General features: G+C 39.8%; 1 pseudogene; it reads left to right on the top strand.

Annotated features, from left to right (window-relative positions):
• Positions 1–37590: 37590 nt before the first annotated feature.
• On the top strand, positions 37591–54126 carry LOC121903793 (annotated as a pseudogene).
• Positions 54127–72089: the final 17963 nt, after the last annotated feature.

Here is a 72089-nt window from a genome sequence, read left to right as displayed (position 1 = left end):
AACAGAGGGCAAGGAAACAGAACCACAGCCCTCCATGTTTCCATTCCTCTCAGTAGAGGCAAGAGGTGATGTTACTTGTGCCCCTTACATTCAATCAAGTTGCAGAAAGGGTCAGGAGGAAAAAAAGACTTTCTTTCAATGTTCACTTTTATGCAGCAATGCAACAATTAACAGGGTTAAAATCACAGCAAACATGAGGGATAGTGTACATGTTACCAAAAGTTACCATGTTACTAGTTTGAAATTGGGATTTCGTAAGCCCTGTTCCAACTTGTGATGCTAAAACTAAGATGTGATGTGATGAGGAAGAGAAATACTTGCTATTGGGAAGCATTCTGGCCCAAACAACTAAAACGGATAAGTTTAACGCCTCTGTACACACAGCGTTCACATACACAGGTGTCCTCACCTATGTTGCTTAATTAGACCTCTTTTTACTGTGTGGGCATCTTCAAACTAAGCTTAACTGACAGCTCCCACACACTCCTTTGAGTTCTGTTGCAATTATTAGGTGTGGGCAACTTATCAATCTTTTCATCCATATTAGTACATAGAGTTTGATGACTTTGGGGTCTTAGTCATTGTAATGGGAGGGAAGGATGAAAATAGATGATATTTTTAAAGAGCGACAAAGTCCCCATTGGGTTTCTTTTGTGATTCTTAGGGAAACTTTGGACTTAATACGATAAATTGCTGTTTATTTCCCGTTTCCAACCCCAAGTCACTGTTCCTCTCTGTGATTAAATAAAATATTAATTTTCTACACTGCACTGTAACTTTTATTCTTGTATTTTATACCTGTCTTGTTCTGTTATAGCTTATTTTTGTTTTCTATTATCTAAGCTCTTTAGTGACTGTTTTTGATTGTATTTAAATGTCCTTGTATGGCATGTTTCTTTGTCTCAATGCTTTTTCTGTTTTATGTAAAGCACTTTGAATTGTCATGTTGCTGAAATGTGCTATATAAATAAATTAAAACCATGATCATCCCCAAACCTTAACCATGTGGTTAATATTATAACCATGACGACGAAGGTCTGTATGTGTCGTTCTGGAGCACATGGACCAACAATGTATTTTACCATTTAATTTGGAAGACTTGTTGCACTTTAACTTATTCTAGTCCCAAGAACAGCTCACTCTTTGTACTGGACCTCAAGGGAGGCCTACCCCCTGTTTTCCCTTTGGGAGCATCTCAAATTTAGGGCTTGGGCTTCAACAGCTGGAAAGTGCCACCACCAAAACTTAACACACACATAGAATCACACACCACCTGTCACCTTATGACACTGACACTGACACTCCTGCTCCAAACCTCCCTGGCACTGAGGTTTTCTCAGTGGTGAGGAGCACGCTTTGTGAAATTGCCCCTTCTTCGGGGAGCTATTCAATCACTCCAGGCTCCAGCTCACAACAAAACAGGCTGTCCAGCTAGGGAGAAAACTAATGTGCGATTCCGGCTATTTGCCATGGAGGCCAGGGAAAGACAAATCTCCCTTTTGGAGACAATGAATGGGCTGTTTCCTGGGTTATGGGTGCTCCAATGAGTTGATTAACTTCACAAGGACAAAATGAAACTTTTTGCTGACCAATTTATATGATTGGTGGTAAGCCAAATGATGTGTTAGAGAGATGGGTTTCTGGGCACCACTCATCTCTTCAAATGAGACTTGTGAATTAAATCAAATTGAGGACATGCATAGGAATAACGGACTACCACTTTGGTAGGCCATGTACACAGACAACTCGACTTAGTGTCTTCATTAGATAGGCTGTCTGAAAAACATTGCTGATTGGCTTTGTGTGCTCTTGCATAGTGGCCCTGTCATTAATTATGGATACACTTGCTGGTGATGCCACACCATGTCCGACTGACCAGAGCTGAGATAATGACAACTGAGGTCAAAATATCGAGCTTTACCTGCTCACATTTGTATTCTGGTCACTAACTTGAGGCCAGGCTCACAGGCATAAGGCTAGGATAACAAAAGTATAGAGCAGTGTAATATTTGTCCAGCAACTAGTGTGTGTGTGTGTGTGTGTGTGTGTGTGTGTGTGTGTGTGTGTGTGTGTGTGCATTGTGTATCTTTGCATATCGCCATTTATGCAAGGATTAGCAATTGCAATATTTAAGCATGGTTTATTATGTTATTTACTTTTGTCTTTGATTTTCTATTTGTTGTCATTACTATTGGTGGGAAATAGGAGTTAATTGACAACAGACTGAGAGCAGAATCTGTGACAGAAAAGCAATCTTTATCCTGTCAGACAAATTTATGAAAGGAAGCATTCAGAAGACCTCAATTCAACCTAACCTTCCAGCAATTTCAGCAAAGTGCTGAACAGAGCCAGACCTCTACCTATGTTATCTGGAAACTTTGCAATTCAACATGAGCTTTCATTTGGCCTTTGATTAAAAGTTTGAAAAGTCTCACAAGTGAAGGTATTCTGCTCAAGCTTCTTACCTGTGTTCCCTTTATATGATGCTCAAAACAGCTGAGGAAATCCATGAAACTAAAACACAGTCAACAGATACTTCATAGAAATTATTGACATGGATTCAAAACTCATCTGTTCCAAGTTCTGCCTGGATGTTGAACATTGATTAATCTGTCTTGACCAAAGAGCAGCTAAGCTAAGTGGTAGCTGTGATCTAAAATACAAAATGGATGATGACTCACAGTCTGGCTCTGTCTTGCTTTGCCAGTTAATGGAAAAAACATTATTAGTGTGACCCTACATCCAAACTGTGTAGAAGCATTTAGATCATTGTAGCAGATTGGGTTGTTTTCTACCCAGTTCCTAAAATAGGCACACAGTCAATCCAGTGGCGATATTATTAATTTTTGAGCCAGAAACAAAATTGTTTTGTGATATATCTACTTAGTCTTTTGTCCTGACCATTAGCTTTAATTTTTGCATTGACATTTACACACTTAGCCAATCAACCAGACTTACCTCTCATCCACATTGTTTCAGCAATGATGACTAAGACAGTTTTGGAAGTCTTCAACTCTGTCTCCTTGGCCTGATAGTCACTGCTGTAGCCGTTGCTATTAATACCTGCTCAACCCCATAAGAATGATGACATGGAAGACATGCTGCTCGGTGGTGATTAGGAGACTGTGTCATCTCCTCTGCCTCTGCAGTCCATCCCCGCTTGTCATTGAGTCATGATCCAAAGCTAGTAAAGAGCGTTAGGTCTGCAGCTGGCTGTCTGCTCATATCTCCTGAGACAGCAGGGAGGTGATGGTTGCCCTGCTTCTATGGGACTAAAGAGCAAATTCCTCCAAAGGCTAGCCCTCTGCCCTCGTCCTCTGAGACAATGGGATGATGGTGGCAGCCTGTCACAAAAGAGCAAAATTTCTACCTAAAATGGCAAAATCATTCTCTACCCCACCCTTTGACACTGTCTTCTTTGACAATGCAGGAGCAGCAGGGCTAACCTGCTAAAAATTAGGGGCCCCTTTTTTTCTTTTAAGCCAGACTAGTCACTCCCCTCTGGCTTCACAACAGACAGACCCATGATAGAAACTGAAACTCTTGTTGCACCTTTAAGTCTTTTGTTGTCACCTGCTGCAAGAGGGGTGTTGCTGCTACTACCTGACTGTTTGGTAGCATGATTCGGTCTCTCTGTTGGTTTGTGTTTTGCACCAGCATGAAACGAGAGGAGGCAAGAGACAGGCAGTGTCTTAAGTGATCAGTGAAACCAGCCCTGTGTGACTTAAATTACCTCCCACATTTGCCCAGCATCAAGAGTGGCTAGGGTATTTCACATCTTGGCAGTCAAGACAGTTCATGTGTTCAGGTCATTCTCCTGGTCCATGTATAGCACTGGGTAAACAGCTGTGGGTAAATTAGACCCACTGGTGTTTTCACACTTTGTCATCATTATACAGTTATAATATCGTGCTCTGAGACCAGCCTTGTGTTAACCGTCTGCTCATGACTATCTTCTACATGTCAATTAGATGGATAAGATGTGTCATTCAGGTTTATATGTCTGAAGTGGGGTATTGCTGAACTATTGGCCAGATGATGAAGCCACTCATACTGCAACAATAATTCTATGGACACTTCAGTCCTCTTACATGCTCTCCTGCTATTCTAACAGTTTCTGAGGAATTATGAATGAGGAATAGTGAGTGAAATGGCCCAATCTTATTGGCTGTTAGCAGTTTTCATTACAAGAATTACAGGAACATATTAAGAGGAGGGTACCTTTTTAGATGAAGACAAATTGCAATATCATTTTGTGATGATTTCATTCCTTTTGGTCCTTTCTGCAAAATAACAGTCATTACTTGTAACTACTGCCAAAATAATAAGATGTAGACAATTATATATCAATTAAAATATCAGCAGTTCAAAATAACTGAATTCTTTGCATCTTGAGAGTGCTGTTCAGATGGAATGACACCTATGATATTGTCAGATTAGTGTTTAAATAAGATACATTAACATTCAAACAATCATGTCTTTTTAGTATGTTAATAGAATAAATAAAAAATTAAAACCTATACAAATATTTAAAATTTCTTATGCATCATGGAAGACAGTCATCTCAACAAATGCATAAACTTTTGGCAACCCTATAAGCTTGTTGTTGTTCAACATCCCCTCCAAAATGTTAAAGAGAGAGAAAGACAGAGAGAGAGAGAGAGAGAGAGAGAGAGAGAGAGAGAGAGAGAGAGAGAGAGAGAGGATGGACTAATCCGCCTCAGCGACTTTGGGACAGGCTTGCTTCTCCTTCAGGGGTAGTGAACATGGCTGAGAGCTGCCAGCCTGCTTGCACAAAGACAGACTGATCCCACATGAGCAGAAGAGACAAAAAATGAGAGGAAAAGCAGAGATAGTGACAGTGTAGTACAGCACCATGTCAGAACTGAAAGGTCATATGAGCAGTGTAGGTCTAGTTGTGTAGTCGTTATGCAAAACAGATGTGGCTTCGAAATAGGTCACCTCAAAAAGAACGGTACAGCTAAATGCAAATTATCTGCATTTTTTCTTTTCTCTACAAAGTGCATCAAACACTAACATTTATACACCCTTTTTTGTGTAATATGAAGTCTAAGTAAAAGCTTAAATAGATCATAAATGTATTAATGGTACACTTTACTTTTTTAGCAGCATGATCCTTCCAATATCTTGTACAGAGTTGCAAACATTGTTAGCAAATTTCCAAAAGACTCCTTGCATCTCATCCATATAAAAGACTTTGAGCACAGGGACAAAACTTTTAGAAATCTTCAATCACTGTTGTTGCTTTAGCTTTAACTTTTGCTTATTAGTTGTAGTGGATTCTCTTTTGGCTGAGCCCCAAAAGTTTTTTTTTTTTTTTTTTTTTTTAAAGACACTTTTCTTGGCATCCCATGAGTTGTTACTTACCCACAGGCTGTTAATGAGAATACAAACTTCACCGAAGCACACTGGCTATTTCTCAGTAAGACATTGTTCCTGATTGTTTGATGCAGAGACCTCATAAGCAGCTGAAAACAAAATTTAGAGAACACGAGCTGTTAACTTGTAAGCGGATTTTTTTAGGGAGGTTAAAGGACACTGCAGCTAATTAATTAATTAAAATAGTCAATTAAATGTTTTGCAACTCTTCAAATTTTTTATTTTGTAAATACCAATGACACCTTCAGTAATGGTTTTATATGGCAAAACCTCTTTGCTCAATTTGCATTAAAAGCTTTCTAAAACAGCCCATTAAATTGATTGAGTCTTTTTTGAGTTGTCTAATAGCAGGTACTGTCTCTCAAAGATGTTATTTTCAGTTATTATTATACAGTTTAAAAGGCTATGAGTGATTGGCTTTGGCATCCTTGTGATCTAGATGGAACTGGATCCTTCTCTTCGGTCAAAGTACTGCATAAATCCAGGAATCAGGGAAAAGAGTGAGAGGACAGGTTGATTGCATTTGAGTTCAGCTGTGAAATAAGATCAAAAAACAGGTGCAATCAGATTAGCAACTGTCATATATCCGCTCACTGCGTTGCACCGCTGCACCGTTGCACCGTGTTGGAAATAATTAAATAATTAGCCCCACCAGAATCTCCAGTTAGACAAATTTGCCAGCTGAGTACTCGCTTTATGACCGTCATTATTTTTCACTGGTTGGTTTCTGTTTATTAATCTCAATGTAATATTGTGTGACATCCTGTTAGGCTAATTCAGTTTAAACATCAAATTGTTTTCTGATTTTCGGTGCGTTCCATTTGGAAATTTCAACTGGAATGCCCCCTGAAGTCAGATTTCCAACTCGGAAAGTCGGAAGAACCTCACCAACCCTGACCTCAAAATCCAAAATGGCTGCTCCGCGCATCAACAGTAGTGAAAGCTGTAGTTATATACAGTTTATTAGCATTTCTGTCTTATTTGTGTCTCATTAAATCAGGCGTACACAGAGCACATGTTGCTACAGTGTTTGTATGTGCAAAATACCACATAATGTGTTATTATTAACTAGTATTTCAAACAATGGCTAACAATGGCTAACCTGGCTAGAACTGGTTTTCCAGCTTGTTGTACTGGAACGTGATCAACTTGAGTGTGACGTCATTCCCAGCTACGACTTCCGAGGTAAATGGAACGCAGCATTTTTGTTTTTCCTCCTAACTTTTTGTTCACGTTTGGCTGCATATGGTCTTAGATTGGTTTTGGATATTACACCGTGTTCATCTCCTCATTCTGTCTGTACTTGTGTCTATGTGGATGTGTGAGTGGGTAGTTGTATGTGCTTGTGTGTGTTCATTCATGCAGGCGCACACATGCCATCTGTTTGGGCTAGATATGCCACCTTTTCCCTATCCTGTGTGTGTACAACCCTCAACACTCAATCCAGCTCCCGGTAAGTGCTGACTGATGTGGACGACTGGGGCTATCTTACCAAACAAAATCCTAATTGCCAGTCTTATCTCATTTCAAAAAGTCAAGCAGAGAATAAATCCTAATTTACCGTTATGGAATTATAAATCATGAATCATGAATATTCAAGTTGTCACCAGGGAAAAACAAATAACAGTAACTCTTGTTATTGCTCTGATTGGATAAATATGAAGTGAAAGGGAAACGTTTTGCTTTTTCAGTCTCACAAAGGCCATGAAAAGCACTCTCAATATTACTGTAGCTCCTTTTTAACAGGAAATGTAGCCGCAGTGGCTTATGCTGCGTGATATACATGTGCTCTGTAAGCTTTTATTGACTGTGGTTAAGATATCTTTATAATTTAGCCTCGACACACTGCTGCTCGATATTTGAATTGATTCAAACTCACAAAAGATGACTCTATGCTTCAGTCTGGGACATTTTTTTCACCTGTGTGGTTAGATTTAAGTTACTGTAGTTACTGCGTACTACTGAGATAACAGATCAGCTTGTTGCCATTATGAGGAGGGAGGTGTCATTTGTCTGTCTGGCAGTGTCTATCCATGGATGTACTTCTACAGCTTTGGATAAGATTTAAAAAAGACACTTGATATTATTACAGCCTACTATACATGTCTTTTTGTGTGTGTGATTGTGTGTGTGTGTGTACTACTGTGAATAAGATTAAAGTAATACAAACAGACTTCTCTCTTCAGACACAGAATTGAGGACTCCTCTTCTCCCTTACTCCCCTTCCTTTCCTCTTCTTCAGCTGCCAGTGTCAACGTTCTGGATCAGTGAACGGGCCAGATGGCTGCAGAACACAGTCCCCTCTCTCTCTCCCTTCATTCATCCCTCCTTCCCTCCACTACTCGCGCCACCCTTCTTTCTAAGCCCCTCTACCAACACTTCTCCATTGCTCTTTTTCCTCTCTTCTCTCTCCTCTATCTGTACTCTCACTCTTCTGTGTCTCTCATGGCGCTGTGGCAGAAGATACACTCCTCTCAGTTGCCCAGGGCTCTGCTGTCAAGCCTTTCCCAAGCTCAACTTCCCAAGCCTGACGGCTGAGTGTCTCCTGCGTCATCTCCCTGAAAAATGAAAGCAGCCTATACCGACACATTCCTCACTCTCCTCACCCCTCATCCGCCTCCTCATCCTCACGCTCATCTTGAGCTTCCATACAGTCATACACAGATGCATTAGCATTTTTTAAGAAATAAAGAGGAGAACCATGCAGAGGGACTACTGGGAGCCAAAACCAACAAACCTCTCCTTTTATTCTCTGTGTAGAATTCTTACAGTGTGTGCATAAGAAGCATGTTGGAGGAGTAAAACTTAAGACTTTTTACTCATTTAGTTTGAGTCATTTAAGCAAGTTAAAGCAAATGCAGTTTCACTTGGATATATGCATCAAATAACCATGATAACACCACCTGAACTGGCAGGTCTCTGTCCTCTCTCAAGCGTCTGCAGTACTTTGTGGTCCATAAGAAGAACCAACCAGAGGAAGCAAAGATTTTATGACTAAACATTCATATGTGGACAGCAGTTCATCTTTACTTGGAGAGTGTAGCCTCAAAAATACACAAGGGAAAGCTTCAAGCTTCAGGTGAAATTCTTGCTTGCTTAAAAAAAGGAAGTTGATTATGTTACAGCAGGAATCAAAGTTGCTTTGAATCTTAACTGTCGAACTTTGTGGGATGAACGAGAGAAAACCCTCTGGCTCAGGAATCACTGAATGAGATAGACATTGGACTTGGGTAACAATATGTGGAGTCATAGCAGTAGAACGGATGGATTAAAAAAAAAGTTCTGTATTTCGTTTTTTTAAAACTCACAGAAACACACAAAAAAGAGTCAGACCTTTGAATTACATGGATTATATGGACCTCTTGGAATTAACAAATTTTGTTACTAGCAAAAATCCTCACCTTTTTTTCTGGTGAGATATTGTCATTAGAGTTACTATTGGCTGACAAGAAAGTTGATATTGGGTGATGAAAACACTGGATAATGTTCAAGAACAACTTTTTAAAGACCAATGCCAACATCTTTAAAATTCTTGCTTTCTTTAATATCCGCACATAGCAGCTACATATGGTTAAAGTTAGGGAATGATTGTGGTTACTTTTCATAAAAATAGGTCTGCATTGGGAAATGAACTCTGGTCTTCTTCATGAAATCCATCCAGCACGCCGACCTTCACACCCTTACTTTCTGCCTTTAGGGCACACTACCTCTTGCAATGGCACTGGACATAAATCATGAGGTGCAGAATCATCAAATATCACCAATCCCTATCCCTAGAAAATGGGCTTAGAGCTGGATATCAATGTATCCACCTTAAGAACAACCACGTGTTAAAAAAACATGACATGTGTACTGTATATTTACAATAGAGTGGAAGGGAGCTAGCACTCACAAGTGTGGCTGAGCTGCAAAAATGATAGTATTGAAATATAATTGCTGTGCAAAAATAACTTCACAGAGGAAATACATCTACTGTTATAAAAATTAGAATTATACTGTGATTAGAGTTGCAGAAACAGAAAACGTAGCAGCTAAGATTAACAAATGGGAGGCCAGTACATGCATAAGAGAAAGTCAGGAGGAAATAAAGGTCAGAGACAGGTCAGAAGGGTGACATCTTGATTTAGGGACCTACAGCTGATTAACCAATTAGAGAACTGAGACGTTATTTGTGGAGCACGTCCGTAAACATTAGAAGAAGTATGAGACGCCCATTTGTAAGGCATATAAACCAACTGTGAATATTATGGGAGGAGCCTTTTTCTCTGTAACCATGTTTGTGTGTTGCACTGTGAAACACTCCTTCTTGTACGAGAAAATAAATTCGACTTAAACTTTGATACTTCGGATCCAGTCTCCATTATTTAAAGGTCATTGAGAAGAAATTCTTTTAACATCTACAGTACCATGACAAAGCATTTACTGCATAAGAGTACAGTATAATGTAGCATTTATGATGCCCCAATTGGTAGTTACACCAGTGTATGACAGAACAGAGAATATATTTATTTTCAGTTTAACCAAAATAAATTAAAAAATATATGTTTGGTAAAAATTAACTTTGGTTGGTTTTGCTTTTAACATATTTGTTATTTTTACCTATTTGAATAGTAGAAGAAGAACCAGAACAAAGACTCAGTATGAACTTCAGTCAGCAGTCAACAAAATCAGAACAATAGTTTTTGCTCTCAGTTTGAGTTCTAACAAATTCCTTTTCAGTTCTTTATCTCACAGCACTTTCCCTGCCCTTTCACTTGGACTGTCAGGATGTTTTATTAGCCCTGGTCTATGTAAAGCAATAAAAAGCAATTGCATTACGCATTACAAGGAGGGCAATCAATAAATCATAACGGAACATGTGGTGCACACTACATCACAATGAATTCTCACAATCACTCCACATCTAAGCAGCATGATGCATGTGTTGTTGTTTTTTTTGGTCTGCATTCAGCTGTAATTATCTCAATTATTACCCCCGCTCATTCAAAACTGACCTCTACACGAGGTCACGGGTGAATATGAGAGTGATATTGTGCTGATGGCCCTAAGGGAATTTATTATCATGGACACTGTGCAGGTAGTGCTACATAAAGTGTCGAATCAATACTCATCATTTAGTGAAACACATACGTATGTGAAAGGGGAAAATGTCATTTTTGCCTTCATTTGGCCGTTGCTGTCTAACAGCCTTGAATCTTATCAACATTGGTCCACAGCACAAAATGTATTAGTTACACAATAACGGCTCTAAATTTGTGACGTGCCTATGTTTTTATTCTTTTTTTTGGCTACGAACGTGTCCTTGCTAACTCAACAATACGATAGGTTAATGTTAAGGCCATCAGTTTTAATTATTTCTCCTTCGATTCTGAGAAATAACCTTTTTTTTGTCCATTTTTGATTGCAGAGGGGCTACAGAATAGCATTGTGTTGTGGGTGGACTTGGCTTGTTTGACTACTCTTTTTGGTTTTCTGCCATCAATGGGCTTCATTCCATTTCAAATTGCCACCGGTCAGCGGCAACTCGATTCCAAGCGCCACTATCTCTGTTAAGAAAAGGCATTTAATAGCCAGTGATTGTAAAATATGAAGTTGCTCAATTAATTTTACATTTCCAAGAATATGTGGCCGAGGATATTTAATATGAAATCATCTTTCTTAAAAAATAGTGTCTTTCTTAATTAATAGCGAGCCTAAAGCACATTGTGTGAGTATGTGTGTGTGCATCAAATCTTGTATATTGTGCATTACATTCAACCTCCATTGTTACATAATTTAATTATTTATGCATGTTGTTGCTCTTGTCACCTTCATATATTTCATACAGTCCTTTTATTTGTCCATAGCACAGTCCATATTTCTACAGTCAATATTTAATTTTAAGTCTTATATCCCATTTCAAAACTATTGCTATTCCATTCTGTAAATAGATTAGATACCATTAGCTTATTTATTTCATTATTATTATTACCCTACTTTTGTCTATTTTTATTCTTCTGTGTTGTGTTTTTTGGGGGCAAACACCTAGACATATTCTTTGTATGCTTGCACTGGCTAATAAAACACATTCTGATTGAATGGACTATGTCATGCTGACATAAAATCCCAAAACCAAGAATCATAAAGAGTTGTGTAAATAGTAGCCTATGCATGTGTCAGTATTTGATGACCTTGGTCTTTTCAGCCCTAACCCCTAACCCCTAACCCCAACCCAAACCCAAGCACTTCTGGCCGTCCTCCAAGCCTGTAGTAATGCCCTAGATTATCAGCAGTATTGTATTCTCTGAAGGTGACTCATTATGGTCACTATTTCCAGTAAAAAATAAACAAACAAAAAAAAGCAAATAAACAAAAAGCTTCATTTTATATATTGGGCCTTCATCGTGCTCTCTGAAACTAGGCCTGGGATGATTTGTGTCCATGAAATGAGAAAATTAAAACTTTTCCATAGAGCTAAAACAAATACATGATTGGAAAGGTCACGACTTGGAGAGTAACATGTGTCTGTATAAAGATTCTACATGGCCCCTGCTTTGAAATACTGACCGTTGAACCTCGACCTTGGTGCATATTTGAAGTCTTATAATTCAGCAACAAAAGGGGCTACAGACATGGGACCAACTGTTATAGAGAGGTCTTGATCTCAGCTATCAAATATGGATAAAATATGGTTAGAATTATTTTTCACTTCACTTTTCATTTAATAATTAGATATTTAAAATCTGATTGCACAAATGTGTTTACCATCCCCTTGAACTCCTCAGTCTACTCTCAATTCAGTATTTACAACTTCCAGTTCTAGGAAAAATACTAATATTAAAAAAAAAAAAAACTACAATTCCCTTGAGCCGCACCATGCAGCTTGATATAAATCAGCGCTGGTTCTTCCGGTTTGCAAAGTAGGGTTGCAAATAGGGTCATAAAATGATATATCTACTGAATATATCTGCATCTAGATGATATGTGTTAAGAAAAAGTAAATATGTCTGTTTATTTTAGATATTTTAGCCAAAACAGGAGTCAAATGCTCCAAGTCACCAATGCCCTTGTCTTGTGGGCAGAAAAGAAAAGGTTAGGGTAAGGCTTAGGCAAGTAGTGGTTATGGTTTGGATTAGGATAAGACTCCAGGAATATCCTCTGAAGTGATGGAAACACAACTATGTGAGTGTGTGAATGGGAGAGACTCAATGAACCAGCTGCAAACAAAAATCTTGATCAGTTTAGAATGAATTCAGTAATTAAAAGTAAATAGTAGATATAATAGCAAATAAAAGTTTTGTAGCATAAAGCGGACTGTCTTTGTCTCCATGGTAACAGGCGATGAGGCTCATGGGTAATGTCGATAAAAAAAAAATCTTAAACTGAAAAAAACCCTTTATTTCTCAGAATCGAAGGAGAAATAATTAAAACTGATGGCATTAACATTAACCTATCATATTATTGAGTTATCAAGGACACTTTTGTATTGAGAAATGTTGAAGATGTCATTAAAACAAAACCTTGACAGTGACAGTGAGGACAGTAACAGTGTTGGGTGGCAACAATGATTTTCCACTGAGAATAAAGGGAATGCCAGCCTTTTTTTTTGTTTTCCGCAGATAGAAACTTGACAGTCAAATGATGCGGACGCATGCCAATAGAAAAGAACAAAACAAAAACAACAACAACAACAACAACAACAACAACAACACAACAACATAAAAGTAGGCATCTCACAATTTTAGCACCATTATTGTGAAACTAATACGTTTTGTGCTGTGGACCAATGCTGCTACTACACATTTTGATGTGAGACTGGGTTTCTCTGTCCTCATAAAGAGTCACAGCCCTTTGAGAATGGTGTAAATACGAAGCTTGGCTTGCTTTCTTTTGATCTCTGTCTCCTTTCTCCAGTATGAAAATGACTGAAGGCTGCTTTGTGTGTGTGTGTGTGTATGTGTGTGTGTGTATGTGTGCAATGTATACAGACATTCTCATGTCTTAAAAGGATGTGGGTGTATATGAGAGAGCCAATTACAGTGTTACAGCTCTAAAACTATGACAGCTTTTCCACCATGACACTGCAAGAAAGCCACTGTTTGTTCAAAACTTTTTATCCAGATCAATACCTTTCGAGGTGTAATAGCATAAACCCTGAATAAATGATGGAATATGTGTGTATGTGTGCGTGTAACAATCCAAAGTAGTGTATCCCTAAGGCCTATCTCTCAGGAGCTAATTACAACATAACCATTAGGCACAAGGCATGCTGGTCTCAGCTGGAATTGGGTTTTAATTGGACCAACTTAATTGGTTTATTGCACTTGGAGGTAGAATTGAATGTGGCGGCAAAATCTTGCTGTGAGGTGGCAGAGCGGGATCTGAAATACAACAGCTAGTGAGTGGAAATTTTCAGTCCACCTCATCCTGACAGATATTCTGTATTATTAATGACTTCAGTTTGGTTGCATATGTCTTGTGGTAGTTGGTGGCTTGCTGTCTTTTTAGAAACACTTGCGTTTCAAACAAATCTGTGCCCCAGCACTGAGACTCAAATTAATATATTGGTGCAAAGAGCCAAAGCTGTAATTTGTTAAATGGAGGCTAATGGTAGGGGTGTGTTCCCTCCTGACTGGGTTCACACACAAGTTAAGTGGGTAATTTGAACAATTTTCGCAGATAGCAATGGTTAACACGGCATTATAAACCCAGCAGCTCTTCCTACAGTGACTTTTGACCTTTTCATTATCTATTACAATTAGGTTCCTGACAAAATAACCTCCACTGCCTCCTGTCTCTGATATCCTGTTTTACCTACTTCTGTCCTTTTCCTTTTTAGTGATATCAGTCAAAGGAGAGATTAAAATGACACAAACTTTTTCACAGAAACACAAAAAGATTTACTCTTTTTAACATTGTATACGCTTGAATGGGGCATAGTCACTCCAAACTCCAGTTCTACTTTTTCACCTTTGGATCAGGTGAACAACAAGTAACATTGAACAACTTAAAGGAAACAGGAACCTTGAGAACTTGAAAACACTCTCCCACGGGCATGAAATTTGTGTTAGCTATAAAGTAAAATTTGGATTGGTCTTCTTTGTGTGAATAGAAGTTTGTAGCAGATGCTATAGATAAAGGTATGAATCGTAAGACTACACACGGTCTTAAAGAAAACATCTTAAAGAAAGGAACATCTAAAGAATGTTGTCATACAGATATGCAAACAGCCTAATCTAAACCACGGTTCTATTATATTTCAAGGTATCACATAAAAACCTTAAAATGGCTGTTAAATCATCAATCCCTAAGTCTTAACGTTATTTAGCTATTCTGTTCCTAACTGAGTAATACCAGGCATTCACAAAATGAGAACTCTAATCTTTTTCGGTGTAGTGTTAATGGACATTGTTGTGGACAATGGACAATGACATGCACATTGAAAATGGAGGATGCACTTCCAGCGGGAACCTCTGTGGGACGGCACGATTCTGGTGACAGAAAACAAAAAATAAAGTCAGTCCAATTGATTGACTTTATTTTTTTTGTTAATATTCATTGAGGTTTCAGATTTAAAATTGGCAGTATTTTCTTTTTGCAGTCCATTAATTTCATTAATTTCTACTATACTCACTATGAAAACAGTGTCAGACTAATACATAGAGTACACTGTATAATATTAGTCTATATGTAAATGGGATTTTATCCCATTGTACTTCATTAGCCCTATCAGTATTGGTTGTTTAAATGTACTGTATGGGTGGCTAAATTCACACATTCTTAAACACCATGAATGTATGTTGGATGTTATGTTTTTCTTTTGGTTGATATATTTAATTTAACACTACAGTAACATGGCAGTGCAGTTCTCAGTATGATAGACTTAAACATAATGAGGTTGTATACAATTTGCTGGAAGAGCAGCTGAAAATAACATAAAAGTTGACTTTGTTCTGTCAGTAAATGTGTTTTAATTTGGGGGGCTAAAATATTTATACGACACTGTAATTATTACGGTGCGATAGCTCATTTTCAACTGCCAAAAAATGTTTAATCTTATATGATGAGTAAATTTCTTCAGTGATACACATTCATTTCACTTAAATAATTACCAAAACCTCTAATACTTTAACGATAAAGAGTCTCTTATCTCTACTACATTTTTGTTGTTCTGTAAGTCAAATGAAATTCGAGCTTAAGAGTCTTAAACAGCTCTCAGACATATTTTGGCATTACACTTTTTAATGCAGTGTAGTATTCTTCTTACTGTGGATTTCCAGCCTAATTGAAATGACATGATGTCATGTTGGTGTAACATTGTGCAGCTACAATGCAACTTGATAGCAACCTTTTTCAAGAGCCATGGGCTTCTTCGTTGAAACTCACCACATTGGACCAGTGTTCAACAATCAGAGGAAATCCCTTGTTGCAAATGCAGAGATACAAATAATTCCAGTGGAACAGAATTCAATGCAGCCACTGGACAACAGTTTGTTTCTCAAGAACAAATCTTTTTTTCTTTCACTGTCCTCCTCACGTACTGTATTTTTGCAACCCACAGCTAAATGCAACAAGTTCAAGTTGACTCTCTGGAGGCTGTCAAAAGTCACTGTGGGAATTGTAGGAAATAAGGAAGAAAGAAGTGGTTGAAGAAGAGGACAAAGCAGTGAGTGTACCACAAAAGTAAATTACAACAATTAATCACAATACATCTCCTGAAATTCACTCCACAACAGAGATTGATGAAGTGTAACCCTGCAGAACCTGATAGCTTTTTCCTGAAATTCAGAAGTTATTCCAAGGAAATAAGAAAAGTTCGAATGTCCAGATACTTTTTTGAGGTTACAGTGTTTCTCTATCGTTTCATCCAATTCACATCACACACAGACGTGTACATACACCTCAGTCTGTTTTTGGTTTTAAACACATCACATACTGTACCAGCAGTGTACCTGGGCCTGCTGCTGCCTCTTATAGAACATCTGCATCTCTTTCCCCAGGTATTTTTGTGCCTTTTAATGAGTCGCAGTATGCCTTGGCATTTCTGCATGCAGGCATATTACTGCAGCAAATACGTACATGAAAAGCCCTAAAACAGACAGCTAGTGTGTGTGTGTGTGTATGGATGCAGAGATAGATAGTGATAAGCTAGTGAGTAAATTTTATAATACCATGGTGAATGAGTGGAGGAAACAGTTTTTGATTCTAGGGAGCGTTACACAATTATATGTAACTGTTAAGCTGCTGGTGCGGCATGAGATGAAGGGAGGTGGCTTGGCATGTGACATCTTTTCTTTATTTTCCCACCTTAATGCCACATGTGACATTAGGATTTGTGCGTGGGCAGAAATGACATTGTAAAAGAGCAGTTACTCACAATGTGCACACATAAGATAAACATTAGCAAATTAAATGCTGGAGATATCAATGGGACAGTTACTTTGCAGAGTCTATTGGTAGATGGGAAAGACTGCAGGATTACAAAATGTCAAGACAACAGAAATCTATATCACAAATCAGAGAAAAGATGAGTCTTAAACAAAACCCTGAATCAATATGCAAGTCAGGATTGAGATCAAAAGACACTTACAGTATGGAATTGCATAGTGACTCATACAGATATGTAAGAAGTGCTCACAAAAAGATTTCTAAAATCAACTTGTAACAGTCATGGACAACTCAAGAAATACGCTGTGCCATTGCAGGGGTTGTAACAAAGGAGAGACAAAACCATAAATCCAGTGTCACTCCACTTTCAATGGAATTGCAATCCCTTTGGCTTTTAGGAGTGATTCCAGCTATATTTGGAATTTCTAAGGACATAGAAGACAAGGTCACGCATCAGCTTGTGAATAGACCATTAAGTTGTTTTTTGCTCAGGGATGCTGTCCACAGCAAACCTACAGCTCCGCTCTCTGCTAGTGTTTCAAATGCATGTCAAGGCTACCTGGCCTCAATGAATACATTGAGAAATTGAAAGACATTGTTTCCCTGCAGACGTTTTCCATCAGAAATAGACTTTTCAGGATTAATACAATAATAATATGTGCTGTGGCAGTGCTCAGGTCTCAAAGATCTCACTCTCATTAGCTTCTTCACTTCTGCTTTAAATATGGCTACTAGTGGCAACATTTGTAGTTTTATCTACCTGGATAAGAAGTTAAAAAATGGCAACAGATAACATCCAGGTCTGGCAAAAAGTGAGTAGTCTAATCATAGTTTGCTATGATTGGACCATAACATATAAAACAATCTAACACAGATTATATGCTGATCCACAGGGGTGTAATGTAAATAAAATGGAATGCAGCAGAAATGACAAGACACTATCATCAACAATGATGACAATATATCTATGTCAACCACCTACTATATTAAACCAGTGGTTTCCAAACCTTTTTTTTGCTGGGCCCCCATTTTGCGGATACAGATATTTTAATGATTTCAAAAGCTCACTTAGTCACAATCAACAGGTGATATGTGGGGAAACACTGTCCTGCAGGTCAGACACCATGCTGACGGTTTGTAATCACCAGCTGGAGACTTTTTATCCAACAGTCTGCATTGCATATTTTCATTTTTTGCACCTGTTTGGAGCAGTCGGATTAGGATCATCATATGCTTAGCATTTACTTTCCCAAACTTTACCATGCTACATGCAGTGTAGTACAGCATTTACTGCAGCCCCTACGCTCCCCCCCTTGTTGTAGATCCCCCCCAGTTGGGAACCACTGCTTTAAACTTAAGACTAGTTATTACTTGGAAACACATATAGCATAATACATGTGATAACAAGCCTTTATGACTTTATGATTATGACTCTGACACATGGAACATAGAAATAAACAAATAAATAGATTATAGAATTTTAGCCAAGTCCAGAATATGATGCGGTCACAGAACATGTGGACATTAAGGCAAGGCAAGGCAAATTTATTTGTATAGCACATTTCAACATCAAGGCAGTTCAAAGTACGTTATGTAAAACATAAAAGGCATCAAGACAAAATGTAAAAGCAACATAAGCTAAATATAGAAAGACATTTAAATACATTTAAAAACAGTTAAATAGAAAATAAAAATAAGATAAAATAGAATAAGACAGATAAAAGGGGAGAGTAGAATTTATAGTGCAGTGTAAGATATTAATCAAAAGCCACCAGTTTGATTTAATAAAAGGCAGCAACAAACATAAAAGTCTTCAGCCTTGATTTAAAAGAGCTGAGAGTTACAGCAGACCTGCAGTTTTCTGGGAGTTTGTTCCAGATGTGGTGAATAAAAATTGAAAGCTGCCACTACCACACAGGTCTAGATGGTTCATAACGTAGCAGAAGATCAGAAATGCATTTTAAAATCAATTCTTTGACAGACAAGAAGCCAGTGTAAAGACCTCAGAGCTGCAGTGATGTGATGCACTTTCTTGGTCTTAGTGAGGACTCGAGCAGCAGCCTTCTGAATCAGCTGCAGCTGCCTGATCGAATTTTCAGAGACCTGTAAAGACACTGTTATGGTATTCAAGTTGACTGAAGATAAATGCATGGACAAGTTTTTCAAAATCCTGCTGAGACATAAGTCCTTTAATTCTTGATATATTCTTCAGGTGACAGTAGGCTGACTTTGTAATTATCTTAATGTGGCTATTGAAATTCAGGTCTCAGTCTGTGACTACACCAAGATTTCTGGCTTGGTTTATGGTTTTTAACACTACCTATTGAAGCTGAGTGCTGAATTTTAATTGTTCTTCCCTGGCTCCAAAAGCAATTACTTCAGTTTTAACCGAAGAAAATTCTGGCACATCCAATCGTTGATTTGTTCAATGCACTTACTCAGTGCTTGTATGGGATTATAGTCCTCTGATGATATAGTTATGTAAATTTGTGTGTTGTCTTCATAATTACAGTAACATAGTTTGTTGTTTTCCATAAACTGAGCCAGTGGGAGAATCTAGATGTTGAACAGAAGAGGCCCCAGAATGGAGCCTTGGAGAACTCTACTGGTCATTTTTGTCCGCTCAGATGTGTAATCACCTATACCTAGACACAAAGTAGTCCCTGTCCTTAAAGTAGGATTCAAACCAGTTTAGTACAGTGCCAGAAAGTTCCACCCAGTTTTCTAGTCAGTCTAGTAATATGTTGTGGTCGACTGTGTCGAATGCAGCACTATGATCCAATAGTACCATGACTGAAATTCTGCCACTGTCTGTATTTAAGTGGATGTCATTGAAGACTTTAACAGGAGCAGTCTCAGTGCTGTGGTGTGGTCGAAATTCTGACTGGAAGACATCACAGCAATTGATTAGTGCAAAGAAGTTGTTCAGCTGTTGAAAAACAGCTTTTTCAATGATTTTACCTAAAAAAGGAGGTTTGATATCAGCCTGTAATTGTTCATTAGTGAAGTGTCTAGATTGTTCTTTTTTAAGAATGGCTTGATGACTGCAGTTTTCAGGGCCAGTGGGAAGAAACCTGAGAGAAGAGACGTGTTGACAATTTGTAGAAAATCTGAGGGCATGCAATTAGAAACATTTTTGGGTGGACCAGCAACAGACCAGCCCTATGACTGTGGTAGTCAGTGAGTGACTGAGTGATTTTACTGTAACTGCGGTAACTGGGTGGAGATGAGCCTCCTGAATTTGCACCCAAAATGCCGTCAAAACTTTAATTTACAATTTCCACCACAGCCTCCATGATCCTCAACCAGGAAAGGGGCAGAGAAAAGGTGCATAATGTAGAGGCATGAGGGAGAGCACACAGTAAAAGCTCCCCAAGTAACAATCACTCTGACAAAACACTCAATACAGAGTGAAAAATGACAGACATCCTAAGAGTGAAACAGATGAAAAAGCAGGGAGAGTTAACAGATAGGTAAATACAATAGTTATAATTAGAATTAACATCCCAAGATATGAGTGGAAAGTATTGTTCTTGCAACTGTATTTATAACCTTTTTTTTGTTTTTTACTTAAATGTAGCTTAACCATGTCATGTCATGTGATATGCTACTTCAGTACACTTTACCAGCAGATATTACTGGGATCAGTGCAGAAAATTGCAGATGAACATTTAATATCCAGGAATTCACATTAGAGACACTACCACTGACTATCCCTGTAACAAACTGGCCACAATTTCACACATTGACCATACATGGTCCACCCATGGTCCAGATGTAAAAGTCTGTTGGCAGAATATCAAGCCAAGAGGAGGATTTCAGATGTTGTGTTATGCCCTCCAAGTTTTTATGGTTGATAGGATCAAATTGTGTCATGCTATTTGAATTGATTTTAAGTGGACACAGGGACAACACATACCCTGTGCCTGGTATGGAGGCACTAACTGCCTGTCTAATTTTTTGAATTTTGCCAGTGAAGGAGGTGAATTCATTGCAGGCCTTGCATAAGTTCGGGGGCTACTGACACAGGAGGGTTTATTAGTCTGTTGACAATAGCAAACAAGGCACGTGCATTATTATTGTTTTTGGCAATGATGTCAAAGAAGAAGGACCACTTTGCATTTCTCAGTTCCAAATTATAAATGTAACATCTCTTTTTTCTTTTTTTTTCTGAGTGTGGCATTTCTCCATGGAGATCTTTTCTTACCAGAGACCACCCTCACCTTAGTGGGTGCAATGGCATCAATAACATTTGTAATTTTAGAATCGAAATTATCTACAAGCTCATTGACTGAGACCCAAGAGAGGGTGGGTGTGGAAGAGAATTAAGAGAATTACTTCCTCCTGCTGGGTGGCAAGATGCCATATTCTGCCTTATTATAAGTCTACGACCAGCTTTACTATCTTGTTGCAGATGAAGGGTCTTCAGCATACTTTTGTACTGTTTCTCATTGGCCTCTTACTGTTACTGTTGAAAATACAACAATGAAAAACACACTGTATGCGCTGTACCTGTAATTTTAACAAAAACGTTGAATCCTGGAGTACATAACCTTGGGGTTTGTGTTTACTCTTGCTATATTAAGCTCCTACAGATGAGAATTCCAAGAAAGGTGTTCACTATTGTATGTCTTTAAAGTGTGGAAGTGAAGTACTAGTGAGTAGGCCCTGCCATTTTATAATGAGAAGCGTGACTGCTGGCTCCACTGAGAGATCATTAGAGACTTGGTGCTTGGTGAAGGACACGCTCCCTGCTGAATAAGAGAAAACCCCTGTTCAAACCAAAAGGGTAACATCAGCTTTACATAAGAACAGCTGTCTCACCACCAATCATTTCAGTGTCAGTTGAACAAGAGTGACAATTAACTGCTTAAGAAACATCTTGATAATCACTGCTGTTGTGTGACAACCCTGCATGTCCAAAGTGCACATTTATTTTAAAAACACACCTGTTTTTATCTTGACCATCTCACTTTTCTCTTTGAGTTCATCCATCATTTTGAAAGGTTTTCATATCACAACAGCAATATGTTGTTGTGGTGGCAACTCCCTAAAACGTCCTACCTTTTGTCCTCTTAAGCATTCCTGTTTTTTTTAATAATGCTATCAGTTACAATAATATGCAATATATTACAAATATAATTTGCACTTGCATTTACACTTTGCATGCAGCTCTGTTATTTTATGAGGTCCTTTACAGAGGCATATTAGTCAAAAGCTCAGCTAATAGATTTAAGCATTCAGCTTGAAACCTCCTTTTCCATCATAATGTGATTAATATGAAGTTTCATTGGAGTGACACAAGCCTTTAGCTCTTATCAAACCAACCCAGTTTGTCCACTTAACAATCACAGTCACAGTATGCAGAGGATTTAATGTTTCTCTTGATGGCGCCAAGTGGATTTAAGGGTTAATTGTGAGGATGAACATCAGAATTACTAATTGTGACGCTCATTAAGAAAATTAACTGGCACCAAAACAAGTTTTCAGTAAATTGCACAAAACTGCAAGGCAACAGTATTGATCCCAGCTGTTTCCTATTTATGGCAAACATTGCAGTATTCAAGGACGGTGTCAGCAAAGAAATTAAAAACACTGGGAACAAGTAGGCTTTTATGACAAGTTACCCATCTTCCTTTGTTGAGTAAGAGGTTAGATTTGTTTGATATGTTCTGCAACACTTTGTCACATGGACAGGGATATTAATTTACAAGTACAAGCTGTGTGTAGCACTCCAGTGACAAAGCATGTTTTCTTTTTCCCTGACACCTTACAATTAAAATATCCTTTTCTCTCTCTTTTTTTGTCTCTATTTCTGGAATGCTCTCAAACGAGTGAACCTTGATAATAAGGCATATTTTTAAACCCACAAAACTCAATCATCAAACATTCCCAAAACAAAATGACTTTGCTGTTGAAACTGGACAGTGGATACGTTTTTCAAATGCAAGATGTCAAATGTTACCTAAAATAGATGCCACTTCAAAGGGAATACAACCCCCTTTTATGTGGCTTTTGAACCCTATAAGTTTCCAGGATCAAAGTGCAGACGTGCTGTCTAATAAAAACCGCTCTACTTTTTGGTTTGAGAAAACTTTGCCGGGTGAATTTAGGACTCAACGGCAAGGGGATTGCAATGTCAAGCTGTGTTGGCCAAGCAATGCATTATACTGTCGCTTTCTCTCAAAGCTGTGAGTTTGAAATATACAGTATAAATGTCACACACTTTTCTCTGAAAGGATTACTGTGGAAGAAATGGATGTTTTCAGACACCAATGACACTTAATCGTTTCTCTGGACACTAAAAAAATAGACGCTATTATAGGTGCCTTGTATAACATGGACAACAATATTACTTCTTCTTTATGGTATTGTCAAAGTTTCATTACTCTTTATGTACATTATATCTAGGCTGTAAAAAATGGCTGAAGAAAGCTTATAGCTGCCTATTTTGGCAGGCATCTGATATAAGTAAGACATAATGACAGAGAGTTCAAGGAAAGTGTAACTGGCTTTTTCCTCTGGATTCCTTGCAAAGTCAAATTGCAGACAGTTTAAACCACTTACTAAACATTTTATAACCATTTACCCAAGGCTCTTTCAGTATGTCCTGCCATTAGCGCAAAATGCTTTAGAATAAGGGAATCAGCTGTGGTGGATAAGTGCTTTACCCTGTCATGATTATCTTTTGTGAGAGCAAGAAAAAAAACGAAAAAAGGCTCCTCTGAGCAATTTAAGACCTGTGTCCTAGAAGTGTGAGATTGGATATATGATGTCGATTACACAAACTGAGACCCTTTTATGTGACCCTCGTACAGCCAGTGAGATGCCACTTTATCACCGTGCAGCATGAACGAGGACGGTGGGCACTGCTGGCAAATTTACAGCCAGTGCCAGTGTATGCCTTGCTATTTCATTAAGCTAATATATTCCACCACGGCTGTGAGGAAAGATGCTGCAAGGGGCTGGCCCTGATGTGCCTCTACACAGAGACCCTGACCTGAATCTTAGCTCCCCCTCTGTCTGACACATCCATTACCCTTCTCTCACTGGTTCAGTCATCAATTCCTCCAGCATATGGCGGAGTATGCATCATAGCGTTGTTTACGAGAAGGCGGTTGGATGACGCCGGTGGTGTTACACTGTGGGGAGAGGTTTGCAATCTGGAATCTGCCAGGATTAGCTGTTAATTTATGTGCAGCGTTTTGCTTCCAGTTTCACATGTTAGAATCTGTTGTCATCAACAAACAATTACTCCACATGGGAGTGACTGGCTGGTATCGGCTAGCTCAAAATAGTTATTGAATATGTTTTGAATTAGTTACATACTTGGGGAAAAAAAAATAGATTTCACCACAATATTTAGTCTCAGGGTGAGGATTTTTTCCCCTTGGTCTTCTGGCTCAATCTTTTTCTATCCTCTTGTGGATTGCCTCACAGTGTTTTCTCACCAATTATTTATGAATCCCGATTCATAATGCATTCTAAAATGACCGTTATCAGTTGGATTCCCACAGAGAGATGGATGCATTGGTTTAAAGGCTGTTCATATTCACCAGGAAAGTCCCAGTGTTGGCTTGGACAACTGGAGAACTACAGTATTGGGAGAGCAAATTGGAGTTGAGGCCGTGGAGAAGCCTGTGCATGAATCTTGATCTGACTGATGCTCGGTATTACTGCAGATTATGATATTTCTTGCATAACATTCTCTGAGGTATTGAGTAATATGCAGTAAAAATCCATACAAGCTGATTTAAGATGATAAGAAGTTTACAGGATTTATGTCAAAGACACTGGGCTCACAACATGGTTGCTCTTTGGAGCCATTAACAAGCCAGTGGCCAGGTCCCACAAGTCATCAACATCATCTTTTCATATAGAAGGGATTTTCTAGCAGCCTATTGGTTCTGTATGTGTTTGTGTGAGGAATGGGGCTTAGTGTAACTGATATTATTACTGTATGCCTGTTGCAATGCATCAGAGGCCTATTATGCAAGACGTGTTGTATGTCTTCTGGATTTCTCTTTGGTTATTGCAAGTTTATATGTATCAGACATTATGCTGCTGCGAGAAAAAAAAAAAAGCATTTTTGATAACATTGAAATTCAAATTTCCATCTCAGAAAAGACCTCCATTACTTCAACAGCCTTGGCCTTGACAATACAGCTTCGACAGCTTAGTGATGTGGGTGGAATTTACAAGATTAATTCCATACACTTACTAATGCAAAAATGGTGTAACGACAGTGTGACTCTCACATTAATGCACTATTTAAAGACATGCATTATGTACAGCAGATTTCTGAGTGTTCTAATCATTGATTGGACTTGCATAAACACAGGCCATGACTACTTTACCCCTTGCAGAGTTAAAGAACCATATTGGTATTTTACCCTTTTGTTTTTTTATACTGATGAATATAGACAATATAGAGTATAGACCAGACAGCCCTCGATTTAAATTCATATCAGTATCTGTTGACACATTGTTTCAGACAGGTAATCTATGGTAATCCATGTAAACATGTAGCTGCTTTTGTTTCGTTTCGTTTAGTTTTATTTGATATGTCAAGCTTGCCTCTGCCAGTAGATTTTCATACTGTTCTGAAATGAATGTAACATAGTATCTTCTCAGAAGTTAGAAAAATCATATTAATCAATCAGAATAATATGGTCTGCCTCAGAAAATGGTTTTGTAGTGATTTTAAGTATATACAATTGATGGTAACTGGGCTAAAACTTGCAAAACCCTTGTCCATGAATTACCACACAGATTTCACTCCGGCAAAAGCTATTTCATGTCTGGAAACAACAAACAACAAGAGTGCTAATGTATTCACTAGCAAAGCATATAACATTAGGATAATATATGAAAGTGATAAATACATGTATGAAAAGGTGAAGCCTCAAAACAGAAACATGAAAGCTTCATGGATGCATTAAAGAATACAATACACATTAAAAATCCCATTTTTTTTTCTTTTTAGACTACATTTAGAAAGCAGAATTAAATTGGTGCAATATGGGTCATACGCAGATTAAAGTGATCCACTGACGCCTTGAAGGATACAATCTTTCTTGCATTTAAAGACACCTCTTCTCTGAAGATGTCTGTCTTAAACATTATAGGTAATACATAGTGAATGTTTGATCGTTAAAGTGAATGTTATACAAGAGGTATTTTCACACAGTGACAACTTTGTGACAGTTGCTAATGAGTAATTGATTGGAAGATTTGTACGTCAATACCCAGAAATCATGTAAAATACACGCAGCATGCTTACAAACCTGGCCCGGAAAAGTCGAGAGATCTGCCATTGTTAGACACTCACCTAAATGTATTATATTTCACTCTTTGTGGGCAGAAAATTATACAGGGCCAAAAATAGAATTTAACTTGTGTGAATTTGGAAACTCTCGATCTGAGAGAATGTGTTTCCTGTTGCTGTGTTGCCCTCATGCAATTTATCTTGCATAAATGTTCAGTTTTAGTTTTGCCTTTGGTTCACTTTGGTTTAGTTTCATGTCATGCTTCATCATTTCTCACTTTTCTTATTATATTTTAGTAAACATAGGCCACACAGGGGTACTAACTGAACATAAATCCAGCAAAAAGGCATGAAAAGAAATGTGCCAATATGTTGATGCTCATACACTTTGGGGAATCTTTGGCACCGGCTGACCCATTTATACACAGCACAAGTGGCCTTGTTAAATAGAATTCTAAATGAATCTGATGAAATGGTACAGTAGTCAGCGCAAAGGAGTAGATAATATTCATGCCTATTTATATACAGTGTTGCTTGTCCACATCCATATCCTTGCTTTTGGCAACAAGCTTCACTTCTCTACTTGCTCTTCAGAGCAGACTCATCACTTGTGCTCCTATAATTGAAATGCAAAGCCAGACCTTCAGCATAATCAGATACTCCCTGATTTGTTTTTAGATTAAGTTCAGGAGTCATATGGTGTTTGTGCAGTGGCTCTGTTGTTATGATTTGAATGCAGTCAAGCTGGTGATTAAGTTTCCTCCAATATTGTGTTGCACAGTATGTTTATTTCATATAACATTATGCTTATTATTTTGACACATTATGTAAAACATGTCTGCTTGCAACACAGTAGCAAATATGACAGGAGAAAAGTGAAAAACGGAAAATAAAACCTGCTTGTTTCAGCATGAAGTTGTATTTCTGTTTTTGGCTTGTGACACTTTGAAACAAAGCTAGCAACCTCTCATCGCATGGTTGCATGAGCTGTGGGCAGTTCAACCACAGACTGAGCGTCTCTTTAGTTTCATTTTATCAGTTTCATTTAGTTTCATTTTATTACTCTTTTTTAAAGGATAGACATAAACATAATTGTGTGGAGCAGAAATCTTCAGAGTATCACTAGTATCATTAAATTTTTTAGATTTCACTGTGTCACATTGACAAGTTTTAAATTCCAATGACAATGTTTTAAATTCCTCACTTTTTATAATACCTGTGCATGGCAACTACTACATGGTTAAGGTTAAGTAAAGATAGAACAAATAACAGTTATAACAAATAAACTATGGTTAAGGTATGGCTAGGGCTAGACAGTTAAAACACTTTGTTTTAGGCAGGGTTCATGGTTAACATACAATGGGCGCTTAATAAAAAGGGGAACATTTTTGTAAGTCTGTGACAGGATGAAAACTCTGGTCTCCTGCATGAAAGATGCACTATAAGCCCAACCACCACCCCATCCATCACACTTTTACTTTCCACCTTGCATCATAAAGACACACCATTTCTTGTCCTTGCACTCAACATTGTCATTGGAAGTAAATCGCAAGGTGCAGAATTGTCCAATATGGACTTAATTCCTAAGGATATTGCTTTTTTCATGGTTACAGTAAATACGCTGCATCCGTGCTGGGCTGGATGTTTCAAGCTGACAACAGTTGCTGCACTTTATGATGGACAAAACTACAAACTTTGAACAGCCCTCTTATTTAGCTTCTTAGTTCTTAATTAACAGTGGCTGAGTGTTTGATAGATGACAGATTTTTGGTGGAGTCTCACTTTAACTTTATTCAGTCTGAATTTATTTTTATTATTTTTTTATTTACTTTATTATCTGATTTATTCAATATATCACACCTCACACTGGGCAGCACTGTGGCTCAATGGTGAGCACTGTTACCTCACAGCAATAAGGTCCTGGGTTCGAACCCTAGCCATCTCACGTCCTTTCTGTGTGGAGTGTGCATGTTCTCCCCATATTTGTGTGGGTTTCTTCCAGGTGCTACAGTTTCCTCCCACCATTGAAGGCATGTATGTTGGGGTTAATCCTCCTGCCAGGACCCCTGACTGAGGCACTGGCAAAAGAATTGGAGTTGGTCCCGGGCGCTGCACTGCACTGCAGCTGCACACTGCTCTTAGTGTGTGTATACAAGAAGGGTCAAATGCAGGGGATCGATTTCGGATCAATAAAGTCCTGAATGTCTTTGTAATTTCTACATGGATTGACTACCGGTAACCTTGGTGCTCCACATGACAGAGGATGAAATTATTCACGTGGCAAAGTCATATTTCCCATTTCAGAAGAAAAGGCCTTCATTCTTTTGCATTGCTGGTACCTAATATGAAAACAAGGCAGGACCAAAGAGCAATACAGAAATCTTTATGAAATGTTTTGTGAGCCCTGACATTTCCAGTGAATGGACTCACACAGAGGCCAGTTGTTTCGAATGCCAGAATATGCCAAGAGTATTAGATCCTATAGATAAGTGAACCTGGTCAGCAGTGTTTTATTTGCACATTATTGCCTACCCAGTATGAGGTGTGATATATTGAGAAATCAATTGCGTGTACAACCCCAAACAGCTTTCAAGAAACAGCTTACTGGAAAATAACTGCTGAGTAGTATTCCATTTCTGATCACGCTTACTGACAACCACTAAAAGGATAAAAAACACCAATCACTTAGGAACAAACACCAGTCGCTGAACATGACCTTTCTTATGGTGAATTTGTATGAAACATTAATTCAAAAGCTCTACAATCAGGGACATCTAGCTATATGTGCTTTTTGTAGATTTTGCAGACATCTTCCAACACCTCAGTAGAATTTATTGTGCATTGTCAAACATGCTAAATGGAAGTGACAGTTTGTGGGATGTTTGGAGTTCACACCACAGCCTGTAAGCACTCTGTCTCCTCCAGATGAAGGTTATATTCTTCTTAGAGGAGATCAGCAGGGGAGACTGGGGCACAGCAGGTAACAGTGCCAGGCCAGTTTATACCATTCTGAGCCATGCTCCCAAATTAGTTCACAGCTGTGATGCTCCTGGGAAACCACACATTCATTTCCTGGTTCTCTTCCACAGACTGCACTGAGAGACCATTAGGGTGGACTGCAGTGTTATGGCTGACCAGCTTCCTCTGAAGCTGTTATCACAAAAGCCGGAATAATATGATTAACCTAGTTTTGTTAAATATCCAGTTTTTACAAACAGTCGTTCATGGGGCTGTTAAGAGTTTTGAGATGCTCCTATAGTTCCAATTATAGGTGAGGCAAATATAAAGTTTGATCACAGTGGCATGAAACTAGTATGAGCAATCAATCAATTTGATACATCAAATGGGTATCCCAGAAGTAGCCTTTTGAAATTTAGTTAGTATAACTCAAGTTCAGGAACAAGACCATGCCTCTCTCTCACTAATTCAATCACCTGTGCCTCGCTAATTCAATCACCTGTGCCTCACTATTCAATCACCTGTGCATATCTATATAGGTGTATTTAGCCCCTTTCTCTTTCATTTGTCTCAGTTCTCACATTCATTTTATTCATTCTCAGAGATACTGCTATCTAGCTGAAATCATTTTTTTTCCGCTTACCTTAACCCCAGACAGAGACCTTTTTGATGATCAGTCAATTGTTGTCTCCTGATCCCTGCAGCCAGCCATTCAGCCATCCCACCTGTGCTCCGTGATCCACGTTCCTTGGCAAAGAACCGTCCATATGGAACTCTCGATCTAGCAGTACCAACGAGATACCTTCTTCACCACTGCATCCACACAGAGGCCGTTATCATCGCCGCTCCTTGGAGGGAAGCTGCTCCTCCAGATTCCACACTTCTGATCAGCCGGGATCCAGAGGCTCCACATGCATCCATGCAATAGCCAACTTACAGGTCTCAGACATAGTTCCTCTGCACAATTAACATCTCCAACTGTATGCTCGCTCACCTCCAGCATGCTCTCAGGGAGACGGACATCCCAGGCCTCCGAAACGATGATAATAGCCATACTTTTCCAGCTCTACAAAGACTCTACTTTCATTACTCCTCTGGCCAGCCACTCGGATCCTCCCACTCTTCCAGGTTCACCACCCAACGCCACCCTGATGCTGCACACCAATGATGTCACCGTGCCACCCCCTACAACAACTCTGTTGTAGGGGGTGGCACGGTAAACATACCTGCTCCCTCTGTGTTTGAAATGTCTCGTGTCTTTTCCTTGTTTTTTTCATCCCTGTCTGAGGGCTGCACATTCTGCCCCTACATATGCACCACTCCATCCCGGCATCCTTTCTTCTTCTCTTCCTTCAGCGATGGCTAACAAAGCTCCTTTGACTCCGTCTACTTTTACAGCTCCTTCTTCCTCCTCTCTTGCACCAAACAATACCAACGCTGCTGTTCACACTGTCTCAGCTGTTACAGGCCACAGTGCTCCCTCCTCTGAACCCTCTCAATTTCCTACTGGCGTATCTCTGTTCCCATCCCTCCCCAATCCCTCGCCTGTGCCTGCTACTTCTCTATCTGATTTTTCTTGTGCGTTTTCTTAATTTCTTTCATCCTTTTACTGCATTCCACAGACACGTCCCTCCATCCCAGCATCCCTTTCTCTTTGCTTCCTCCAGCCACAGCTAATATAGCTCCCTCAACTGCATTTGCTTCTCCAGCTCCCTTTCTTTGTAGTAAATACTATCAATGCTGGCGTTCATACTAGTGATGTCACGCTCGAAGCAGTCTACTCTATTCTGTATCGACCTTTCAAAGCAAAAATATCATAGCAAGATGTTTCGATGCCTCGCTTCACCACACCAAAGTACTCAGATTTAATTCAGCCATACAAGTGCAATACCAATAGTTGCCCAGCAGACGTTGCCATTTTGACTGTATCAAATGCTTCAAAACAGTGAACCATTTTCAATGCAATTGCCTCAGACAGTTCCATTTCCCTCATCGCTAGTTAATACCATCAGCAAGCCACAGACCTTCCTCCTTTCAACCCACTCCATTTCCCTCTGGCCTATCTCCCCCACCCCACTGCACCTTCCTTCCCTACAGCTCCTCCTGCTACCTGTCCTCTAGCTCTCCCCATCATTAACCCTACCAGTGGCAATTCGACCGCCCCCCCCATTATGGCTTCATGATCCTCTCCTGTACCACCTTCCCTCAGACAAATTGTTTCAGGTACTTTCAACCTCGCTCAGTCACTCACTCATAACACCATTGAATTATCTCCGAAAAACCATCCAGTCTGCCAGATCATCCATTTTCTTTTACGTGGTCATCCCACAGTTTCCACCCAGTTCTCGCACTTGACCCCTTCTCCCCTTTTTTTCCCTACCCTCAACCCTCCTTCATCCCACCACCAACCGTGGTTATGACCATGCCAATATCTCAAACACCCATAATCATTAAAAACACTGAACTCTGCTCCAATGGACAATCCCGACCGCCAGTTCATCCTCTATCTCATTCATGGTTCACCAATGGTTTCCACCCAGTCGTTGTACTCGACCACTTCCTTTTTTTCTCCCTAACTTCAACTCTCCTTCATCCCACCCTTTAACCCGCCTTCATCCCTCTGTTGTAATAATAATAATAATAATAATAATAATAATAATAATAATAATAATAATAATAATAATAATAATAATAACAACTTTATTTATATAGCACTTTTCAAAAACAAGTTTACAAAGTGCTTCACAGACATGGAACAAAATACACAATGCAATTACATATCAAAACATTACAAGACAATTAGAAATGGAAACAAGGGTGAGACCATTAAAATAAATAAAATAAAATGAAAAAAAAAAACTAATTAAATGCACTTATATAAAAATGAGTTTTTAAAGCTTTAAAGCTTGTCTGATTTCCAGAGGAAGGTTACTCCACATTTGAGGAGCTCTAACAGTAAATGCACTTCTACCCTCTGTCTCAAGCCTTGCCCTGGGGACTGAGAGCAACAGCTGGTCCACAGATCTAAGAGAACGAGCTGGAGTGTAAGGGATGAGAAGGTCAGTGATATAAGATGGGGCTAGGCCGTTCAGAGATTTAAAAAGAAGCAGTAAAATTTTAAAATCAATTCTAAAAACCACAGGTAACCAGTGCAATGAGGCGAGAACAGGGGAAATGTGATCATATTTTCTAGCCCTTGTAAGAACCCTAGCCGCAGTATTCTGTACAAACTGTAGGCCGTTAATTGATTGTAAGGGCAGTCCAGCAAATAAGGAGTTGCAGTAATCTAAGTGGCTAAAGACAAAAGTATGAATGAGTATTTCAGCATTACTGAAAGAAAGAAAAGATGTAATCTTTGCAATGTTCCTGATTTTAGTGAAAGCTGATTTGGTGATTTTGGTGAAATGAAAAGTCTGAAACAAAGATTACGCCCAGATTTCTGGCCTCATGGGTGCACTGCAAACCCTGGGAAACTAAGGTCTTGCTTATGGAGTCCCTGTGTGCTTTGGGCCCAAACACCATCACTTCAGTAGAGCGGCCGGCATCCGAGTTTGTTCTAATGTCGTTTAAAACTTTTAAAAATGCAGTTTCTGTGCTATGATGAGTGCGAAAACCAGACTGAAACTTTTCGAAGAGAGAGTGGTCATCCATAAAAGAAATAAGCTGAGAGTAAACCACTTTCTCCAGCACCTTAGCAAGAAAGGGTAATTTGGATATGGGTCTAAAATTATTCAGATTAGTGGTGTCAAGATTAGATTTTTTCAGAAGTGGGTGAACAACAGCAGATTTAAAAATCAGAGGTACAATCCCTGAAGATAGAGATTTGTTAAACATTGCTAAAATATCTGAGGATAAAAAGGCAGAAACCTCCTTTAAAAATCTAGTGGGTAAGACATCAGAGGGAGAGGTGGAAGATTTCATGCCATTGATCATCCTCAGTAAATCTGACTGGAATATCCATAAAAAAGAATTAAAAATCTGAAACACTTCACAGGGTGGTAAAATAAGTGGAGATGGTATGATTTGGGCTCTAATGTTGGGAACTTTATTGACAAAAAAGGAACAAAAACTCTCACACCTTTCAATTGAAGAGACTTCTATGGGATTGGAAGGGTGGTGGACAAGGGAGTTAATGGTCCTAAAAAGTAACTTGGGGTTGTGGGGATTTGCGGCAATAAGAAGAGAGAAGAATTTTGATCTTTCGTCCTTTACAGTGTAATTAAACTCTTTTAAAAGCTCTTTCATGGCATTACAATCATGTCTTAAACCATGGAGATGGTTTTGTCAAAATAGGGTGGGCTTTGGACAATCTAACAGGTGCTACAGTGTCCAGTGTAGTAGCGCAACGTTGCAAAAATTTAGAAGCTAGCTCCTCTACAGAGCAGGAATAATCTGAAGGGTCAAGCTGCGGAGAAGCTTGATAAGTGTTGCAGAAATTCTCACAGGTTTGTGGCGTGATGGGTCTAAAATGATGAGGGCCTCTAGGGTTAGAAACTGTAGGCACTAATGGGACATTAAAAAGGATAGCTGCATGGTCAGAAACATGCTTGTTTAAGGTCTGTAGATTTACTGGATTAATGCCATAAGTGATAATTAGGTCAAGAGTATGACCATGTTGATGAGTAGAGCCAGAGACATGGTGAATACAGTCAAAAGTACTGATAAGATCAAGGAATTCAGATGCACGTTTGTCACTTTGGTTGTCAATGTGAATATTTAATTCTTCCAATAAAATAGCTCTCTCATAGTTAGTGGTAGTTATTGAAAGCAAGTGACCAAATTCCGAGAGAAAGTTGCCCTTTGAGTTAGGAGGGTGATATAACAACCCAAAAAAGATTGTATGGTGGGAAGTGGTGAATGACTACCAAACCTTCACCCAGCCCTTCATGAATCTACCAGCTTTTGACCTACCACTGTACCCTTGGACACTCCCAAACGCTTTCCATGGCAACCGCATCACCCAGTCTCACAACATCCAGCTGTACCCCAACGCAGCACCTTCCTTTGGATTCAATGCTTAATATGTTGACACGGGGTGAGAATCCTAATCGTAAATGGCCTTGCCCCTGAGACCTTATCAAGTTACTCATGGCAGGGCAGCTCTAACTTTTTCATACCTCGAACAGCCTACCATTCACTTCCATTGATATCTTATCGCTGACCAGCTTTATCACTTATGCCCATTCAGTTCTCAAAATTAGCAACATAAACCATCCAAGTGTACCTCAGCAGTATTAACTTTTTTATCAAACTGCTTTCTGGAGCTCCAGCCCCTTCTATTACTCACCCCATGTCAACATGTTACTCAAAGGCCTACGCAAAGCAGAACCTCAGCTGCGAAGAAACCCTGACAGCATACCTCCTCATCCATTGCATCTAAACCCTCTGCACAGGATACTTTTCCCCATCCGTCAACCTCAGTGTTTCTCCTAGCATTCTTTGATTTTGCTCAGAATTCACCACCACCTCATCCACCTATGACCTGCCTTTCCGACATTTCTATCCACTCCCCAGACATCCTCTGATTTAACCTCAAACAAAGCAAACCGACCAGCTTGCCCTCTTTCACCCCTTTAACTCTTCTGTTTACACGTGTATCTGAGTCCTTTTGAACCCATTCAAACCACATATTCTGTAGCTTGGCAAATTTAGCAAAATAGTGGGAAAATGATGTATGCTGGAGCTTTATGCTTTTCAGGCACTGAGGACAGGACAATTCAATCAGCTAAATCTTTAAAGGAAAGTAAAGCATCATCAACATAAAAGGCTTGTTTCAAGGTTGAAAGAATATCAAGCAGAGGTACTGCTACTTTGAAAAAGACAGTAACTTGACTTGGAGAAGTCAAGTTACTGTCTAATATAATGTAAATTCCTTCCAGACATCTTTCAAGACAAAACAATATTCTGCTTTGAATAATTGTGTATGACATGGTTTATCTTTGTTAAAAATAATTAATAAAAAATTACATCTACTCTTTCTCACTCATTGAAAAATCCAGAATTCAATGAATGTGCAAATATTGCTCATTTCAAACATTTAACTACTGGACACAAAATGTCTCCTACTTCACTGAAAAGTCAATTTTCAGTGGCTTCAAATTTCCACACCACGCTTCTGTGAGTTGCATACTGGACCATGATTGGCTCCAAACAAGTTATGATGTCCCAAATCAAGTTTGTACTGCAGATACATGCCTTAAATTTATTGTGAGCACAGAAAAACTTTCCCCCTTCAGCAGATGAATGTGAAAACAGCCTTCTAGTGTCAAACTCTGCACATAAATCAATCTGCACAGTACAATATCCAACTGTGGGAGTAGAAGAATAATCAAAAATTGACAGGAAAAGGACTGAAAAATTATGTGTTTTGCTGCCTTGTCTAGTTGAAAATCTCAACATCACTGCTGGGGGTGGTTGGGTGTGGTCAGAAGTGTGTTCTGTTGCACCTGTAACCACCCGCAAAAGTATTGACAGAGTACTGACACACGCTGAAGTAAACTATGTCAGTGCAGAAAGGTAAGAAGTTAGACCACTGGAGGTCAGCAAAAACAACTACACTTGTCCACTTTTCCTGTGAGTATTACTGAGGTTTGTTTAAAAAAATCTGTATCAAGTCTGTTTGTTCCAACTGTTTGTCTGTTTGTTGAAGGAATATGATTCTTACCTTGAATCTAATATTTAAACCCGAGACGGCAGGATTTTAATGGATGTAACATTGCATCACAAGGAAACATTCTACTTATATTGTGTATTATCTTATGCATTTGGAATTTAGGTGCTGCTCAAGTGGGTAGTCTCCGGCCTGAAAAGTGAAGCCAATGCGGAAGTGCCTTGAAACTGCATTCTTTCTAATGGTCAATAGGGGACGACTATAATCTAATCTAAATCCAATCATATGGAAGTCTATGAGGAAATGACCCTACTTCTCACTTGATTTATTACCTCAATAAACACTTTCCTAATGAGTTTATGGTGTCAATTGCTAGTTTCAAGTCTTCAATACAGCATGATGTTCATTTTGTAAATTATGGTCCCATTTAGAGTAAAATAGATAATAAAACAGCATATGCTTTAGGGTGTGGTTGAATTGTGATTGACAAGTTGCTAGCACGGCAACAACTTTGATTACATAATGTATCCATGGCATAACCCCACAGTATGGGCATAGCTGCTGCTATTTCACAGTGTGTTTTCAGTTCATGAAAGTTAAGTTAATAAAGACCCTCTAAAGAGTCAGATGTTCAGTTTTTCCGGTGAGTACATTTTGTTTTAATGGTTTTAGGCCTGTTTTTTGCTAGCAGAGATTAGCATTAGCATTAGCATCATCACTTTTACCCATAGACTGTAAACCATGCTAACCAAGCTAGCAGCTAGCGCTATGGTCAGCTCCACTCTCTCGTCCAAATCATAATACATCCATGGTCCAAATATGGTCACTTCTGGCTCCAGAAATCAAACATGGCAATGGTCAAATCCGAGATGGCGATGATCAAATCATTTAACTCGAGGCTTCAAAACGGCAGTTCACAAACCAGTGGGTGATGTCACGGTGACTACGTCCATATTTTTTACTGTCTATGGTGCTGCTACATATACCCTTTTTGAGCAATTCAAGAAGGATGAAGGGCAGAGAGCTAAAAATAAGCACTTTTATTTTAAAAATGCACTGAAAAAGCAAAGTATGAATTATCACAACAACTCATGCATGTGTTAATGCTGGTTTAAATACAGTCTCTGCCTTTTCTCTACCCCATTGCACTCAGTAATTTCAGATTTACTAATCTAAATGGGAAAGACAATAGCTGTTTTGGATCTGATGACATTCACTGACCTTTACTAACCTATTCATCATTTCCTTCACTCACACAACTCTATTTTTCCCTTAGCCATCTCTACTAACTTATTAATTCTCCCTCGCAGTCCACCTCAGTCTTTCACTTAATCAACCCTAAAAGGTTGCTGTGGGCACAATGTAAGTGCATAACAGTCCACATAATATACAGGATGAGTAAAAATATTGTGTCTAATTGGCACAAGTAATTTTGAGACAATTGTCCCGTCATGCCTAGTGCTAGGATTAGTGGTTTGTTATGTTTGCTGTTTTATAACTTTTCCATAATGCAAGTGTTATGTTAGTGTTTGTAATATGTCTGTGCAGGACGTGGTTTAATGTTGATAATTGTCATTTTTGTGCTGATTTAGAGTTTTAACCATTAGTGAGGTGGCTGTTACTTTTCTTGACCCCAGCTGTATTTTTATTCCCTATATTGAATATCAATAAAGGGTTGGCACTGTTGAAGCCTGTTTCTATCTCTCATTCCACACTGTTTGCCACATTAATGTCAGAAGTTGAATGTTCAAGAAAGAAAGAATCTCCATAAGCAAGATGGTGATAAAGAGAGAAATTGAAGAAGAGCTCTGGGTAATAGAAGACTTCATCCAAAAGGACCACCGTGCTATCCCTGCAGTTGAGACCAAGAGGCAGAGCTGCAGTCCTACATCCTTCTCTGCGCTTCCATTAAAGAAGTTACCCATCCAAAACCACACAGACACTGTCTGTCCCCCGACCACTTAAATGTTAAGTAAACAAAAGAGGAGTTATTCATAAAAATCTAATAAAAATTAACACCACCACTTCAACAGTACAACAAAATATGAGAATTACATGTGGGTCCTTAAACATTAGATCTCTGTAAAGCTGTATTATTAAATGATCTAATCTCAGATTATATCATATTGATTTATTTTTTCTTACTGAAACCTGGCTGTGTCATGAAGAATATGTTAGCCTAAATGAATCCACTTCCCCCAGTCATATTAATACTCATATTCCTTGAGACACCTTCTGAGGAGGTGGAGTTTCAATCATTTTCAACTCAAGCCTAATAATCAAGCCTAGACCTAAAGTTAATTATAACTCATAAGAAGGCCTTGTTCTTAGTCGCTCACACCCACCCTGGAAAACTTTACAGCCAATTCTGTTTGTTATAGTGTACCATCCTCCCGAGCCATACTCTGAATTTTTATCTGAGTTTTCATCAAACCTAGTCCTTAGCACAGATAAAGTAATTATAGTAGGTGACTTTAATATTCATGTGGACGTCAATAATGATAGCCTTAGCACTGCGTTTATCTCATTATTAGACTCAAATGGCTTTTCTTAGAGTGTAAATAAACCCACTCACTGTCTTAACCACACTCTCAACCTTGTTCTGACATATGTCATAGAAATTGAACATTTAATAGTTTTTCCACAAAATCCTATTTTATCAGACCATTACTTAATAACTTTTGAATTATTATTACTGGACTACATGCCAATAGACAAAAATGTCTTCACTAGATGTTTATCTGATAGTGCTGTAGCTAAATTTAAGGAAGCAATTCCATTAGCATTGAATTCAAGGCTATGTCTCAATACAACAAAGGACTCTTAAGCTAACTTTAGTCCTTCCCAAATTGATCATCTTGTTGATAGTGCCACAGGTTCATTGCGAATGACACTTGACTCCATCACCCCTTTAAAAAAGAAGGTAATAAAACATAAAAGGTTAGCTCCATGGTATGACTCCCAAACCCCCAAATTAAAGCAAACATCGCGAAAATTTGAAAGAATATGGTGTTCCACCAAACTGGAAGAATCTTGCTTAGTCTGGCAAGATAGTCTTAAAACATATAGGAAGGCCCTCTGTAATGTCAGAGCCGCCTATTTCTCATCATTAATAGAGGAGAATAAAAACACTCCTAGGTTCCTTTTCAGCACTTTGGCCAGGCTGACAAAGAGTCATAACTCTACTGATCCATGTATTCCTATAGCTCTCAGTAGTAACAACTTCATGAGCTTCTTTAATGATAAAATTCTAACTATTAGAGACAAAATTCATCACTTCCTGCCTCATAGCCAGCTCCCTGCATCACCTCACTGACAAGGGTTGGGAGTTCAACTGGGACAACAAATGTGCAGCTGCCTTTGCCCAACTCCACACTGCCCTGATCAATGCCCTAGTGCTGGCCCTCCCTGATTGTGAGTGTCACTTCATTGTTGACACTAATACCAGTTATGTGGGGTGGGCTCTGTTCTGTCCCAGGAAGGAGCAGAGGGAGACAGACTGGTGGCCTACTTCAGTCGGGCATTGAGTTGTCCTGAGTGCAACTACTGTGTGATTTGCTGCGAGTTGTTGGCAGTGGTTTTTTCCTCTGGACCAACCACACCTCCCTCATCTGGCTGCTCAGCTTTAAAGAGCCTGAAGGCCAGGTACTGAGGTGGATCAAAGCCCTGCAGAGCTATGATTTCAAGATCCAGCACCGGGCAAGTTGACTACACACCAATGCCAACACCCTCTCTCGACTGCTGGTGCCCAGGGACTGGTACCAGCAGGTGCCTCAGGCAGTTCATGGCTCTGTGGGGCCACGCCAATTTGGGGTAGCCAAGACCCTGAACAAACAACACCAGCAGTTCTACTGGGCAGGTTGCAGGCAGGACACTGAACTGTTTGTGCACTACTGTGACACGTGCACTGCTCAGAAAGGACCAACCAGACACTCCCATGCTCCGCTGCAGCAGTACCAAGTGGGTGCCCCGTGGACACAGACATTCTTGTGCTTTTCCCTACCACCAATTCTGGGAACTGCTATGTCCTTGTTGTCATATACTAGAGCTGCATGATATATTGTTTCAGCATCGACATCGCGATGTGCAATAGTCACATTGCAGGATGCACAATGTCAAGTAAGGCAAATTAATTCAAACACGTCATGCCAAAACTTTTTGCCGCTTGATACAAAAGGAAAACTCACAAGGTTCTCATATCCCATGACTATTCTAAAGTCCATCTGATATTACATAATTCAGTCTGATTTGGGGATTCTTGGATACATGGAGTTCCCAATTTGTTCTGGTGAAGGGGTGCACTTCATCAATTTATCAAACAACCAAAGCAGGCCCCACTAGTCGCCTACCACAACCTGAAAATGAGCATTACCTGTTTTGGTTGTTTGATAAACTCATCAAGGGCACCCCTTCACCAGAGCACATAGCAAACTGATCACTGCGCATGCAGAGTTCGCTCATCACCTGCCTGTAAACATGCATGCGATGTGGCTTACTATCACAGATAATGTCGCCTGGATGCTAGGGGCATTTGTTAAGTTATGCAAGGTAGCTTTTGAGCGCATCTCATCAAAGTTAAAAAGTTTCTGTCACGGGCTGGTCCATTCCCTAATGTAAGAAACGCTTAACACACATAACACATACGCAATGCTTGCCATATCCAGATCTATCTGTACTTACATCTTGCTGGCATATAGATGAATCTGTTTGTTGCTTGAGTAAGAGTTTTACCATGATCAGTTGTATCAAGAAGCCTATTTATCTTCCACCATGTAGAATAAGCATACATTTGAACATCATTAGAAATGGTAGATTATGTGTAAATAACACAACTGTGACACACGAGTCCATTTATAAAGTTTATTAAGAAACGTGTTGTTTTTCCCAAATACCTCTCCACAAGTTCTCTCTCCACTTTGTGAAACCAAAAGGACTCCAAGCTGATTTCTGGAGGAGTGGCAGAGGGCTGAACCAAGTGTGGTAGAAGTAGGAGGGGGGTTTTGTTTTGTTAGAAGAGGATAGACTTTTGTATAAATTGTATATCTGTGAATGAATGACACACTGCATGTATCTGGTGAAATTCCCTGTGTTTTTTCATATCACAATATATATTGCAGAAAAAAAAGATATTGCAATGTCAGTTTTTCCAATATCATACAGCCCTACCATGGACTACTTTACAAAGTGGCCTGAGGTGTATGCTATACCTGACCAGAGTGCAACAACAACAGCTGAGTGGCTGGTGTGTGAGATGTTCTGCTGTTTCGGTGCACCCCAGGAACTGCATGGTGACCAGGAGAGTTATGTTTAGGCACAAATCAACTTGGTTTTAGGTTAGGTTTAGGGAAACATCAAGGATTGGGTTAAAAATACAAATTTGTTAAGGTTAGGAGGCCTTTGTCATCATAGTTACAACAATAACAGCTTAGTTACGGTTAGGGAACAACCATGCTCATCACTCATGAAATCACTGTTGATAGGAAACGGGAACTGCAGTCTTCTGTGTTGAAGTCTAACATTTTGTTGACTCATCCATCCACTTCAACTTCCTCCCGCTGCGGACTTTGTCACACCATTTCCTCCTTGGCTCTCAGCGGACAAGAGTAATAATTCCTATGGCCACTAGAGGGCTTTGTCACTTGAATCATGTAACTTTTGGGCATTTACTGAAAGAAATAATGCTCTCATTTTTCTTGGGAGGGCAGTCTCAATATGTTTGTTGTAAATATTGAATCAAACAACCTCATTTAAAGTCAGATGTAATGCTGATGTTCTTCCAAATGCAATCCACAAATTCAGACTAATGGATTATATTTAAAATGTGGTGATGTACAAAAATTGAGTCAAAACATTTGTAAAATTACAGACTCAAAATTATTATCATCAAGACACAATAGGCCACAGCTTCACAGTAATTCTTCAGCAGATGCATTCATTAATATCTGTTTTTAGACCATTATATATATTTTTATCATATTTTGGTGTGTTTATATACAATTGTTATTACTCCTATCCAGTGAGCTTGTACTTAAAATAAAAGGACCTAAATTTGCCCCCATAACTTCATCCCCTTGGGACAGAGTGTTACTTGGCCACAAAATCCCCAAGTGTCAATAAAGAAGCGTCTTTCATGGTTGTAAAATCCAATATGTGTGAGTCAGAGGCCAGCCAGAAATAAGTCCTGACATCAGGGGAAAGTGGAGAATAAGCCGAGCTGTCAGTATCTCTGTTAAGGATAGTCAGTTCGTGTGTAGGAACCCTGTTGTGCAGAAGCCTCCTGGATGCTCTCCGGGGATATGCATTTGACATATGCTAGTAAAAGGTGAAAATACTGTATCCTCTGGATGAATACCGGAGGTCCAGAGGCATGCGCTTTAAAATAGCCCTATTTGTCCCTTCCTCACCTACCTTAAATACTCTATCAAACACAAATTTGTTAGATACAGGTTGTGTTTTTCTATTTTTTGAGTACATGAGCGAGTACATGGTGGTCTGAACATTCTGTGTACATCCCCTTACTCCCATGAGTGATCATTGACAATGGCTTTTTGCAGTTTGGGGGCGGCGTACATTGGCATGCTGTAGATGTTATTCCCAATGTATAGGGAACACGTTATGAAACAGGCTTCAGGGACTGTACTCATCATCAACCTTTTCACACTCTTATAAAAGATTCATGGCACTGCTTGTTTTGCTGTGGCAACGCAACAGGAGTCAGTACTGCAGATGAGCCCGGTGGCCTGAATAATACAAATACTGTGGTTGCTTTCCTTTGCTAAATGATAAAGTAGGACTACGTCAGAGGCAGGAAACCTGTGCATTTAAATAGGACTACAATTGAGTAGATTCAAGATTCAAGTTTCAAGATTAATTTATTATTATCATTTTACAACACAAGGTTGTGTAACAAAATGTAGTTCATAGTCCCTTTATGCTACTCACAAAAACAGAAATTATATAAATAGATTTATAAATAATAAATCATAAAAATAAAACTACTGTTTATATTCGAGTGTGGAGGACGAATTGAGGAGTCTCACAGCCTGAGGAAAGACACTGCTCTGTATTCTGGTGGTATGACAGACGGCAGCAGGGTGAACAGGTTGTGGCTGGGGTGGGTATTGTCTTTTAGTATCCTTTGGGCTCTGTGCAGGTACCTCACCTTATCAATATCACTGATGCTCAGTACATGGGTACCAATGATGTTCTGGGCAGTTTTAATCACCTGCTGCAGAGCCTTCCTGTCTTAGACCATGCACATCCCATGCCAATTTGTGATGTTTCCAGTCGGGATGCTTTCTGTTGCTCCTCCATAAAAGTTAATAAGAACTTGGGACAGGAATTTTGCCCTCTTAAGTTTCCTTAATAAATACAGTCGTTTTTGAGCTTTCTTTACTAGGGTGGAGATGTGTGATGTCCATGACAGGTTCTCTGTAATGCTGATTCCAAAGGAACCTAAAACTGTTTACCTGCTCCACCTCAGCTCTGCTGATGTAGACAGGGGTGTGTGTCTTTGCCTCCTTTTTTCTGTTGAGCAGTAGGTTGCTCTCTGTGCACTGTTCTGCAAGATTGTTGATCTTAATCATCGTTATTTCAAATCTGGCTGATGATGGTGGTGTTGTCCACAAACTTCACAACAGAGTTCTCTCCATGTTGGGGGTTGCAGTCATGGGTTTACAGTGTGTATAGGAGGGGGCTGACCACACAACCCGGGGAGGCTCCAGGGTTTAGCAATAGAGTGGAGGAGGTATGACCACCAGTCCGGGGTCTGTTTGTGAGGAAGTCCAATATCCAGTTGCAGAGTGTACTCAAGCCCAGAGTGCTAAGTTTTTCAATTAGTTTCATGTGGGAGATTGTATTAAATGCTGAGCTGAAATCAACAAACAGCATTCTGATGTAGGTGTTCTTTTCTCAAGGTGTACGAGGACTGAGTGGAGGACAGTGGAGATGGCATCCTCTGTGGATCTGTTGGTTTTGTATGCAAACTGGTGAGGGTCCAGGCATGCTGGGATGTTGTCTTTGATGTGCTGGAGAACCAGTTTTTCAAAGCACTTCATCAGAATGTGGGTGAGTGCCACAGGGCAGTATACCTTTAGTCTAGACACTGCAAACTTTTTAGGTACAGGGATGATGGTGGCTGTCTTGAAGCAGGTGGGAACACTCTCTTGTGACAGTCATATGTTAAAAATGTCAGCGATAACATCAACTAGCTAGTTGGCACATGTTTTAGTACATAGCCAGGGATGTTATCAGGCCCAGCAGCTTTATTCATATTCACTCTCAGCAGGATTCTTCTCACACCCGCTGTGGATACCAACAGTGGCAGGTCCTCTGGAGGCTACATAGACTTTACAGCTGATTCTTTGTTGAGGATATCAAAGCGAGCACAGAATGAGTTAAGCTTATTTGGCAATGTAGCCTCACATTTTATGGGGACACTCCTGCATTTGTAGCCTATGATGTTCTGGATCGCCTGCCACATATCTTTGGTGCTGTTGGTGTTGAGGTCTCTCCAGTCTCTGCTGATATCTCTGATTTCCCTCCTTGATGCCAGCTTTCTGTCTTGCTCTGGCAGTGTTGTATGCTTCATTGTCACCTGACCGATGGCAGCATTTTTGGCTCTGGATAGAGCCCTCACCTCTCCATTCATCCAGGCTTTCTGGTTGGGGAATGATTTTATTGTCTTTCTAATCACCACATCATTAACACATTTGCTGATGTATGATGTCACTGTTGATGTATATTCCTCAAGATTGATATGGTTCTCATGGGTGGCAGCATCTCTGAACATGTGCCAGTCTGTGCACTCAAAACTGTCCTGTAGAGCAGCTGTAGCTTCATCTGTCCACACTTTTTTTTTTTTAACAGTTTTTACTGATGGTTTTACCCTTTTTCTCAGCTGAAAGTAAGTAGGCAAGAGAAACAGGGAAATATGGTCTGGTAGACCAAAATGGGAATGATGGAGGGCTTTGTAGCTGCCAGGAATGTTCGAATAAACATGGTCCTGGGTATTACTTCCCCTGGTGGGGATGTGGACATGCTGGTGGAATTTAGATAAAACAGTTCTGAAGTCTGTTTGATTAAAATCACCAGCTACAATAAAAATACCATCTGGTTGTTTTGTCATGTGAATGCTGATGACCTCATACAATTCCTGTAGTGCATTTTTTAAGTTTGCATCTGTAGGAATGTAAACAGCAACAACAAACACACTGGTGAATTCTCAGGGCAGATAATATGGTCGACATCTTGACGTTAAAAACTCAAAATCTGGTAAACATTGTCCATTCACTTTGACAGCGTTTTAGCACCAAGCAACATTGATGTAAACAGAGTCCACTTCCCCTTCTCTTACAGAAGTCTTGTGTTCTGTCGGCGTGGAACACGGTCTGCCCATCAAGTGCAATAGATTAACTGGGATGTTGTGATGGAGCCAGGTCTCTGTAAAGATGTGGATACAACAGTCTCTGATTTTCTGTTGCTGAGTTAGTGTGAGTCTTATTTCATCCCAGTCAATTAACAATTAGCAGTCAATTTACTTTCCCCACTTGTATAACAAGTATTCAGCCACAATCGATTTAAAGAATTTCCCTTGATAATGTCAAGCTTCAAAGTTGCATTTTGCTCACAAAAATTGGCGAGACCTTGATTGATCAATTACAACTTTCAGCATTGATTCACTATTGACTTTGAATTTAATGGAAAACGGCTGCAGGTTGAGAATATTACATTGTCATGTTAATTTAATGATAGTATGACAGACTTCAAATGGAGTATAATGGAGGTGCTGAGGCAGAGCTAAAGAAAATATTACCAGCCAATTCTGTTAGGGATTCCCCTCACTGAATGCTAAATAAATTTACCTGACGCTGGTGAAATTATGTTAAAAGCGTTGATTGAGTGTCACTGCTGTTAACCTACTAAGGAGGGATCATTTGCAGTGAGATGCTGCTCTGTTCAGTTTTGTGGATGAAAACAAACAAAGCAGATGTTGGGCGAAACATACAGCATCTGAGATGATTCCAACAATCTCTTTTACCTTGTATGAATTATTGATTAGACAGAGACAACAACACAGACGATCGCAAGTCAATATTTAATCAAGGACCCAGCCTTTCTCTACTGATGAGGGAAAAATATGTCTTCATTATTATTGCACTGGAGCCAGCCTCTTCGTTTGGGCTGGGTTTCATCACACTTGCAGCAAATGACAAAAGGGAAAACTTATCTTATTATACCTCCTCTGAATTATAGATGGGGTTCGGAGTCCCTGGACAGCTGTTTCCTTCCTGTCTTCTCCAGACTGCCATGCTCTTTTGTCATTTCCTGTTTCCTCCTGGGAAGAGGGTGAGTCAACCCTCGAAGAAGCCCTCCAACAGAAATTTGAGATCTTAGACATGAATCTCCCCTCATGGGGGTGCGAATGACTATTCAAATCCATTGTGATTGTGCCAGTTAGAGATGAAACACTGACAGTTTGAGAATTGTCTGTTCAGTTACTTTTGGCAGTATGGCGGAGCAATAAAAGAGACATTTTCATGACTCCAAGTAAGCTGTTGGAAAACATGATAAATGTGAAAAGTGAATTAGCAGTCCGCAAGCTGAGAGAGAAGCCATATCACTGCTGTCCGTGGTGGTTCATTGGGTAATCTTTATCATTCAAGAAAATACAAGAACAAACAGATGCACAGCAAGGTGTACTTTCTTGCTTAGATAGTCACTATTAATTTGACTATTTTCCCTTTTGCAAGTAACTTTGTCTCCTCATAAAATGCAGTGTCACGCGTCATATTGATTAATGGTAATAAGTATTTAGTGCAAAAATATTCAGGCATTTGGTGAAAATCAAACAATTATTTGTGTGAAGTGCCTCTCATTTGATGGAGATATAAAACCAACAATTATTTATTTCCTACACTGCGGAATCATTAAAACATATGATAAATTAGTCTCTGATAAACTTTGTCCCTTTTTAATAAAAAAATTGTAGATGGTGTTCCATTTCACCTTTAATGAAGAATACCCAAAGACATAAATATTGCCCAAGTTCTGCTTTGGAAGCAACTGAGAGGATTATGGCTTTACATGCTGAGCATTTACTTGGTGACAATGACCTTCTGTGCCTTCCTGTTACAATAACACACACATCTAGAGGCTAACACAATCTTTGAGGTTATTAATGTTTGCATTACAACTTGCATTCAACTCACTGCTCCCAGTTTTGTTTATTCTGCAGGGACTTGTGGAAATGAACCTTGCCACACAGATTTGAAACTTCTGTGAATGCTATTTCATGTAACCTTGGTGCAATATTCACTCAAGACTAGATTTGAAGTTTATTCCCCTGAAATGGAACAAATAACTCTGCCACATGAGGTCAGGAGGACTCAAAAATGCCTCTGGTTTTGTAGTTTTCAAATATTATTCTTTTTTGTGCTGCCATAGCACTTTGACACACAGGGAGCAGTGGTTTTTTGACAGCGCAGACACCGTAGGGTATTTGTCCCAGCAGCAGTTTTCTGTGGCTTGCACAGTTAGGACAGGCATTACAGCAAGTCCGCCGTGCAGTCAGCTCATCCCGTTTTCTGGTCTTGTATTTGGTCCACATGAATAATAAAGCTCCTGGCAAGGCTGGCTGGGGTTACATTTGTGGTTTTAAGCAGGAGGGGTTTGAGCCAGTACTGAGCGACAGCAGCTATTGATCAGAGACAGACAGGAGACGGTACTGAATACAATCAAGACAGACATTGTGTTCATTCTTTTCCTTCTTCCCATATCCACTCTCTTCAAGGTTTGCTCTTCTACTTCAGGTCTTTTTTCACTTTCATACACATTTCTACATAACACACACACACACACATACGTGTTTCCATCACTTCAGAGAACATTACATCAACTTACATTCATTTTCTGGAGAATTAAGGCCCAAACACACTGAAAGTGTCCTAATTACACCTATTGTTTTAGATAGCTGAACACCCACCAAAAATGTTATGAGCCGTGTCAAACTACCTTGACGCCCCTATTCCTGCTTTGTTTTGATTTTGGAGCATCAAATGAGGATCCAGCCAAAGCTGTGTTTTACTGCAGCCGAAAAAGAATGAGAGAGGGCGAGCAAGCTGAGGGCACAAGCGAGCGAGAAAGAGAGAGACAGTGTAGCAGTAGTCAAGTGAGGAGAGTGAGTGGTAGCGAGAACAAAGCTGGTGAATGAGAAAAATAAAATGTTTTTTTTCTGATTGTTTCATGGCGGTTACTTTATATAGCACAAATAAATAACCATCAAACACTCAACAGATGATTTACATTCATTCATTACATCCAACTAATGCAGCACTTAATACAAAGAACAGGATAAATCTGTGTTGGTTCTGTGGTGTTGGCATTTCAAATATGTTGCCTGCAGTGCACCATAGGAGCGTCAACTGACCTGTGTCAAATGAGCCGCGCCATTTATCGCTTTCAGTGCATTTGGGCCTTTATCCTAACCTTAACCATAATCACTACTTGCCTAACCCTAACCCTTACCATAACCTTAACATAACCCCCTAACCCACCCTTACCTTAACTTTAAACCAAGACTTCGTTAAGGGGACTTTTTGTCCCCATAAGGGAGACAAGTCCCCACAACATGACTGTGCAAACAGATTCATGTCCCCACAGTGTAGGAATACCTGGACCACACACACACACACACACACACGTACACTCCATTTGTCTCTTATTCTCTTTACTGCCTCTCTTGCTTCTCACCTCTCTCCATCTGTCTTCCCTCCTCTGTTCATCTTCCCTCTCTTGCACACTGATCTTTTTATCTTCCAAGTTTCACTCCCCATCCTTATTTTACCACCTTGATTGAATCACAGATGATTCAAAATCAACACCTACATCGCATGCCATTGCACGCAAACATCTGTACAGACTATATTTAAACCTCGTCTTTCAACATCTGTGCCACCAGGGGGGGAGGAAAAGGTAAAAGTAGGCCATATTTGGGCCTGCAGCAGCTCCTCAAATGAAACAAGATACCCTGTTTTCATATAACATGCTGTCTTGACAAAAACACATCAAGGTAAGAATGTACAGAGACTGGCCTTCTTGTCTTTGCCTGTTCAGTTGTGATTTGTCTCAAACTCACAACGTGTTTAACAAGCAAACAAAGGGTGGTATTGATTAAATGAGATCTACAGTGTTTGTTGCTGTCCTGCCAATTGCAAGAACTTCCCTTTTCAGGCAGTTCATATAGCTGACACACTATTCTGATGAGTTGCAGTCTGTTTTATTAGTTGCTGTGATGCATTACGGAGAACATGTAAACAACATTTTATGCATATTACACAACTATTGATGCACAAATAACTTGCTTTCATACATTATGTAGATTAATACTTTCATTTAAAGGCTTTATGTTCCACAAAGACAACCCCCACTTCCCAATAGGGACTCGCTGTCATAATTAGAACAACAAATACATTCAAGGCATCCCCTCTATCGAAAACATATTTCAAATTATCTTGGAAGTCTAGGGCTCAGGGCATAATTCTTGACATTGTAGGGTTTTTGTATCTGATATGTATGCAGCTGCATTCCCACTCCCCTAATGTCGTACTAAAACTATGGAATTAAAGTATTTTGTAGCTGGAAATTCCCTCAGGCTGGTTCCTCGGAACAGCTTTCAGGCGATGGCGCTGCTCTCTTTTGTGAGTCTCAGTCTATTGATGCTAATGAGATGGTAATCTGAATGAGGGTCAGCTGTGCTAAATGCCACTCAAAGACATCAATCACGTCCCTTGAGTAACTGGCAGGCACAGTGGCACATTTTCAAAACTCTATTCCATTCCTAATTGAATTCCCTCAACCGTTTAGGAGTCCATCAAATGACATAGTGTTTAGAGGGCAGTGTTCATAAATTTGGAATTCACTCTGTTTTCTTTGCAATCTGAGTAATGACTGTGATCCAGAGAAGCTGTTGTTGTGTTACAAATGGACAAGACAAGCTGCAGTAAGGCCTGTAGTCATGAAGGAGGCTCTCATGATGATAAACTTTCCCTGCCACGGAGAGCCAATACCCAAGGATACAAGAGGAGGTATCCACCACTGGTGTTACCCAAGATTGATCCCTTCTCCCAGTGGGGCAGACAGTGGTAATTACACTGCAGAGCTCCAACATGGCATCCATCCCCTACAAACAACCAGGAACAATGCAGCTGGCAGTTCAATTAGAGGGAGCTCTGTTTATTAGCTACAAGTTTGGGTTGTTAATTAACAATAGCAGAGGAATGCCACTGATACTGCCCTGTTGTCCTTCTGTGGTGTTTAAATAAATAAAAGTGAATAGTGGAAATATGCAGGGTCCTTAAAGTCCACGTTAGCACAAGGAGATGCAAAAATGGAGAGCTTGTCCTCACAACAAACAACAAAAAAGCAGTGGTCATTTGTTCAAATCCTTAAAATGAGCCATGTTTGTGTTTTCCTGTAAAGTATTCTCTGGTGGTTGTGCAAATAATGTCTTTCCACTTTCACATGCGTGACTGGAAGTAGTGTGACATTGTTAATACTTATGCAAAAACTTTTAGAGAGGAGGTAAGAGTGGTGGAAGTTCTGACATTTAATTGATGCCTTTAATGCTATAACTTAAGTTTGTCTTGCAAACTTGTGGCTACATGGTACCGATTATCCTCTGACCCAGAAAAACCCTTTCACTAGATTAGCGTCTCCAGATCTGCTCATCGTCTTACCTGCCAAGAGGTTCTCTCTCCTGCTATCTCCAGGACTCCTGGGACTGATTCACAGTGTTACTTCATCAACCTGCTACTGGAGCGGTCAACCTTTCAGGCTCTGCCTGCCACATTGCTAGCCAACACAAGCCCACCAGCTTACCCTGGATCTTTTTGTCCTGGTGTGGTCAGCCCTGTTGGGCTCGGAATGCTCCTCTCCGCTAACCACTACTGTACCAGGTTGACCTGCACTCTCCAAGCAGGATTGTAAGGCCAATCAGGCTGGTAGCCTCTCCAGGCTACCTATCCTCCCCACAGGACTGCTGGTGTCTTGCTGCTGTTATGCTGTGAATTATGCCATGGATTCTCCTGGGGTGCACATCACATCTCCTTCCCCGGACATTTGGCTCTTGGTTACAAGCTAACACTAGCTTTATGCTAACACTCCCCAACCAGACCATGCCACAGCTGTACGCCACCTCAGATCTTGACAACCTCAATAATCATCTGCGTCCAAACTGCATGGACACTCTCAAAGAAACTGGAATACTTCGCAGCTGCTGTCCTCTACACAGAGGCTCTGGTCGTATGTTTTCAAACTCCATTCCATTGCTATGGTCCTGTCGCACCCCGAATTCCTCATTATGTCACCACAACAAACAAAACGTGAATCTATCCAATCTCCATCCCCTTCCCCAGTCCTCACAGTCAATCACTAGGCAACACCACCTGAAACTTGTTTTGCTCAAAACTCATTCACTCAACAATAAAAGCCCCATTCTGAATGAATTTATAACTGACAGTAACCTATATGTCCTCTGCATCACTGAAACCTAGCATAAACCCCTGGACTATTTCTCACTAAACCAGACCACACCCACAGGATTCACATACATTGATAGATGTATGTGAGGGGCAGGGAGGTTGTGTTGCTGCTGTTGACAGGAAGGACATTAAAACAACTACCATTTCCATTCCTGCAGCTAAGTCTGCTTTCAAACTCTCTGGTCCCACTCCTCTGATCACTGCCATTATCTACTGCCCCCCCAAGCCAAACCCTTCCTTTCTCTCTGACCTCTCTGATTTTCTGACCTAGCTATGTGCCATTTCACCTTCTGTTCTCCTCCTGGGTGATTGTAATATCCACATTGATAATATTGACTGTGTATCTGCCATAGAATTCCTGGAACTGCTAAAACGCTTCAACTTTATGAAACATATCAACATATCAACTTCCCCACTCAGCTGCTGCTGGATTTGGTTTGCTCCACTGGTCATCAACTGTCCAGCCTCAACCTCCATATCTCTGACCACCCAGCAATCATGATGGGCATTGACATCCCTATCCCCATCCCAAAAAACAAATGCAAAGTATCGTTCAGAAATCTCAAATCTATCTCCCCCTCAGCTCTGTCAGCCTCTCTTGCCAGTAAAATGTCTGCCTCCCCTCCCCTGCTGTCTGATAATCCCACCCATCTTGTCAACTATTATAATGACACACTCTCCTCCTGTCCTTATCAGCTGGTTCCCATTAAAACCAAAACAGTCTCATTCACACACTCAGCTCCCTGGTATACTCCTGAACTCCACCAAATGAAATCCTGTAAGCACCAGCTTAAAACACTGGTTTAACAGTGTATCTCCAATATTGCCTACACAGACTACCTTCAACAATACAAAGATGCGGTCCACCTACTTCTCACACCTCATACACTCTGGCTTCACCAACTCCAAGGCTCTCTTTTCCACAATAAACAATCCTCTCAAACCCAGTGACAACACTTCCAAATCCTTCACAGTTAACAAGTGCAACTTTTTCCATTCATTTTTCTAAACAAAAACTGACACCATCCACAGCAACCTAACCACCTCCCCCACCCTCTCCATCTCCTCACCTGCCCCCCATACCACTCAGCCCCTGTCTCAGTTCTCCCCCGTGTCTCCAATGGAGCTGTCCGGCTTTATAGCAGGAATGAGTAGCTCCACTTGGGTTCTGGATCCCATCCCATCCAATCTTGTCAAGGACTGTCTCACAGCTATCTCCTCACTCCTCATAGAAATCATTAATTCCTCCTTCAGCCCTGGTTCAGTCCCCCAAACACTCAAACTAGGTGCTGTCACCCCCATCCTCAAAAAACCTGGACTCAACCCTGATATTTTGAGCAATTTCTGGCCCATCTCCAAACTCCCCTTTCTGTCAAAAAATACTGGAACTGTAACAACTGGAGCAGAAACAGGCAATAGGACTCAATAGCACAACTTTACGACAGGAATCTTGATTTTAAAAAAAGTCTTTACTTGCACAGGAGGTCAGTCAGTGTAATGGCAAACAAATCCAACAGGGAGAAGGCAAAGGCAGGTAGATAGTCCGATAGACTTCTGTTGAACTCCCACAACATCTGAAACAGACGCCATGAGACTGATGACATTTATATAATGTGACAAATTTCAGCCTGGTCACTAGAATAAAACATTGGCATTGTACATTTCTGCAAACCACAGACACGTTGAATATGTACATTTCAACACCTGTAATATGTACTATATTAACATTTCAACAATACGTATCATATCAACATTTCTTAAGTGACGTACTTCACATGACATCTATATAAGCTGACTGACTTTATTATTAGGAGGTGGAGGGGTTGGTGGGTGGCTTGCAACGTTGTTGGCAGAAAGTTGGAAATCAGCAGAGAGCACAGTTCGAGACCACCTCAACGTTTTTATTTTATTTTTTATTTTAACCCAAACCATGATCTTTCCCTAACCCTAACCAAGTGTTTTTTGTGCCTAAACCTAACCAGACCTTAACCACCACATTGTCATGCCATAAAATATAATTATTTTTTAACAGTGACTGCCGTGATACTGCGCAGTGAAAAATGACGCTAAAGGGGCACCCCGTGCGTTAAAAAGTGACGCCACTGGGTCCTGACCAAGCTTCGATATGTGACAAGTTGGGAGTGAGAACGTGTTGATGAGGAACAGGTGAAACTAATCAGGGCGGGGTAGGCAATCACACAAGGTGGAAACACACAAGGGCAGGAAGTGAAGTACCTGAAATGAGAAGGGAGGTGAGTTTTTCAAAATAAAACAGGAAATGATGAATAAATGACAAAAAGTAATGAAAACATAACTTAGGAAGCAGGGCGAGACATAACAGGAACCTGTTGTCGCCTCCCAACTCAAAGCCCACCTCATCTGCAATGACCTGTTTGAACCATTTCAACTTGGTTTCTGCTCACAGTACAGCACTGAAGCAGCCCTCCTCAAAGTCACCAACGATCTCCTCCTCTCCTCAGACTTGACCGCACTGTAGCTTTCAACACCATCAGCCTCACCATTCTTCTCTCCCACTTTGAATCCTCCCTCCATCACCGGCACTACCCTTTCCTGGCTAAAGTTTTATCTCTCAAACAAACAAACATTTTGTTGTGTTAATGTTGACAGTTCATCACCATCAGTTCATCAACATCAACAACTGCACCTTTTCCACCACTCCTCTGTCCTAAGGCATCCCCCAGGGCTCAGTGCTTGGTCCTCTCCTGTTAATCCTCTACATGCTCCCACTTGGTAACATCATATGTCATCATGGTCTCCGCTTTCACTGCTACACTAAATACATCCAGCTCTACATCTCCACTAAATCCATCACCACTGCAACTCACTCCACCCTGACCAACTGCCTCACTGAAATTAAATCATGGATGCAAGCCAACTCCTTCAAACTAAATGGTGATAAATCAGATATCATCATCATCATCATCATCATCATCATCATCTTGCCAGGCTGTCATTGTAAATAAGAAACTGTTCTTAATATCTTGCCTGGTAAAATAAAGGTAAAATAAAAAAATAGATCATTGGTCCCAAATCCCTCACCGAAACCATTCACAACTTCTGCCTCACCATCAATAACTCCGCTCTGTCTCCCTCCCCACACATCTGCAATGTCGGTGTCATTTTGGCCAGTGACCTCTTCCTTGAACACTACTTCAAACAAATCACCAGAACTGCCTTTTTCCACCTAAAAAAGCGACTCCACCCATCACTCCCCCTCTCTGCTGTGGAAACTTTGATCCATGCTTTCATAACATCAAGAATTGACTACTACAACAGCATTTTTTATAGCACATCATCCAAAGTCTTAAATAAACTCCAGTACATCCAGAACTCTGCTGCTCACCTGCTCACCCACTCCTGCTCCCATGACCACATCACCCCCACCCTCCAGAACCTCTGGCTCCCTGTCCCACAACAGATCCAATTCAAAGTCCTTCTCCTCACTCACAAAGCTCTCCATAACCAGGAACCTTACCAACCTGCTCCACTATCACACTCCCTCCAGCAGCCTTCGCTCTTCTGATGCCAACCACCTGCCTCCACCACTCAGGACCAAGCACCGGACGTAGGGCGACAGAGCCTTCTCCATAGCTGCTGCCTCCCTCTGGCACTCTCTCCCCAAACGCATCCAAGACTGCACTGATGTCCATGTTCAAACTATTAAAACTAATCACTAATCAAAACTCACTTTTTCAGAATTCAGAATTATTATTATTGTTATTATTATTATTATTATTATTGTTATTGTTATTGTTATTGTTGTTATTATCATTAACCAGATCTTAACCAAAGAAGCATCAGAGTAGAAAACAGTCATGTGTGTCATTTTGCAAGGCAGTGGCAAAACTATTTTCTGCATTTGTGGAAATGAAAGTTATTTGTGTGGTCAATAATACCAGAAGGATTGGAAGGAACTTATTTCACAAATAAAGATGAAAACAGTAGGCACATATAGGTTTTGTTATATAGTCTTCACATATAATCAGATATCCTCTGAGTCACCACTGTTTAGCCTCTCTAAGCCTTTTCTAGCACTTCAATCTTAAAATGTAATCAGGATGTTTTGGTGAACAACTTTGCTGTGTTGCCTCTCAAAATACTGACTGACTGCTTTTGGCGAGGATTAGAGTTCAGCGCGCAAGATGTGCCAACTGACAATGTCCATGGATTTGGCAAAGATGTGCATTACATGATGTTCTTTGTCAAGGCTGCATACACAGAGCCATGATTTGAACCATGGCTGTGTTTGTAGAGAGCAGCTTGTGAAAGCTTGATAAATCCTATAAGTATCCGATCACATCTAAATCCAGAGCAATCTATTGCTAGTCCTAGCGAGGATCAAAGCAAAATACGTGGGCGTCCTGGAACCCCTTGAAACAGCAGAAAGCATGAGGTAACACACACCACACATGGTCTGGATAGGATTTTAAATGGGAGGAGTGATGCATTAAAATTTTGGCTGGACATGTGAATGGACATTGGAGATTAAATGGCAGGCTTACTGACATGAACAGTTGTGTTTTAAGATTGTGACACAGTTGGGTGTTTCTTGCTGTAGCAATTCCTGAACTACTGTGTCTGAACTGCTATTTTATAGCTGAAATGTCCCAGAGCAAAACAGCATCAAGTGACTGCCTCAGCCAGAGAACTGAGAGTTGCTGCAAAGACTTAAACATCAAGGCTTCAGATCCTTTTCTGCGGCTTTAAGAGAATTTCAAATAAGAGAATTGGTTTGTCAAAGTTGCGAGAGAAAGAGAAAGACTCCAAAGGAATTCACATAAGACTTTGTATGTGGACTCCAGCGCAAAGAACAAACATACACAAAGGAGTCCGCAAGCAGAAGACGCTATTTTTCATGTTATACTTTGGACAATGCCAATCTCTCAAGAGGGAATAGCGAAAGAGAGATCAAATACGAGGCATGATCCTGAAAACATGCCAAGAAGCAGAGCCCATTACACGGAACTCAGCAAGCGTCCTGTCTCAGCACTTGATATTGTGCTACAGTATCTTCACTGTTAATCTCCTCCGCAGAAGTACGAGTGATCAAGGCTCCTTTTTTTCTGCACACATATACATTAAAATCTGTTTTCCCTCATAGGAGGTCAGACACCTTTTATCTGGTGCCCTTTAAAGTACATATACTCAGTGTCCATTAATCTCAACCTACAGCACAGTGATGTCAAACATTATGCAACTGCTGCCTTGTCATAGCCACAAAGCCTAAGGAGGACTGGTATCCTTCACATTGGCTGTGACTTTGCTCATGATTGATTGCATGTCTGTTTCTTGACAGCCAATATTCTGTCGGACTGCAAGGCGGGATCGGTGTCCCTCCTCATGCATGTTCACCATTGACTGCTGAAGCATGAGAGAGAGAAGGGGGTTTGTATTTTAACCTTCTCAAAGTCGAGCTGAATTATTGTTAAATCACCCCATGCGGATTAGCACAGTGCTGCTGTATTGTTCTAATTTGCTAATATGTATTCCACAGTGACTTCCTGTAAGGTATGGTTCTGCATGCATTATGTATGACTGTATAGCTAGAATAACGGTGGATGAAAAGCACAAAGGAATGTGGAGGGTAAATTAAGTTATTAAAATAGATCATTTTGTCGCAGCAATTAGGAGACAAATGGGAGTTTGATTTTCAGGACATGCGGCCCATGAGATGGTGACAGCAGCTGGTGAGAAGCATATGTCAGAAAAGAATACCTCTGAAGTGTGTGTATGTGTGATGGCATGTATACTGAGTTCTTTCTATTGTAAATACACTTGTTAATCCGCTAATCAAACTGGGCCCTGTTGGAGCACATCAGCGCTTTGTTAGCAAATACTCCTGATCTCATTTACCTTTATTAGTTCTCTCAACTGTGGAAGCTGGAGTCTGATTCTTTTAGCACAAGCACTGAATGAAAAGTAACTCCTACAATGATTTTATTTGAATGTATTAACTGGTGTATTAACCCAGTATGTACTTTTCGAAATCTGTGTTACTGGTCTGTGAAAATCCACTTTGATACATGGATAAACATATGCACGGATAAACACTTAGATGCTTTGTATTTAGACTCTTACAGATACTGTACATCATGTATAAGGTCAATTTTCTTTAAATACAAGACAATAATAGTAGTGTTTTGGGATGCGACTAACAATTATTTTCATTGTCGATTCATCTGGCCATTATTTTCTTGATTATTAAATCAATCATTTGGTAAATATATCCTAGACATCTTCTTTTGCCCAACCAGCAGTCGAAAACCCCTAAATATTAAATTTACAGTAATGTATGACCGAGAAAAGCACTATACTCTCACATTGGATAGCCTTGAAACAGCAAATGTTTGGCATTTTTGCTTGAAAAACAGTTGTTAATAATGATTAATTTTTTTGTCAGTTGACTTATTGATTAGTTGACTAATTGTTGTTGCTCTATAGCGCTTACTATTCTGTCTTAAAAAGGTTAAAGGGGCATAATATATTTTAATAATGCATTATATTTCTTACAAATATAATTCCACTCCTAAACAAATCTTCACCACCCTGGGCTACAATTAATATAGATGGTAATTGACTCAACTCAGCTTTATTTAGATAGATAGCAACTAACCACATCAATCTTTGAATGTTCTACTCTGTAAATGAACGTGGATCTTGAGTTAAGGTTACTATTCAGCCTGTGAAAACAGTTGAATAATGTCTTCTGTGGCACTGAGGGAGCTTTCTAAAGTTTTAGAGAAAAAAAAAAACTCCTGATGATGTCAGACAACACAGATGACCCAAAGTGCTCTACAGTGCTGAGAGACAGAATAAAACTAAGAAAGGGAAAAAGAAAGAAACTGATAGGTCAATAAACTCACAGTCCACAATAAAAAAGAATAAGGCACTGATTTAGCTCAAACAGCCAACACACATCTTACTAAAAGGTATAAAATACTGTAATAATAATATCAGATTATCATTATCACTTTTTTTTGACTTAACAACAACCTTTCTAACAAGAAAGTGAGCAGCTTCACAACATATTTTAGTCACTTCACTTCAGTAGTGACTCTCAAAAATCTGGCATTGTAATCACTGAGTCATTGGTGTTGATCAACAGCCTAACAAGCTCTTGTAGACAACATATTTTGGTCAGTCTGTGCTAAAATTGCCCTTTCACTCCACTGATTAATACACTTTAATATAGCAATTGTAAAGCGTGACATACAGACGCTATTATTACCTTCGAGAAACAGGCTACACATTTAGACATCCACACCACTCTTTTCCCCTTCTCTTTGAAATCTTCCTCCATCAACACTTCCTCTGCAGTAGGGGGCAGAAGAGACGAAGCTGTCAACACTCCTCACAACACAACTCTTTCCCTGATATCTAGCCCTTCCCCGAGAGATTACAGACACAAGCGGTGGGTGGGAAGCTTTGGCACGCTGCATTCCCGCTTTTTCTCTCTCTCCTCCCTCTCTCCCTCTCTCTCTACTTACTGACTCTCTCCTTCTGCATTTCCTTTCCATCTCTCTCCCACATCAACTCCCCAGGGTACCAGCTCTGCTGAGGGGACTTCCCTCTAAGTTCCTGCACAGGCCCTGCAGCAGTTAATTGCAGCGAGAAGATATATTATGTGCAGAGCCACCAAAGGGACAGTGATCACACTAACAAGCAGGGGGTGGTGGAGTTGGGGATGGTGGAAACAGTGGTGGGGGGCATCCTCTTGTGACTGCAGACCCCTTCTTAGCACCTTTCAAAAACAAAAAAGGCCTGTCAAGGGTATTTCAGAAAATTCCTTTTAAGAGACAGTGAGACAGAGGTGGTCTAACATAGCTCTTATATTTCCAGTCAAGAGTGCGGCATAAAAGGAAAAGCAATGCCTTCTGTTATGACGCCTCTGCACGGCCTCTTTAAGAGGTCATATTATGTCCATTTCCCATTTTGATATTTACAAATATTTGCATGTTTTTATGGTCAAAAAACACAGCTGTACAAGCCATGGATGCAGCTCTTATGTCTCTCTCAGCCTGAAACAGGTTGTGTTGTGTCTGCTCAGTGCCCCTCTCTTCTGATTGGCTGACTATTTTCTAACTGATGCACACCCAGGCCAACAACAGGTAATGGATTGTAGCACACAGAGAGCAGAGGAGAGGAGAGAAACTAGTGCGACCATAAATGACAGCGAAACGCAGTAGAGACTCTCACACTGAGCTGAAATGAAACAAGTGCACATTAATTAGGTAAATAACATAAATAAACATATTTTGTTTCTTTCAGGAGGGGCGGGGGGGCCCACTGGAGGGGTGGGCCGCCCCTCCAAAGCAATGGTAGGGGAAATACTGAGCATATCATTATGACATCACAACCTTATGGAAGTCCAAACAGCTTGTTTAAAGGCACAGTTTCGAAATACAGACTGTGTGCATTTCTCTGTGGACTGAGCATTTTGATACTTTCACAGTGCACCTAGACCTGCTTTATAATCAAAAAAGACACAAAAATCTTCCTTTCTACAATATGTCCTCTTGAAAGGTGTACCGCTTCTCTAAGAGCTTTCCATTGCAAACATTTTTTAAATCTTTTTATATCTACAGCACTTATGTGCCTATCTCTCTCCATCTCCCTTTCAAGCTTCCTTCCTCCCTCCCTCACAGACGCAGAGATACAGAGCTTTCTCTCTCACGTGTTCCTGGCTCATGTTGAGTAGTGGAGAAAAGCCTGAATACTGCGGCTGCTAACTCTGGCCCGATGCCACTCTGCTGCCAGGCTCTTGATCCTGCTCCTGCTGCCCTGCCCAGACAGGTGGTGGCCTGGGGATGGTACAGAGGCCGAGTTCACTGGGCTGTCTAGAAGACCTTTGGCATGTCCTTTTGTTGACTGTACAGACCCCTTCGTTGGCTGTGCAGAGGAGTTTTATCAGGCTGCCCAAAATGCCCACCTACCTGCCAGCACCCCTGCCACCTCTTCGCACTGCTTCCTGGTGTTAATTAAAGAAGGATATGACACAGGCACCACACTAAATACTGTCCTCTCTGAGAGGGTCCTATTCCTTTTGCTGTGTGTCTCTGGATCCATGATATGAATCTATATGTTGGTTTAAAGGATTAGACTGTATTTTAATTGGGTAGAAAAGGGTCTGCTGCTTTAAACTAGACGACTTAATGAGTATTAGGATATGATCAAAACACAGGGAGTAAGTTTGGATTTAAATTTTTAATTTATGTGGCCAAGGGATTTTAATGTTGTGAATGGACTCGAGTCCATTCACAACAATGATATTTCTGTTTTTATGGTATTGATTTTCAGAGGTGGTGTTTATCACATACATGCAAACATTAATGTACTCCTGCATCCATGCAGCACTCCTCCTTAACCCACACACAAACTTACACGCTCACAACACACACTCACAAAAGCTGAGAGCTCTATGAAACCACCTATCAAGGCATTATGCACACGGCAGGGTAAAGTGATCCAGTATAAGTGCATTGATCCTCCCAGCCTCATTCAGTCTGATGAAGACCCAGGCCTAGTGATAACATTTCACAGCCAGACGTGCCGCTGCTACAACACAGCAAATGGCTAAATGGACAGTGAGGAACTGACTCACAGCATTGGTAGGAAAAACAGTGGATCATGGTCTGATTCAGCTGAGCATCTTAAGGCAATTGAGGAGAGCATCAATAGTCCCTTAAAGACATGTTACTATATAGCAAACCCACTGTTTCTCTAGAAGATGATTACGGGCTTGGCTGAACTGTGAAGTGCATTAAGCCATGCAAAATGGAAATCTCAGCATCTCTTGATATGTCTACCACTCACATCGAGGAGCACACTCTGGATTCAAGGGTTACAAGAGCGTGAGATTGGAAATGGTACGGATACCCATAGAAGGTGTCTGGAGGCAGGGCCCGAGTAAATCTGGATGATGTTTGCCTTTTATCAAAGTTGACTTTTTACTAATGCCACAGGGAGTCGGCTACATCAAAATGCCTCTATTCTTAGGGGAAATGTGCACTGAACTTGTCTGGCATCTCACCATAAGAAGTTATGCTGCCCTTTGAAGGAGCCACATTTATATAGTTTTTAAAAAAAACCCACGGCTAAGAAGATGTAAATAGCCAAGCAGGACATAGTTGCTGTCACACTGCCCTTGTATGAAGAATATCTGTCTGGCAGACAGTGGCCCCTGGGTGAACCTGGCATTTGATGCAATTTGTCTGGTCCCAGGGCTGAATACACAATAAAGTCAGCCTGTTTCTTGGTCTGTGCTCTGTCAGAGTGTCAGATTTTTATTATTTTTCTATGTGTTGGTTTATATGGAAAATATTGTGCCTTCACATTCAAGGATTTCATTTTGGTCTTGAGACTTCTCAAGATGAATATGAGTCTCAAGTAAATTCATGGAAACAAGAAAACAAGTTTCAAAAACTTTTTTTTATTTTTAGATATACAGGCTGTGGATCGGTGAGCACCATATGAATTACTGTAAAATACTGTAAGGGGTTTTCCACATCTGGGTGTGGAGGAGTTTTCATCTACAAAGCCCAGGAATTTACTCCATCTGCAGGGTATGTTGAACTTTACAGGGTGTTCTCTCCTGCACAAACATAGCAAAATGCAAAAAACAAACAACACAAAAAGCCCAGCTTGGACAGAATGAAGGCGATCACACTGCAAAAAATTCATTCAGAAGTTATTTTACAAGATAAACCAGATATTTTCACCACATTATACATTATTCCTAATGTACAGAAAACATATAGCACATCTGCCTTGAGTGAAAATGTAACTTTGTAGCCTTATTTGAATGATCTAATAATGCTGTTTTTTGCCTTTACCATTTTCCAGGGCTTCTCTGTGACACATTTCCCCTGTGATCAAAGGTGCTTTGTCAGCAGTGTAGACAGCTGACACCAGGTCAGTGTGAATCAGAGTATGAAGGTAGCAATAATACATAACACATGTCTCAGTGGACATCACTCCCCCAAAGTTCCTGCACGCCAATTATATTAAAGCTGTATATTACCTGTGGAAGGAGCACATGGAGGAAATCAATACCAAGTCTCCAAGCAAGAAGCCTGAAACAACAGCCACTGTCAGTTGGAGACTTATGTCATGGGGGGCCAGTAAAGTGGGTTGCTGTGTCCGTATAGGCTGTCCTGTCTCAGCCAATGTAGTTTTTGAAGAAGCAATTACAGGACTGTGGGGGAATATTATCATTTATGAGACCCTTTTCAAAAGGACAATGAGAGCTATTGCAAGGCTGGATCCAGTTTGAGCCACACCCATTTAGCAAATTTAATAATTTTAGCAGGGCAAAATTCTGTATTAAAGCCATAGTTTGACATTCTGAACACATTTGGTTTCTTTCCAAGAGTTAGATGAGATGATTTTGACTTTTCATCAAACTGCAGTGACACTCTAATGTCTGTATTTTAATATGAAGTTGCAGCCGGCAACCGGTTTGCAAAGCTTAGCACAAAGACTGGAAACAGGGGGAAACAGCTAAACTGGCTCTGGCCAGAGGTAACAAAGTCTGTATACCAACATCTTTAAAGCTAACCAATGAACACATCTCATTTGTTTAATCTGTACAAAAAGCAAAACAAAATAATAATAATAATAATTGTGGGTTTACAGATGTTTTGTCAGACTGTTTCTTGGCTAGGTGCAGTGACTTCCTGGAGTCACTTCCAGCACAATAATCCACCGAACTGGCTACTTGGTGTAGCTTCATATTTAGCAGACAGATATGAGTGTGGTATCTGAACTTCTCATCTACCTCTCTGCAAAAAACAGAATAAGTGTATTTCCCAAAATGTTGAACAATTCTTTTATTTTAGGTATTAAGTAAATGAAATTACCATATTGCAAATCACACACAATACACAAATATGGTTTGCCATAAAAGGGAAACTGGAGAGCAATGGAGACCATTAAGCTAGATAATGGTTTCTGAATGCAACAGCATCATAATTTAAACAGTAATTTGTGTGGAAACATGGCTATATTCAGGGTAAACAATGTAAACATCTGATTAATAAAGACCTAATGTTATGCAAGATTAATAACACTAACCTCCTGCAATTACTCACCCTTCCTTTGCAAGCTTTGGAGCATGCGACACATAATCAACTACAAGGTCAATGGAGAGCTCAGGTCAGGATATGCCACAGGCATAATAGGTCTTTTATACACAGAGATTAATCAGAAATGAAGATGTGGTGACACTGCTTTATGGGTGTGTCTGCACTCGAGAAGCAGCGCTGAAGCACATCTGTAGTCCTCAAAGGTCGACCGCAGTTTAAGGAATCTTCCAACGCTGCTCATAAATTATCTTGATGAGCACTGTGATGATCTGAGCCAAAGGGATGGCTCTAGGAAACGTATCAAATCTATTATGCCCATGAAACAGGTAGGGGCCATCATTAAAAACAGAGCTACACCAAGCTGCTCGAAAATTATAACATGATTATGTCTAGGGTTACAAAAAAAAGAGGAGATCAACATCAGTCGCAAAAGCAGAACCATGATGCATCACAGAGGGGGGTAGAATAAGATTTAATCAGCTCTAGATGGAGATAGGAAGTGAAAAAATATAAGTGCAATCACTCATTTGGGCACAGACAACATTAAGTCAGAGATGAGTTACATGGGCCCTGTTGGACACGTAGAAGGGGTGATGTTGAGGATAGGATGGGAAAAGTAGAGCAGTATACTCACTTGATAGATTGCACAACACTTTGTCTGTATAATGTATAATAAATAAGGCGGACAATTAACATGCTAAAGATAAGAACAGGAAATGACTGGGTCTGTGAGCAGACGAGGATGTTGATAAGGGGAGGATGTTATGGAGACAGTGATGGTAAATGGTAGAAGGGGACTGACTAATGTTAATGGAAATTTGCCTTGGTTGCTTTTGAGAGTGAAGATACAGGATGTGGTGCTTGCCTCAGATTGGTGGTATAAAATGGTTGAATTTATCAATAAACTTAGTTTAATAGGAGGAAATCAAATTTCCCTCCCTGTTTCCCAAAACTCATTACAAGTTAGACCTTGTGGCATCCCTTACTTGAAAGTGAAAAATCTCAATTGCACAAGTGAAGAGGCGTTTTAGCACTCAGCTGGCTGAAATAAACTCCCTCACTTTCATGACTGAATCCTCTTTTATTGCATTTTGCCTAAAGAACAAAAACAAACTAAAATGGGGGGGAAAAAAATGGGTCTGCTTAGTGTGCCGGCTGTGGCTGCACCTAAACGACAGATTGAGGGTTGTGCATGTGACAAAGGAAAACTCTAAGGGGAGAGTGGTGGTGTTAGAGGTGACTTATTCTTTATGGCCTTTTTACAGACTGACAGACCATTTACAGACTGATTTGGTTGTGTAGCTTCACAAAACACCATGTCAGGTAATATCTGCTTGTAACAACAACAATCAACCTCTTCAATAAGTCCAAGAACCACACTGATCTCATTTAATTAGATTTTGTGAAGCCACATCTTTATCCCTCATGTACTTTTTTTTTCCTTTTGCACATTTCTTCTAATGTGTAATATTAGCATATTGGTTCTGTATACTGTACATTCAGTATTTATATGTACTTACATAAACATACTGTACATTTATTGATTAAACTTAATTGTCTATATATTGTCAGCAAAAATATATATTTTCTGTACCAACAAGCTGCTACAATTTCTTTCTGGGAAAAATAAAGCTTTCATCTCTTATGTAATAATCTCTCTTCTCTTTTATCATAAGGTGCACTGCCCTCCATCATCTGTCTGGGAGTTTTGGTTCACATCAATGGCTGAGCCACTGCACCATGTTGATTTGGGAAAACCTTCACGTGGCTGCAGTGGAAGCCCAGGTTTTTTATTCTGTCAGGGGCAGACACAAACTTCAGACAACACAGCCTCAAGACATGAGACATCTTTTCAACATCATGTGCTGTAAAATCAGCTACTTTCTATGCAATGAATCAACAGCACACAAGGACACAAGCCTGGTGGTGAAACAAAAAGCTAGTCAGCCTTCCCACACGACAATGAAATAGATCAAAGCAGGAGAGAGGGATGGTGCTCACAAAATGGTTGGTGTAATGAAACTTTAAGGATTGGGTCTATCAGCACACCCTGACCTGATTATCTTGAATGCACTGCATCTGGTGGGTAGATCTCAATGCTCTAAACTCCGGCGTTGTTGAAAATTTATATGCAGAAAGGAACAGTGAGAGTATTCCCAGCAGCATGTCTAGAGACTGAAATTTATTTCAGATCCACCAAAACTGTAATGCTCTTCAATGGGATTACAAGTGATTTGCAGCCATGAAATATTTTACTGTGGCACACTCAAACAGTACAGGCTTTGTTAAGACAAATGTTCACAATTCTCTATTGTCAGAAGGAAGACAAGGGTTCTCATTTCAAAAGCAACTTTTGACATCAGATATTTCCAGGGCATTTTAAGGGCAGGTTTGAAGACACAAAGATTTCATTTTATACAAACATGTTGTAAATGATCAAAATGGGTATCAGATCTTTAAAAAATTTAAATAACATAACATACAGTAAATTGCAAGGTGCGGAATAGCCCAATATAGATGTAATTCCAAGGATTCCTCGGCTTGCTCGATGAGTAAAGGTTACATTACCTCTTCTTCATAACTAGTCAGCTATTGGAACTTTAATACATATATGAGATCACCTCAATTATTATTCAATCAATGTTTTCAACTTAAAGTCAGCATGAAGATGTTTGTGTTGTTCTTTAGACCACAATAAATTATTGTAAGAGTCATTTGTGGATCCATTAGTTTTAATATTTATATTCCATACAAACCTTTAGGAATCACTAAAAAAACTGAAAACATTCCATAAATGCTTTCAGTGAACCACAAACTAAACCCCAAAGCCAGTATAACAGTAGGTGCACTTTATTTGTTCATCCTTTGGACCTCTGGAAGTTCAGTGGTCACATTCTGGAAGAAATGGTACTAAAATATCCATGAGATGGATAGTCATGGTCGAACCTGGCCTTTCAAGATCTGGCAGGATGGAGCATCAATAATGTATTATCAGTCATCAACGTTGCATATTAGATGGAAGATCGGAGACAGACTACACTACTAAGGTGATTACCATCTGTAAGCCTTCCCTGCTCTTTAACTGGACCTTGAATGGAAATATAATTTTCTTGGCAGAGCACAACACTGACGGGAAGGTTTGGGAGTTTTAAGAGTCCTCTGTTATCCATCACTGAAATCTTTAAAAGGTTTCACTTCAGTGATTTTGTTTCTGAGAGCGGAACCAGCCTCCTGAAAGAATTTGTTAACAAGTAGCACAGTCAATATGACATGAATCATTACTTTGACAACAGCATATGTCATTATATATTGAGTTATTTTCAGAGGACTGAGATTGAGAACACCTTGAATTTGTGCACATGTCGCTGCACTTCAAAAATATTTGGATATATAATTACAGTTCTTTCTGCCTTAGATCTTCAGAGATTATACCTCCAAAGGGAAAATAATGTGAATTTACAAAGTTAAGCTAGAATAGAAAGGCAGATTCTTTCTTGGTTTCCTCATGGGTAAAAAGGCTGTTTGAACAAATCCTAAAATAAAAAAAAATATTGTTTAAGAACCCATCATTACACCTTAAATATAGTCTGTGTAACATATGATCTGAAATCTGAACACACAGCACTTAATCCTAGATGAAACAAGGAATTCTTGAATATTATCAGAATCAGAATCAGAAATACTTTATTGATTCCAAGGGGAAATTGGGTAATAGTTATTACAGTTTTATATCAATTTTAGTTTCTTTTTGGAGGAAAAAAAGGTGTGTTGTGTGGGTCTCACACATACCTTAAGTAATTTCACTTTTAAATTATCAAAATAATTAACTAGTCTGGTGCTAACTTGACAGAAAAAAAGATGTAAAAGGTTGCTCTAAATGAGAGTTTGATTAGTAATCAATAGGAGAAGATGCTAGAGATCCTAAAGCTTAAGGTGTTAGATTTACTGTTGAGGATGCTGGGTGTGCACATCTATTCATGAGGGCGGACGGTGACATTAAGAATCAGACATATGTGGGAGTTCTTGCAAAGCTTTGAATTCAGACATAAAAGAGAAAAGTTGATGTAAGAAATACTGAGGAAGAAGTTGTTTGATCTTGTGATTTATTCACCCTGCCAGTGGATTATTTGGGGAAATTAAAGTGTGTTCCTCATATCAAGGTTTTGTTCCTGGTGAAATATACTTGCATTTGTATCTTTAACTTATATAAGTGGCTCATTTTATGAAACATGTGAGAAGAGTGGATGGTGTACTTTTGCTGCACACCCAACCCCCAATCCATCAACTCTTCAGGAATCACATTTTCTAGCTCCAAGGAAAAATCCCCCTTTATATGGACCCACAAATGCATGTTAGATAATCAGTCTGTGCACCTGAAAAAGTTTTCGTGTGTATGTGGGTGTTTTCCTGCATAGCTCACTGCAGTTAAACTAGCAATAGACTGCACCCAGAGGAAGGAATAAAGTGTTGTGGCTGGTGGCTGCCACTAACACCTTAAATGCATGCTGTTTTATAACGGCACAACAGGCTACAACAGTGGATGACTCCCATTAAACAGAACTCCTATAAACGGAGCCTCATGTTTGAATGTTTATGACAATGGGAGATTGAAGAAGGATATGAGGAGCTTGTTGCACAGTGCCCTCTCAGATGCCCTTAACTGAAACCTCATTGGCAAATAGTTTTATGGATGAATGCTTATCCATATTCCAGCGAGGTGAGTGATGCGATTTCACTGTTGATTACCTCTGCTGATCGGTGTGATTGGTTTAGTGTTAGATAAATATAGGAGACGGCTGCTGAATGGAATGATAAATACATACGGACCCTGCACCGTATCAAGGCAAACAATGCATGGATTATGACGGTAAGAATCAGGGGGGATAAACCAAGAGGCTGATTTTAATAATCCTGATAAACTCTCCAACAACTTTTGCAGCTCTATCCTGCAAGGTCAGTATGCGAAGCTAACCACAAGATAGTTCAGTGTAAAGTTTGACCTCAGCTGACACATTCACACATTCCTAAATGGACATTTTTTTTAATCTGGGCCATATCAGATGCATTACCTTAGTGAGGCACTTTATCAGAACAACTCAGAGTCAAAGTGACATTTTTGACAGCATTGCAGTTCTGGGTCTGCCCTGAATGGCCCTTTTTCCTTCTCAGTGTTTCAGGGGCACTGACAGGGCGACCCTTCTCTCGCAAGGCTAGCGGCCAGGCAGTCTAGGCCATGATACATAGAGCATCAGATTGCATATGAGCACCAATCCAAACAACTTGTCATGGAAAGATATTTACTCCTCAGTTCAGACATTATTCACACAAAACTATGCCCTTGGTGGATAGCGAGCCGTCTTGGGCTGAAAGAGGAGTAGTCTTGTTCACCTCATCCGTCCTAGAGAGAAGGAGAGACAGACAAAGGCAGTGAGAGAGAGGCGAGTGTAGTGAGGATATAGAGGTGAAGCAGAGAGAGGAAATGGGAGAGGGTGGATATAGAGTCAAAGATGGAAAAAGTAAGTGAAATGAGAAAATAGACACATGGAGGACAGTGGATGAAGACAAAACAAAGTTGAGAGAAAGTTCCTGTTCATTTCAACTTGGCTCTTATTTTTGTAGTTTTGGACAGAATTTCTATCTGTTATGATAACATTATACTCCCCAAAGTAATTTCTGCAATCTGGAAACACTGCAACAGCATTATAATGCAGTCTGAAGGGGAAAAAAAAGACAAATCAGACTATCAGACAGGTTTTAAACAAGCCAACAGAGCATCCATCTATTGTTTCAAAAAGTACTTTACTTTTTCCTCCAGATTCAGCCAGCTCATATACACCGTGAATAATTTGATTGGAGATGTATCCATATTTTTAAAGGAAACAATTCTGTGCTTTCAGTTTCAGTTTCATTCTCTAGAAAGTTGGGATGAAATCCTACAGCAAATACTATATTTAAACTATAACATATTAATTGAAAGGAAACCAATATTTTGGAAGAATGTATTTGATCATGATGTTTGGTTTTTAAATGATATTGTGTGTGAAGATGGGAAACTTATGAGGTATAACAGGTTCAATGAAACGTATGGTTTTATCTGTTCCCCTCATTCATATCAATTCATCTATTCAATCAATTGATCTCTACTTTAGGAAGAGATTGGAATCAAAAGATTAATAGTGGGATGACTAAATTGTTAGTATGCCAGCCTGCTACAAAAAATATAAGATGGTTAAAAGGACCACCAGATCTGTGAGAGTTACTCCATATAGTTCCTATAAAAAATGGGAGGACACTTTTGATTGTCCTTTACCATGGAAACAATTGTGTGAGTTAATGTATAATACAATAGACACATTTATAAGATCCTTTCAGTTAAAAATAATTTATAATATTTTGCCTACTAGGAAATTTTAATGATCTGGGGTATTGCTGAGTCAGACGAGTGTCGTTTTTGTTTTACAGAATCTGAGTCAGCGGTACATCTTTTCCGGTATTGTCATCTTGTGTCTGCCTTTTGGAGCGGCGATGAAGCTGTGCTCTCAACCAGATTTTTCAGTTATACTATTAATTTGATTATTTAGTTAGGGGAAATATTTAGTTTTAAAGCTGCTGATGTGGACTCTTTGAGTATCAATCAATTTGGAATGTTTATTAAACCTCACTTTATTCTGGAAGGATATACTGCAAACACAGATGATGATGTTAAAAAACATTTTGAAAGATGGGAAAGGTTTATCGAAACGGAAGGCTGGTAAGAAGTTTTTAATAAAAAAAAAATCATTAAGTGTAGAATTTGAGATGTTTGTTTGTTTGTTTTTAACCCTTCAATGTTTTGTTACTTATTTAGGCTGTTAGGCCAGTTGATATATGTTGTAATAATATATGGCATATGTTTGTGTTTATTATTTTGGTTTGTTCCAGTGTGACTTAGTGTGTTAAGTTTGATCTGTGTTCATTGTTTGTTAGTCTTCTAGTAATTTGTCATGTTTTTGTGAAATTAGAAAACAACAAAAACAAAACTGAACAAAAACACAAAACAAAACAAACAAACAAACAAAAAAAACAAGCCTATAGTTTAGCCAGATTGTCTTAAATGCTTTATTTAACTTGCGTAAATAATCATTTTAAACATACATAAATAATCACTGCTCTCATCAAACTTGATTCGAGCAGCAGCAGAAAAGAAAAGGCTGCAAAAAAAGGTTCTGATATACCCACTGCATGCTACTTGTAACTCTCCCAGCCTCAAATCTTTAGCACATTTAGCTGCTAAAGAGCTAGATATTTCCCTCAGGAGATTGTGGACACCAAACCAGGGCTAAAGGGAGAGTCAATATTGGACTTTCATCTGTCAGGTGGCAGGAACATGACTTCAGATGAATACTAATGGTGCCCTGTGTCTGCTGGATGTAAATAGGCAACTGTTCTAACATGTTCACCATAACAACTTCATAATGTGATGTTAATGTTGTACTTTTTGCTTGCTGTGCTGCTCCCAAGTGGCTGTAAAATCAATTGAAGCAGGTTTAAAGATAAAAATGGAAGTGAAATGCTGTAATCCTTGACTGCACAGTGAAATTGTTTGTGCTCTCTACAGTAAAGTAAAGGTCAAAGTTGAACCAGGAAGTCGATCTGTAAACGATGATGGATCATTACAGTGGACAGTTTAGGTAATAATTTCACTGTTCACCTTTGTTTCCTCCTCATAAATGTGGTTTTGTTTGAAACCTGTATAATGTAGGAGAGGACATCATTTATTCTCTTTTACCACTCAACCAACCACTGAGCAGTGGTCAGTTTCCTTTCAGACTCTCAATATGGATTCTGGTGACAGCTTAGGACTGTTGATTGCAGGACTGCGCATGTGTGTCCACCGCTCCGTGTGTGTTCACCATACTCTCCGCCTGTGTGTCTGTAACAGCGGCTCAGTGGTAAGACGAATGTTTCCTCCCGGGTGACTGTCCATCCTGCCGGCGTAAATCATCTTTGTCACTCAACAGCCATCCTCAATGCAGAGCCTCGTTAGTCTAACCACACAAGAGCTCCCTCTCATATGCAGCCGGGCATCTCAGCTATCTGTGGTGCACAACTCCCAGCAGATGCTGCCGGTTTTGCCCTCAAATAGACAAATATGCACACTCCACATATTCAGGCACTTAAGCAGGCTGTTGCACACAGATAGTACTATGTAGAGCAATCCACAAATGTGCAATACACTGTAAATGTGCCTGGGGGATACAAAAGGGAAACCAATGTAAGAACATAGTTCACTAAGGTGTAACCACATAGACAACTTTAAGAACTATACAGCACTATACAGTTTCCTCTCAAAAACAAAGTCCAATGAAGGATGTCCTCACCTAATGTACATGTAATGGGACCCATTAAGTGGGTCATAAACATGGCCTGGCATGCAGAGAAAAGAGTTTAGTGGTTTACAGGGTCTTATTTTTTGTGGAATTTATAAGAAGAGACAGCATTTATGAACCAATCAGCTGCATGGCCTCCAGATAATGTTATCCTGTTTCAAGTCAAACATCTACATTATACTTTTGAGTACCAATCGTTAATATCCGTGCAGTGGCCGCATCACTCCGACAGTCATTGTAGCTCTCTTTGTTTTTGTTTTACACACACTTACACACTTTTGCAGATGAAGAGGAAACTGCTTGGAAAGCTTGTGCGTGCCTGTTACTTTTGGTCGACTAGGGCTGCAACCTGTTACTTCCTCTAGCATCATCTAATTGTTGATGCCAACAACAGCTTCTCTTAGTTTAGAAATGAGTTGCTGTATAGTTCGGTTGCGATGCTGAAAATAATATAGCTGAGAGAGCCAAGAAAGA

This window comes from Thunnus maccoyii, chromosome 9, assembly GCF_910596095.1.
Source record: "Thunnus maccoyii chromosome 9, fThuMac1.1, whole genome shotgun sequence".
In the NCBI taxonomy this organism is placed as follows: domain Eukaryota; kingdom Metazoa; phylum Chordata; class Actinopteri; order Scombriformes; family Scombridae; genus Thunnus; species Thunnus maccoyii.
This window is presented reverse-complemented; position numbering and strand designations above follow the sequence as displayed.